The sequence below is a fragment of the Meriones unguiculatus genome, chromosome 6, assembly GCF_030254825.1.
Source record: "Meriones unguiculatus strain TT.TT164.6M chromosome 6, Bangor_MerUng_6.1, whole genome shotgun sequence".
Classification (NCBI taxonomy): Eukaryota; Metazoa; Chordata; class Mammalia; order Rodentia; family Muridae; genus Meriones; species Meriones unguiculatus.
The window spans coordinates 27,573,265-27,645,353 of NC_083354.1; the positions used below are offsets into that span (position 1 = coordinate 27,573,265).

At 42.8% G+C, this 72,089-nt stretch overlaps 1 pseudogene; it reads left to right on the top strand.

Moving 5' to 3' along the window:
• The first annotated feature begins 1,148 nt into the window (after positions 1-1,148).
• LOC110544943 (baculoviral IAP repeat-containing protein 1b-like) lies at positions 1,149-41,430 on the top strand (annotated as a pseudogene).
• Positions 41,431-72,089: the final 30,659 nt, after the last annotated feature.

The following is a 72,089-nucleotide window of genomic DNA, read 5'->3' on the forward strand; positions in this document are numbered from 1 at the left end:
TACTTCAGACTTGGAGCTGGGCATGGTGACACATATCTCAGCATCCAAGAAGCTGAGACACTGGGTTTATCATTCCAAGTTCTAGGCCTCCTATTCAATTATTCAGAGATAAAGGTCCCATGGATTTGCACAAGAACAAAATAACCTTAGCTGGAAGGAAACAGTGGCACAGACTTTTACCTTCAAGACTGATAGTTGACCACGTGAGTGAGAGTGTTTAGGGAGTCTCATCATTGTTTAGGGATTTCTTTTATGGGGCTCAGGAGATGGAAAGGCTGGTTGCTAAGTAAGGGCCCTTTGTTTTGACTGGCGGATTTGAATTATCTAAGTCCTTGGTCATTGCGTATGTCACATGTATGTCATATAATGTGTGTGATTTTAAGTATATATGTGCCTAAGATAGAAAATAGAGGATACTCCTTAAACATTAAAGACACAGTTTTGCCTGCCTGCATCTGCACCCAAATCCAGGTCAGTTTGATTAGCCTTTCCAGTCCTCCTATCCCAATACATTGGGAATGTACTTGACTAGAGACTGACTAAAGTTGATTATTGCTAGGGACAGGGAAATCTATACTGTTGTCCAGAGATGAGGCTACAGGCTGTGTCCTGAAGGAGGGGGTGTGCAAAGAGTGTGTACAGGTAAAGGACTTAGAACACAAAACACATTATTCTAAAACCAAATAGGGTCCCAGACCAAATGCTCTACTATGCTTGTTGGCTTCACCCTTAAGTGCAAGATTCTGTCTAAGAAAAACAAGCAAACAGTCAAGCTAAAGGACACTTGCAAGGCTCCATGAGTGGATCTGGCTCTCTGTGTCTAGTTCACTGCCAGTCCTCAAGGCCTAGCCCATTGCTTGACACACAGGTAGGTGCTTAGCAAATATTTGTTGATTGAGTGAGTGAATATTGATGTTTCATAGGTTCTCAAGCAACTTCTGTCTTTCACAAGTGGAGGTCAGATGGCAACATACAAAATTTGCTGGTCTTCTACCTACCATGTGGGTCCTGGGGAACAAACTGAAATCATCGGGCTTGTGGCAAGCCTCTTTACCCACTGAGCCATCTTCCTGGCTCAGAGACACAACCCTTTATAATAAAGATATTGCAGACACCAAAATCTTCCACATTCCTGTCTCATTTAGAAAATGGCATCCCAGGGAGAAGCCTGCGAGGAGAGAATTTACGAGTTTGATGATGATTTGGCCTCTGAGTTCTCTGCTCTTCTTGGTGTAGACTCACTTCGGACCTTAAAGAGACAGCATGAAGAAGACCACAAAGAACAAATGAAGATGAAGAAAGGTTTTAACTCACAGATGCGCAGTGAAGCAAGAAGATTAAAGACTTTTGTGACCTATGAGTCATTCAAATCATGGACACCTCAAGACATGGCAGCTGCTGGGTTTTACCATACCTGGGTGAAAGTTGGGGTGCAGTGCTTTTGCTGTAGCTTAATCCTCTTTAGCACCAGACTCAAGAACCTTCCCATAGAAATCCACAAGAAATTACGTCCAGAATGTGAGTTCCTGTTGGGCAAAGATGTCGGTAACATTGGCAAGTATGACATAAGGGTGAAGAGTCCAGAGAAGACGCCGAGAGGTGGCAAAACACAGTACCAAGAAGAGGAGGCCAGGCTGGAGTCCTTTGAGAAGTGGCCGTTTTATGCCCATGGGACCTCGCCACATGGACTCTCCACAGCCGGCTTTGTATTTATAGGTAACTAACTGGGTCCCATTTTGTGAGGTGTTTCTGTAAAAATTTAGTTTCCAAACTAAATCAAGAGGGAGGACTCTGGCTAAAATGCTCAATCCCTCTCCCGAAAGGCAAAGAGGATGGACATCAGAAGAAGAAGAAAACAGGAAACAAGTTAGGAGTCTGCCTTGAGGGCCTCTGAAAGGCTCTGCCCTGCAGACTATCAAAGCAGATGCTGAGACTTATGGCCAACTGTTAGGCAGAGTGAGTGGAATCTTATGAAAGAAGTAGGAAATAGTAAGACCTGGAGAGGACAGGAACTTCAAAAGGAGAGCAACAGAACCAGAAAATTTGAGCACAGGGGTCTTTCCTGAGACTCATACTCCAACCAAGTATCATGCATGGAGATAACCTACAACCCCTGCACAGATGTAGCCCATGGCAGTTCAGTGTCCAAGAGGGTTCCATAGTAATGGGAAGAGGGACTGCCTCTGACATAATCTGATTGGCCTGCTCTTTGATCACCTTCCCCTGAGGGGGGAGCAGCCTTACTAGGCCACAGAAGATGACAATGCAGCCACTCCTGATGAGATCTGATTGACTAGGATCAGAAGGAAGAAGAGGACTTCCCTTAACAGTGGACTTAGGGAGGGGAATGTGTAGAGAAGGGGGAGAGAAGGTGGGGTTGGGAGAGGAGGAAGTAAGGGTTTATGGGGAGATAAAAAAGTGAATAAAGTGTAATTAATAAAATTTAAAGAAATGATGTATTTGTGAGGGGTGGGTGGGATGTGAGTCCCCTGGCCCAGTGGTTACATGTGGTTGAGAAATGCCTGAGGTGGGTGCTGGGAACCAAACTCCAGTCTCCTGCATGAACCTTCTTAACCACTGAACCATCTCTCCAACCTTTCTTTTCTTTTCCTCCTTCTCTTCCTCCTTTTTACTCTTTCTCTTCTGTTCTTGTTCTTGTTCTTCTTGGACTTGGTCTTCTTATTGTTCTCCTTTTTCTTCTTGTTCTTATCTCTGTTGTTCTTGGTCTTCATCTTCTTCATCTTCTTGTTCTTCTTGTTGTTTTGATATTTCTCTTCTTCCTCCTCCTTTTTTTCTCCTTGTTCTCCTCCTACTTCGTCTCCTCCTCCTTTTTCTCCTCCTTCTGTTTCCTTTTCTTCTCCTCATCTGCATTCTTCTTATTCGTGTTGTTCTTCTTCCTCTTCCTTTCTCCTCTTTCTCTCTTCCTCCTCCTTCTTTTACTACTTCTTGTTAATCATTCCTTATTTGTTAATTGTTATATTAAAGATCTAGTTCATTAAACTTTAATAATTTTACTTCCGCTATAATTTACTTTACTGTAGCATTATTAACTTGCCAAATATGTATAAAATAAAAGGTTTTCTGTAAATATGGACAAATTTCTGTAAATGTGGGCCTAGAAATATATTAACTGAAGGTTGAGCTGTAGCTCATTACTTGAGGCCTATCTTAGGATGTGAAAGGCCATTGGTTTAGTCCCAGCACTGGAAAACAGAATAAGAAGACTCCAGAAAACACTAGCTCCATTCATAAGGACCTGAAAATGGATTATGAGATAGCTTAAATCCACTTTCTTCTCATTTCACAAATATTACTATTTATATGTTTCCTTGATTGATTTAATTTCTATAGTTTTGGAAGGGTTTGTTTTTACTTATTTAACTCCCATCCATGAGGCAAACTATCCTCAAGAAGACTACACTTTTGAAAGGCCCCGGCCACACACAGGTGTTAGGACAGATGTGGACGACAATTACAACAGGATCTGTGGGTGCTGAGTACCTGCTTATGCTATACATGGATTGAACACTAATTCTAATTCACTCAGTTTGCCCTTCCCCCGTGTTTGATAGTTGAGTTCACTGAGGCTCAGAGAATTAGAGAACTGTGCCTCTATTTCCATAGACGTGACATGGCAAAGCTAACTCTTAGACCTTCTGACAGCATTATTCCAGGTAGTTCTAGCTTTTGCCTACTTCTCCATCTCTTAGGTCCTGAAAGCCAAAGAGCAGCCTGTATATGTAAGAAACTAGCATGTTAAGGGTTAAGTCTATGGAAGATGGCCATGGCTGGGAAATGTAGGTCCAGAGCTCAGGAATGGGTCATTTAGGGCTGTGGGATGTGGCCAGGGATTCAGCCAGAGGAGACATGGAAGAACAAGCATGCTGGGGTCTGTGTTGCTCTGGTTCAGTATGATCAGCTCCAAGACACACCTGGTGCCATCGCTTCCCTGCATCTGTAGGTGAAAGGGACACTGTGCAGTGCTTCTCCTGCAGTGGATGCCTGGGACACTGGGAAGAAGGAGAGGATCCCTGGAAGGAGCATGCCAAGTGGTTCCCCACGTAAGTTTCAAATGCTTCTCTCTTAAAGATTTCAGCTTTTATTTCTGTTTCTGTTGCTTGATATTTAGCAAAATAAAACTGGAGATAAAAGAGCAACCTTGTTGGAGTACCACATGAGTTTTGATCTTTCTCCTGTCCAATATGGGGTCACCCTAGAAATTTTCAAGCAAGGAAATCTGGTCACATAGTGAAAAGCTTGAATCACATCAACTTAAATGGCCCTTTTCTCTTTTGTGTTATTTTTTCTTTTTATCTTTTCGTTTTCATATTTCCTGTGTAGTATGTTGGTGAATGTAGACTGTGTTAATATGTGTGGTGTGTTGGTGTGTAGTGTACATACTTGCCATTGTGCATTCCTGTGGAGGTCACATGCTAACCTAGCCCACCTTCACCTTATCTTTTGAGACAAGCCACATGGGATCCATCTGCCCCCATCCCTCCGGGGTTAGAATTAGTGATATGGTGGCCTGGTCCCTGCTTTTATATGGGCAACACAGATTCTAACTCAGGGCCTCATGCCTAACCTAAGGTGCTTTACCTGCTGAGACAATCCCCAGACCCAATTGTTTACTTCAGTTTTAATATTTGGGACATTGGGGATGTGCATTAGTGCAGGCACCCTCAGGACAGATGTGTCAGACTTCCTTACCACTGCAGTTACAGGTGGCTGCCCAAAGTGGGTGCCAGTGCTGAGCCCAGGTATTCTGCAAGTACATTGAGCGCATGCTCTCCAGCCCTCTCAACAGTTACTACTGTTGTTTTATTGTCCCTAACACTACAATATGTCGGGTCGAGCAGTTTCATGATTTACCTTAACTACCAAATGAATCAATCTGCACAGGAATGGAAACGATGTATTGATGGAAAAGACGAGAACAGTCTTTAAAATATTACAAGTGGTTTCCCATATTCAGAAAAATATGCACCAAATGAAAATTCTCGCTGGATATGGTGGCACACACCTGTAATCTCATAACTGTGGTTCTCCTCCTGCCTGGGGGGCTGCCTCCCAGCAGCTGACGAAGTCAGGAGGAGCAGGAGACGAGAAGCCTGCCTGGAATGGCCAGCGAGAACCATATAGGGATCACATACGCTGGGAACAGCTGATGGGCAGTTCAACTTCCAGAGAACAAAGAATATATGCCCCTGGGAAGTGGAGGGGGCTTAGGAAAGACGTGTATTTTAATTATTTGTGATAATGTGTTTAGTGGTATGATTTTGGTATCTGACATTTATAACTTTAGCATATAACTTTAAATAGTGATTTTAAAAAAAGCCATAGAATTGTTGTCTCCTACAAAGATGAACAATAAAGTGGAGTAACATTAAATATCTTAGCTAGTATTCAAATGCCTGCTCCCTTCATCCTCAGTGAATTTTTACATTGATTTAGAGTATGAGTGTGTGTTCCACTCTCTGCTTGCTATGAATCAACCTCTTTGATTTACCGCACATGTGTTTCAAGAAGAGAGCAGCGGGGTATAGCAGTGCGTGCCTATAGCGCAGGCTACTGTTGAGGCTGAGGTGGGAGCATGGCCTGAGGTCACAGTTTGGCATCACCGTCGAAACACAGGGAGACCCTGCCTTGAACTAAAAGTTAAACTAATATGAAGATTGTCCTGCTCTGCTTTCTGTTGCTTTGATAAACACCATGACCAAAAGCAGCCCTGGGAGGAAAGGGTTTACTTGGCTTACATGTCCAGATTACAAACCACACTGAGGGGTGTCAGCGCAGGAACATAAGCAGGAACAGACAGACACTACGAAGGGACACACTGCTTGTCCCCTTGGCCCCAGGTTCATATCCAGCTTCCTTTCTTAGGCCTCCCAGGGCCACTTGCCTGGGGTGGCTCTGCCCACAGCAGACTGGACCCTCCAACATCAATCATTAATCAAGAAAACACCCCACAGACTTGTTGACAAGCCAGTGTGATGGAGGTGTTTTCTCAGCGGAGGGTCCCTCTTCCTGGATGACTCTAGCTTATATGTCAAGTTGATGAAAAACTAAAGCAGCACAAGGTTGGAATTTTAAATAATGGTATTTTGTCATTAATATGATTTACATGGTTCTAACACAATGTTAATTCTCATGAGTAAGACTTCAGGAAAAAAAATGGACAGTTTTATTGAAGCATCAAGTTCAACAGTTTGATGGGCTTTTAGCAAATATTTCTTGTGATATAGATGGCCTTCGTCACAATACTGGGAGTGTTTTTAACCATATTTTTAATTGTAGATGTGAATTTCTTCAAAGCGAGAAATCGTCAGAGGAAATTGCCCAGTATATTCAGAGCTATAAGGGATTTGTTCATGTAACGGTAATTTACAATGTCAACTCTTTCCAAGATGTGATACGTCAGGGTGATGTTTTGTTGCTGCTGTTGTTTGTTTGTTTGTTTTCCCAAATATTCTTTGTTTTTCTTCCTTTCTCTTCTCATTGTCCTCCCTCTCTCTGCAGAGAGGAAACAAAACTCTTGTCTTGTGAAGCTGGAACCACTTAGACAGTTTCCAGCCTGGCTTTGGTTTGCTTCCGCTGCCTCTGTCATCTTCCCTCTGAGTGAGGCCACTACTCTAGCTACCTCCTGCCTCCTCCATCTGGATGTCAGACTCAATCTTCTGACCTAGTACATGGCAGAGGCTGGGCACTCAAAGCTGGCTCCTGAACTAGTTATTCACACTATATAATTGGTAAGGACTTCCTAGTGGCAAGCAGTGGGAACCCACCTCAAACTGAAGCGAAAGGAGACTGTATTGTCTGACTGACTGAGAGGCAGCCCCTGCAGAGGGCATGGGCTGACAGTTGGGGTGCAGTTTTCTCAGAGGGAGAGCTGCGTGATTGGAGAGGTTCTTCTGAGCAAGGCTCCCTTCCCATGTCTCAGTTCCTCATGAGTCAAAATACACCTCTGTGTGTAACTGCAGTTCTGTGGTTGCACAGGGTGTGTAGTAAGAGTGACCCTGAGAAGCTTCCATTTCACTGATGTTGGCACTGCATCAAAGTTTACAAGATCAATAGAAATCAAACCAAAATTAAAGGACTGCTTTGCTCAAATTCTGCTGCTCGAATGAAAATGCACTTCAGTTTGGGAAGACCTTAAGTTGCAGGCCACAGATAGAGGTATATCTTGTAAGTCAGCCAATCAGTCAGTAACCTGGATTTCTTTCCCCTGGGAGAACATTTTGTGAATTCCTGGGTCAGAAGAGAATTACCCATGGTATCAGGTAAAACCTCAGGCACATTCCAATGGCCTTGCTTGATTCTTTTTTGTGTTCTCATTCTCTCTCTCTTTCATGCTCGAATGTGTGTGTGTGTGTTTGTGTGTGTTGTGTGTGCCCCATGTATACAAGTACTTTTGGAAGATAAACAAGATCATCAGATCCCTTGGAGACAAAGTAACAGGCATTTGTGAGCTGCCTGATTGTGGGTCTTAGGAGTTGAACTCAGAACTCTTGGAACAGCAGTAAGTGCTCTTAACCACTGAGCCATCTCTCCAGCCCTCATCACCTTTCTTTAAAAATTATTTTCATGAGTGATTTCTGTATTAGAGAATGACTTTGGTTGTTTTGCTTTCTTAAATGGCTCTGTGTGCTGTTAAGAAGTTAAGGAATATCCACATTAGAATGAGACAAGAGGCCTGAGTGTGTTGCTCCCTTGCCTAGCATGAGCAAGTCCTTAGATTCCATCCCAGCACCCACAGGAAAACAAAACCCGAATGTTAGGAATCTTGCTGAGTTGGGGAGCATCTGTATAGCAAGTAGGATAGACCCTGAGTTCAGCCCCAGCAGAGGTCAGGTACGTGGGGACAAGGGATACTGGACAGGATGAAAACAATCATAATACAGTAAGAATTCCATGGTCGCCTGAGGCTGCTCATCCCTGGAATTCCTGCTCTTGGAAGGTGGAAGGAGACACTTCTGCCCAGGTAAGACTATAATAACAGGTTAGAGGCCAGTATGGGCTGCATGAGGTTAGTGCCAAGTGTAGAGCTCCATGCCTGTGATCCCAGCACTAAGAAAGCTGGGGCAGAAATAGGATGATTTTAAGGATAGCTTAACTTAGCCTATATGGCAACGCATTATGTCTCACCCCCCAAATGAGCAGGAGGTGAAGGGATGTCTCAGATGTTAAGAGTGTTTGTTGTTCTTGCGGAGAACTCAGGTTCAATTCAAAGTGGTAGCAGTTTACAACAATCTGCAACCCCCTCTCACAGGAATCTGACTTCCTCTCTGGCCACCAGAGAAGTCTCCAGGCACACGTGTGGTAGACATACAAACATGTAGGCAAAACACTCACACATACATGTAGTGAGGATTTTGGTTTCTTTAAAAACACAGACAGTTATGGGAATATGTTTTCATTTTAATTGCAGATGTGAGATCTGGGGCAGCTTTAGATTGTCCCCAGAAGCTGACTCTGATTTGCCTCCTACTTTAGCTTGGGTGTGATTTGGCCAACTGCAGGTAGTTTCCGCAAGTGTAAGACTTTTGAAATTCCGGGGACTCTTGAGTGAGTATAGAAATGCTAGAGCTGCCAGTGGGGCTGTGGCTGCTGCTCCTCCTGCTCTGGTAGAGGCGCTGGCTGCTGCAGCTGCTGCTGGTAGTCGCTGGTGCTTTTAGGGTTGGTTGCTCTTTGTCACGCGGTTGTGTGTAGAGATGAGTGGAAGAAATTGAATATTGCTCCAAGGAAATCGATGCCCCTAACCAGCATGTAGTATTCTAACAGTATTGAAGCCCCTCTAACCTTCTTTCTCTTTTACCTAGTGTTGGAGGTTTGGAAGGGTGGAAGAAGGGGCAGAACAGTGGTAGATAAAAGAACCCAATAAAGTACTCAAATGTCTGGCTACACATACATACATACTTACAAGCACGCACATGGCATCCTTCTGACTGAAAACACCATTTTCTAATAAGTTGTTAAAATAGCAAACACTATGGGGAAAAGGAGAAGCAGTGTTCTCTAGGTCTTGGGAACGCAGAGCTGTGTCTTTGGCCACAAGATCAAGAGTCTACAAGAAGGGTGACATTGTGGACATAGGTAAATGGGTTTCTCAGAAGAAGGCTTGCTCATGAATGCTACCTTAGCAAAATGAAGAGTCTACAGTGCTGCCCAGCGCACTCTTGTCATTGTTAAATGAGCAGGTTAAAAGAGAAACAGGGAAGGTTGTCCTCAGACTTCCACAGATGTGAGTCCATATATGCAAACGGACTTGCACACACATGAAACACTCCGAATTGTAAGTCTTGAGACAGCTTCCTGATGTAGTGAAAGAAAATGATGAGATAAAGAAGGAAACTAAGGAAAGTCTGAAGTGCCAACCTGCTCTTCACAACCAGAAAGCACACTGGTGAGCACTGAGGAAAACAGTATAACCTATTCCCTATGATCTCAGGGCTTAATGAAGTCAAAAGTAAAATACAAAATGTTTCTAGACTCTAAAATTTTTTCTTAATTAAATTAAAGTATAGTATTCTCTGTGCCAATGAAATACTTAAAGCAAAAGGAAAAAAAATCCTAATCCGAGGATGAAATGTGAACACAGGCAGGCAGGCTTTCATCTTGAAAAACTTGTCAGACCAAGATAATGGGAATTAAATTTTCACGTGCTCACAGCATGAAGAAGAAATGTACCAGTGTCCAGAGACCAGGGTGAGGTAAAAAGTCTAATGGAGACCCCCCCACATGTGGTCATCTCAAGGAACAAGCTGTCATAACAAATGTTTTTAAGGGAGCCACAGGGGAAATGACCTTTCTCAAATCTTCACAATGATTCTGGAAATAGGAATCTCCTCTCAATATTGCTCTATCCCAATGCTAGATAACCAGGGAACAGTCTTAAGTTACATTTTAACACACTGACCATGCACAGAAATGAATAGAATGAATGGAATACCCCAGTCTTTGCCCAGCAGTTCTACCATGGTCTTTCTTGTATCTCTTATTTCTTCCTGCTCTTCTAACCACCCTCAATTATTCTGACACAAGCACAGATCATAAGATCATCCCACCTATACACACAACTCACTTGAACTTTGTTATCAAAGCCTGCTCTTCTCACCCACATCTTTTTTCCCAAGCTTACTGCAATGACAGCATCTTTGCTAATGAAGAAGTGAGGAAGGACACTTTTAAGGACTGGCCCGACGAGTCACCTGTGGCTGTTGAAGCTCTCATCAAAGCAGGCCTTTTCTACACAGGTCAGTCGGGTTTTTCCACTTTATTTTTACATTTCTGAGTATGAGTGTTGCCTGAATGTAAGTATGGGTGCCACATGCCTGCCTGGTGCCCTCAGAGGCTAGACAGGGTGTTGGATCCTGGAACTGGATATATAGTTGCCGTGAGCCAGCATGTGGTGCTGGAAACAAACCTGACTCCTTTGCAAGAGCAGCCAGTGCTCTTCATGCTGAGTATCTCTTTAGCACCCAAGTCAGAATTTTGTGTCTGACAAGTAGTCTAATCTCAAACTTGCACTTTTCTTTATTTTCATTTGTCATAGATCTCTTTGGGGCCTCATAAGACCTTCAGTTTTCCATAATTCCCTCAGTGCTCAGCCTCTGGGCTTGGGGATCCTGAGGTCACTTCATCTGACAGGCCTATTCCACTGGCACAAAACTCACCACGTGGTCTTAACGCATTGTCTTCTCTTGCCAGCCTTGCCTGAGTGTCACGGATGAAGTGCTCCTATTTCTAGGGGAGGAGAGCTGGCAATAATGTGAGCAGAGACAGGGGTTCTTCATAACCTGCCTTGCATACAGGCTCCTAAGTTTGCTCTTCCATCCTGCCCCAGCTACAAATATATTCTCCCGATTTACTCAGTAAGCAATTGCTTGTTAGTTGCCTGTGTCTGTGAATGTCCCATATGTCATCATTGCCCAGATCAGACAGAAATCTCTGCTCTCATGGAGCTCTTACTTCAGTTCCCGATGGCAAATCTTTCAGGATGATGGTTTGGGAGAGGTTACATCAAAGCACATGGTGCACAGGAACCTTCAGCAACTGTTGCTGACTGTTGCTGACCACCCCACGGAAGGACCAAGAGTCCTGTGTGAACTCTTGCCTCCTGTGTGTGGTATTGCCACATAATCCAACTGGAGGAGCAAGCAGGATTTCACTAGTGAAATCTGGAGTCGAATTCTTGTGAGTTAACAGGTGTACAGGCTGTTGAGCTGACCCCATCTCCTTTTCCTAGGCATAAAGGACCTTGTCTGGTGTTTTTCCTGTGGAGGATGTATGGAGAAGTGGGAGGAAGGTGACGACCCATTAGCAGACCACACCAAGTTTTTCCCAAAGTGAGCAAAGTAAATTCTCTTGACTTTGAACTCACTTCATCTGTTATTCCCTCACTGTCCATGTTTGTTATCTGTGGGTAGTGTCTGCTCACTCTCTGGTTCCCCCTGTGAAGGATGCATCCATGTATCTTCATTTCTTTCCTCACATGTATCTTCATTTCTTTCCTTCATTTCTTCCTCTCTCTGTCTAGCTAGACATCATAGTTAAATCTTAATTGAGGTTGGGTCAATATGCACATAGATTTCTCTATGTAGGTCATGCTACCTTAGAAATGCTCTGCAGTCTGTGTTCAGCTCCTCAGGTGTGTTTGGTGTGCAGCCAATGCATACCTTAAAGTGTTCTAGATTTATCTAAGTCTAATTATTAAACTTTAAAATGTAAAGTTTTAAATAACTATCTGGTCTTGAGATAGAATGGAAATAACATCCCAAGTCCTTAAAATATTCTTTAAAAATGTTTTGTTAGTGTATATTAATTATATAAAATAATGACATTTTAATATATGTACATTTATGACCTTTACACACAAAAATATATATATTACAGTGTACGACAATCATGTCACCACCATCCTTCCATTTACCTTCTCTTATCTCCCTCTGTCTCCACTTAATCCTCTTCCTTCTAAAAATCATGTTTTAGAGCAGCCCAGGGCTACATAGCAAAACTTTTATTCAACTTAAATAAATAAATAAATAAATTCATAGAATATTTCCATTTAATTTTGAAGTTAGAAGACTAGTGACAGCAGTGGTCACTTCTTTTTTCTCTTACTTTTTAAAGTATTTGGGTTTACTTTTTTATTTTTATTTTTATTTTATTTTATTTTTTTTAGTATTTGACTTTATGTGCATGGGTGTATTGTCTGCATGTATATCTGTGTACTACTTGCATGCCTGATGCCCACAGAGGGCAGAACGAGGGCATCAAATATCCTAGAACTGAGTTACAGGAGGCTGTGAACTGCCTGATATGGGTGTTAGGAAGCAAACCTGAGTCCTCTGCAGAAGTAGGGACTGTTCTCCCACCGAGACATTTTCAGGTTCTACTTTTTCTTTTTTTAATATGGAAGTAATATGCAGGAAATTGTGGAGACTGCAGGGGCTGTCTTCTCAGTCCCTGGGATGGTAAGTAGGGAGGAAATCTACTTATATTTAAAACTTGTTTTATAATGTGTCCATGAAGTTTTGTTTTGTTATAATTACAAACTAGCATATGTAATGTGTATCTAATGTAATTACTTATCTGGTTGAAAGGACAACAACAATAAAGCCTAGGAGCTGAGCGCTAAAGTCAAGAAGTCAAGGTCTCCCAATGCCTTAGAGGCTACTGTGCCACTCCCTTGTCCTGGTTGATACTGTCCTCCTCATCCAGGGGCAAACACAGTCCTGATTTTCAGTTCACTGTCCTTTTACCAAACACGCACACAATCACACACACACACACACACACACACACACACACACCCCTACATAAACTTTCAGCTTTGCCTGCTCTTCTTTGGTTGTCTTTTGTTTCTTTTTTGTCTTAGCTCTATATTTGCTGTGTGTGTGTCTGTATGTCTATTGGAGAGAGAGAGACAGACAGACAGACACAAAAGGAAAGGGATAGGAGAGGGAAAGAGAAAGATTGAATCCAGAGTGTCATGATTGCTAGCTACACACTAAACCAGTGACAAACTCCAGAAACTCTTGGTTTACACATATTTCCCCCTAAGATGAACCAAAAAGCGAGAAGCATATTGCTACTGAGCTATAACTCCAACCCTTTTATTGTTTGACACAATATTCTATTAGGTCTACAGAGAGAGTCCTAGCACAGTCATGGCTACACAAAGAACCTCTGTTTTTTTGTTTTGTTTATTTTTTAAGCAATTTAAGAAAAGATTTAACTGTGTAGCGGATCTCGATTTTCAGTATAGCTCATATTTCCCTTGAACTCCCATGTTCTTGCCTCCATCTCATGAATACCAGAAGAGCAAGCATGTGCTATCATAACACCTGGCTTAGTGACTCTTTGTGTTGGGGAAGGGCAGCTGGAGAGAGGTCTTTGAGGCACAGTGTCAGATAACCCGGGATGACCTCTAACTCAGTGTTTAGGGAGGATGGCCTTAAACTCATCCTACTGCCTCCACATCCCAAGTGCTGGATGACAAGCATGCTCCACCACACCCAGATCTTGTTTAGATAGACAATGACAAGATATAAAATGATCACTGGCAATCACAACCATATCCTTTCATCCAAGTGTCTCTCTAGGATACCTCAGGGCTCTTATTTGCTAATGGGAGTCTAGAATAAACATATATTCAGACCTTAACAAGAACAGAATTCCGGAGACTTACAACAAGGTCAAAGTGCAGACAGTAAGTGACAGGGTGTGCTCATTCCTGAGGGAACACTTCCTCCTCCCAAACTCAGGGGCCTTTGCAGAAGAGAGGCCCAAGAGGTCAGAAGAGATAGAGGCTGTAGAGGACTTTGTCTTGGGTTTGTCTTGTTTTGTGCACAGCAGGGTCCTTCCCTCAGGAACTCACAGTTGCTGTGGTTGCCTATCCATACAAGCCTGCCCCAAATCCAGCCAAGCCAAGCCCCACCTGTAGGAGGGGAGCTGTTGACACTTGTTTCTGCTGGAGTCACTCTTCTTCAGCCCTTGGGCCTTGAGGTTTCCCGACCTCTGCTGGATGGCCCTGTGTCCACTCACCCATGAGCAGCACTAATTGAATTCATTTAAAAGAGGATACAAAGCTGGGAGCGGACCTGACTTTAGGAGGAGTCTGGGGAAACTGAAGAAAGGCACTGGGGGTTGATATAATCCACATACGTTGCACACATTTCTGTGATTTCCAAAGAATAAAATACTTTTTAAAAAAGAGCAGGCTTCCAAACCATGGCTCAGAAAGCTCTGCAATTTGATCAGTGCTTATGGATGAATGACAGCAACACCGGGAGAACCTCAGCTGAGCAAACAAATGACCAAACTCAGTAAGAGGGAAAAAATGGCCCAGGTGGCAACAGGTGCCAGTCAGGCTCCTGGTTCTGCGATAAAGTTGGCTTGATCTTGTGTGATCTTATTCAGGTAACCACAGATGAGGGTTCATGAATGTGATGGTCAATAATGCTCAGCAGGCAGCATTTCACAGCAGTTCAAACACTCTTTCCCAGATGTCCCCAGAGCCTCTGTGTGAGGTTGATATAGATGCCTCATTCAGAGCTGAGAACTCTATCATCAATAATTTTCTGTACTGCAGTGAGAAGCTTATCTAGCTAAGGTTCAAAGCAGCATCATTCTTTTTATAGGAACATAAATATTTAGAAGACAATTTGACAGGATGTCCATTGAGTCAAATAGCATTAGTCAACCCTGCTCTGCTAAGACCTTTATAGACTTTCTGGGCCATGTGCTTTTGACCAGGTTTAGTTTAGGTTTTTGTTTTCTTTCATTTTGTCTTTTTGAAATAGGGTCTCACTGTGTTGCCCTTTCTGTTCTGACTTTGCTATGTAGATCAGTCTGGCCTTTGACCCAGAGATCCACTGGTCATTGAGACCTAAGTGCTGAGATTTACAGGCCTGTACAACCAAACCCAGCTTGACCACATATAAAGCATCTGTGAAGCAGCCTCAAGCCCAATTCAAAAGCAGTTGGTTATCCCCAAAGATTCAGGCCACTCTTCACCGTTGGCCACATCTTGTTTGGCATGATAGTGATGTTGTAGAATGCAGGTGGCCCTCCTACCCCAGCAGACTGCAAAGCCTCTTCCAGTACTGTGACAAGGAGACAGCATGGAGGAAATTCTGAGTCAGTTCCAGCTTGATTCCTCTCTATCCTGAAAGCAACATGTTCTGTATATTCAGAAATAGGTCTGTAGTTCTGTCCAACCTGTTTTGTGAGACAAGTCTCTCATTAAGCCTGGAGCTGGCCAATGAGACTTATTGGCTGGTTAGTGAGCCCCTATGGTCTTCCTGTCTCTCCTTCTCCAGCACTAAGATTACACTGTCCCTATTGCCTCGCTGTTACACAGGTGCTGGAGATCTGAGCCCAGTCTCCATGTTTGCTCAACAAGCATTTGCCAACTGTGCCATCTCCAAGCCCTGGATATCACACAAATTTTATTTGTGTGATATCTATATTTTTATACTTAATGTGAATTTCATGTAGTTGGCACACTCAGATTTTGTGGGTTTGTTTCTGACAGTTTGACAAGAGTTGATATGGTTAAAAATTATTGTTAACTAAATTCTTAATTGTACACTTTGTTTAGTAATTTTTAATGTCCTTTGTTGTTCTTTTTCCATGACTCTAGAGTTTTCTCATTAGTTAGTCTTTAAACTTTTATTTATTTTTACCTTGTTCACTTAGTTAATGTGTGTTTATGTGTGCATTGTGTGTTCTACATAGGGCCAAATGGAGACAGGGAGTATCCTCTCATTTATGTCACCCTCTTGTTCCCTTCAAGCAGGGTCTCTCTCTGTACCTGCTAGCATTCAGCGAGCCCTAGTTATCCTCTTGCCTCTGCACCCACAGTGCTGTGTCACTATTTTTTATTCTTTAAGATTATTTCAGCAGGTTTCACGTACAGGCACTAACTCTCTTCTCACCCCAATACATTCCCCGAATATCTTCACCATTACTTTACAAACCACATGCATTGTTATTGGAACCCAGAGACTTACACGATGCAAGACTAACAGAATCACTGAAAATGTTCGCTTTCTGCTTCATGCTTAAAGTTAGACTAGGTTGCCTAGCAACCTCTGATGTCATCACCTACCTCTGCCAGGTGCAAGCCAGGCATGCTCCAGATATAAAGGACCCTCCCATCACTGCTCTCCCTCTCTCTCTCTCTCTCTGACTTTCTTTTTTTATTTATATTTTTATAAATTACAGTTTATTCACTTTGAATCCCTGCTGTAGCCCCCTCCCTCTTCCTCTCCCAATTCTTTCCTACCTCCCACGTCTCTTCCCATGCTCCTCCCCAAGTCCACTGACTTTCTTGCGTTTTCTCCCTCCCTCTGTTTCTTTCTGGGGCACCCCTAATCCCTTCTTTCTTAACCCTCCCCCTTCCACGGCCGACTTCCTTCCTTACACCAAACATGCTGGGGCGGTTGTATTATTATAACATTGGTGCTGTGAAACTCGGTGGGCTCTTTGGGTAGTGTCTGGGCACATGGGAACGCCTCCCACCTGTTGCGCCACCCGCAACAGATTTGCGCTCCAGATATAAAGGACTAGGGAGCTCCAGCGGGTCTTGAACTAGACACTCACTCGTTCCGTTTTAAGTGGCTGGAGTGGGTTGACAGAACCATCTCTTTGCCAAAGAAACCTCGGAGCTAAAGCCAGTCCTCACACCTGGTCCTGATCTTCTTGTTTTTTAAAAAGCAAATACAAATCCTTATCTCATGGAACTATTTTATGACTTTTACCTTCTCTGCATAGTTGCGTATTTCTTCTGAAGTCCTCTGCAGAAGTGATTCCAGCCCCTGAGAGCCACCATGCACTTCCGGAATCCAGGGTAATGAGCCCCGCCCCTTCTCTGACTCAGCAACACATGATCATGGGATTGAGCTGCAACTGTCAATTGTAAATGTATCATAATTAGATAGAGTCTACGAGAATCTAAGAAGCACTATCAAGTGCCAGTTAGACAGGAACTTCACAGTGAACCAGGGAGACACAATATCTAGCTTCATGAAATGTACAGTCAGCCCTTCTCCTGTAAGAAGTCTATTGATGAAATTTCAGACTTATTCCAGGTAAACATCCAGACTAAACGGACCCAGTCTGCGGCCCACTGAAGACAGTAGGCTTGACTTGTTACTTCTGAGATGTACAAGGCAAGTTTTATTTAGTTTCATTGGAGTTTTCTTTGGGACAGAGTCTCACTGTGTAGCTTAGGCTGACTTTGAATTTGCCACGTACAAATCCCAGACTGACTAGGAATTTATGATCCTCCTGCTTCAGTTTTCCAAACGCAGAGATTACAAGTCTGTGTTTTGTGATTTGATGTGTGTTCTTTACTTCAGTTGAGCAGATAAAAACAAAGCACCTCTGCATGCTAGGCAAGGATTCTATGACCCGGGTACATCCCTGGCTAGCAGGCAAAAGGCCAGTAAAATCATGAGGTCAGATGACAGTCTGTTTCTCTGAGATACAATCTAACTATCATTTCACTTGTGACACAAGCAACCTAGACTGTCATTTTGTTGCAATGGTAAGTATGCCGGTTCACACCCCACAGAAGAAAGAACAAAGCTGGGTGCGGTGGCTCACACCTGGAAAAGAGCACTCTGGAAGCTGAGGCAGGAGAATTGTCAGGAGTTCAACATTAGCCTGGACAATAAATAGTATAAGACACCACCTCAAAATCAAAAACAAAACCAAACAAAAAACACCAACAAAACAATGGAGAATGTTAGGGTTCAGGAGTAGCCCACACTGGCCAGACACAGATGAAAGAAGCATACTGAATGCCAGAAAAAAACTGACGCGCTAGGGCCACCTCTGGTCTCAGGAGCCAGGCAGTGATGCTGAGCCATTTTCAAAGTGAGTGTTCAAAGGAAAAAACCACAACCAAGCAGGAAAAATCATTTTTTTCAGGTACAGTATGTTGATTCAACTGAGAAGAATTAATTTTTGTTTCATGTTCATTGTATCTAGGTAGTTAGAAAAAGTACTTTAAGCTGATTGGCTGGAATTTAGGGTAGGGGAGTTCTTGGGGGCTTTCCATCTTTCTGGGAGTAAGGAACATAGGATGTTTCGATCTTACTTCTAACAGAACTTACATTTATCTTTAACTCAAGCAGAACATGCATTTATCATCTATTGTTTTATTCTAAACAGCAATTATTGAACTATTGGAGTGGACCCTGGTCTCAGGCACTTAGGCCTGAGAACTTGAACTCAATTTTACCTTATGATCAAAATGGATACTTGGAAGTAAAATGGCTTCTGATATGCTAAAGGAAACAGCAGTTTTTAACAGAAGAGCAACAGTTATGCTAAGAACTACAGTAGGTCTCTTTGGAGGAGCTATAGTTATGTAAAAAGTTTAAGCTGATTACAATAGAGAAAAATAAAGGAAAACAAAACAGCAGAGCAATTTTGGATTCCCTTGATAAATCTCTTGTATTTGGAATTTTTATTTCAAATAATTAATTAGAACCTGACTGCAGTTTTTCATTCCTCTTCTTCTCCCAGCCCTTCCCCCACACCCCTATCCACTCCTCCTCTTTTCTTCTTCAGAAAAAGGGAGGCCTCCTGTGGATATCAACTACCTTGGCATATCAACTTGTAGTAGGCACATTTTCTTCTGTTGAGGCTAGATAAGGCAGCCCAAATAGGGGAAAGGGCTCCAAAGGCAGGCAACATAGTCAGAGACATCCCTTACTCCTGCTGTTAGGAATCCTACATGAAGACTAGCTACACAACTGTTACATACATATAGTGGACCTGATTAGTCCCATGCATGCTGCCTGGTTGGCGGTTCATTCTCTGTGAGCCCCCATGGGACTAGTTTAGTTGATTCTGTAGGTTTCCTTGTGGTGTCTTTGATCCCTTTGGCTTCTACAATCCTTCCTCCCCTTCTTCTGCAGGGTTCCCCAGGCTTCACCCAGTGTTTGGCTGTGGGTCTTGCATTTGTTTCCATCAGTTGCTAGGTGAAGCCTCTTTGATGACAGTTATTCTAGGCTCCTGTCTGCAAGTATAACAGAATATTATTAATCATGACAGTGGTGGACTCCCTCTCATGGAATGGGTCTTAAGCTAGATCAGTCATTGTTGGGTACTCCCTCAATTTCTACTCCATCTTTACCCCTTGTAAGTCAAGGGGTAAATTGTAGGTCGAAGATTTTGTGGCTGGGTTGGTGTCCCAATCTCTCCATTGGATGTCTTGCCTGGTTACAGGAGATGGCTGCTTCAGGCTCCATGTTCCCCATTGCTAGGAGTCTTAGCTAAGGTCACCCTCAGAGATTCTTGGGAGGTTCTATTGCCTTAGGTTTCTAGCTTGTCCAAGAGAGACCCCCTATTGCAGTTGACTCTTTCAGTACTCTCTCCATCCTCCCCACACCTGATCCCTCCTGTCCCCATCCCTACCTCTGCCCTAACCCAGTCTCCTCCTACCATCCACCCACAATGCCTATTCTATTTCTCCTTCTCAGTGAGATTCACACAACCCCACTTGAGCCCTCCTTGTTACTTAGTTTCTTTGGGTCTGTGGATTGTATCATGGTTATCCTTTACATCACAGCTAATATCCATTTATAAGTGAGAACATACCATGTTTATCGTTCTGGGTTATCTTACCAGGATGGTCTTTTCTAGTTCCATCCATTTGCCTGCAAATGTCATTCTGTCATTGTTTTTAATAATACTCCCTCATGCAAATATCCCACATTTTCTTTAGCCATTCTTCCATTAAAAGGAGTCTAGGTTGTTTCCAGTTGGCTATTATGAATAAAGAGGCAATGAACATGCTTGAGAAAGTGTCCTTGTGGTAGGATGAAGCATCCTTTGGGTATATGTCCAGGTGTGGTATAGCTGAGTCTTGAGGTAGATCTATTCCCAGTTTTCTGAGAAACTGCTAAATTGATTTTCAAAGTGACTGTATAAGTTTGCATTCCCATCAGCAGTGGAAAAATGTTTCCCTTGCTCCATGTCCTCACCAGCCTGAGCTGTGGCTTGAGTTTTTGATCTTAGCCATTCTCAAGGGTGTAAGATGAAATCTCAGAGTCTTTCTTATTTATATTTCCCTGATGGCTAAGGATGTTGAACTTTAAGTGCTTCCCAGCCATTAGAGATTCCTCTGTCAAGATTTCTCAGTTTAGATCCATACTCCATATTTTAATTGTGTTATTTGGTTTGTTGATGTTTAGTTTCTTGGCTTCTTTATAAATTTTGGATATCAGCCCTTTGTCAGATGTGTGGCTAGCATTGCAAGTGCAGAGGATGTAACTCAGATATCATATAGTTTCCTAATAGACACAAAAACATCTTTAGCTCTGAATAAAATGAGGTATAGTAAGATGTTTGGAGTTCAAGAAAAGGAAAAAAACAGTGGTATCAAAGTCAAGGGTGTGTGTAGGCTCATGCCTATAATACCAGCAGTTGGGAAATGGAGAAAGGTAGACAAATACTTCAACATTACCCTTGGCTACATAGGGAATTCCAGACCAACTACACTACCTGACACTGTCTCAAATTAAAAAAAAAAAGTGTGTGTTTAATAATCTGTGTGCATCCATCCCTGTGTATGGTATTAAACATGTAGCTACTAATGACTAAGCAGGGAGGAATGCTAGATGAACTTTGCAGGACTCTTCTTTTCCTAGATATTACAGTACTGATAACTCACAAAGTCCTCACCCATACAGAAGATGTGTGTAAAATGGATGTACCATCTAGGAACATGACTACTGCACACATATGAAATTTATTCTTTCATACCTGGACTATGCCTTCCTTTTATCAGAATTGAGCAGGCTGGGTTTAGAAGATGTTTAGAAGATCCTCAGTAATAATAGAATGCCCACTCTTAAATCAAGACCCAGTTAGGATTTAATAAAGGATTTCTGTTTCAAAGGAAATCACAAGTGAAAGCAATCAGGAGGACCCAGTTCATCCCACTGAGGCTGGTAAGAACTTGAAAGCACATGGGATTCTGTGTATTTGCACAGAATTGGACAGGACAGCATATTTATAATTGTCTGAGGAGCTCCTAGAGGAGAGCACTGAGGTGAAGGGAGCTGTGGGTGAGAGAGCGCTCCCATGGCATCTTGAGAGTGAATGCAGGACTACCAACAGCAGTCCTCATGCCAGATCCAAAGCAGCCAATGTTAAGGCATCATGCAGCAGGCTGGTCTCCTGAGATCCTAAAGGGAAATTAGGGTGCCAGGATATCCAAGTCCCTGTCAAATGAGAGGCCTTAGACATAGTACCCCACATTCTGATGCTATGGAAAGATGAGAGGGTCTTAGGGTATGGAGGGGGGTCATGGGAAGGAGAGGAGAGTCCTAATCCACTCTTAGCAGACAAACAAAGCAATCAAAGAGATGTGAAGGTACACCTTCCTCTGCCTCCCTTCTCTCCACAGGCTTGGCTCTGAGGGAAGCCCAGTGGTATCAAGAGGCAAAGAGTCTGAGTGAGCAGCTGCGAGGCACCTACACCAAAGCCACTTTCCGCCACATGAATTTGCCAGAGGTGTGCTCCAGCCAAGGCACTGACCACTTGTTTGGCTGTGATGTGTCCATCGTTGCAAAGCACATCAGCAGGCCAGTGCAAGGGGCCCTGACAATCCCCAAGGTCTTTGCCAATATCAGCTCAGTCATGTGTGTGGAGGGGGAAGCTGGCAGTGGGAAGACAACCTTCCTGAAGAAAATAGCTTTTCTCTGGGCATCAGGGTACTGTCCCCTGTTGAACAGATTCCAGCTGGTCTTCTACCTCTCCCTTAGTTCCACCAGACTAGACCAGGGTCTGGCCAGCATCATCTGTGCCCAACTCCTAGAGGCAGGAGGCTGTGTTAGTGAAGCATGCCTGAGCAGGACCATCCAGCAGTTAAAACACCAGGTGCTGTTCCTGTTGGATGACTATAATGGGGTAGACTCGCTCCCCCAAGACCTAGAGACACTGATTACAAGAAACTACTTGTCACAAACCTGCTTATTGATAGCTGTCCATACAAACAGGGCCAGGTCCATCCGTCCATATCTGGATACAATTCTAGAGATCAAAGAGTTTCCTTTCTATAATACTGTCTCTGTATTATGGAAGTTCTTTTCACATAATATAATCCGTGTACAAAGGTTTTTCAATTACTTTGGAAAGAATGAACATCTGAGAGGAATTCACAAAGCTCCTCTCTTCATGGCAGCAGTCTGTACTGACTGGTTTCAAAATCCTTCTGACCAGCCCTTTCAAAATGTGGCCATTTTCAAGTCTTATATGAAGTACCTGTCCTTCAAGTACAAAGCTGCAGCTGAGGCCCTCAAGGCCACTGTGTCCTCATGTGGGCAGCTGGCCTTGAGCGGGCGTTTTTTTTCATGCTTTGAGTTCAACAATGATGACCTCACAGAGGCTGGAGTGGATGAAGATGAAGACCTGACCACCTGCTTGATGAGCAAATTCACCGCCCAGAGGCTGAGACCAGTCTACCGGTTTTTAAGTCCTCTCTTCCAAGAATTTCTTGCTGCCATGAGGCTGACTGAACTTCTGGGTTCAGACAGGCAGGAAGACCAAGACCTGGGAATTCATTATTTGACACAAATTAACTCTCCCTTGAAGGCTCTGACCACCTACAACAACTTTTTGAAGTATGTCTCCAGGTATCCTTCATCAAAGGCAGGGCCAGAAGTTGTGTCTCATTTGCTTCAGCTGGTGGATGAGAAAGAGTCGCTGGAGAACATGTCTGACGATGAGGATTACATGAAGCTGCACCCGGAAGATTCACTGTGGATGGACTCCGTTAAGGGATTGTGGCCATTATCTCCTAAACTTTTCTCTTTATTAATTTCAGAGTATTTACTGAGCATTGCTTTAAACTTTGCTTATGAAAGCAACACGGTTTCTGCATGTTCTCCATTGATTTTGTGATTTCTTCAGGGAAGAACACTGACTTTAAAAGTATTGAATTTACAGTACTTTTGGGAGCACCCAGAAAGCCTGTTATTATTGAAGAGTATTGAGGTCTCAATAAATGGAAATAAGTGGGTACAGCAAATATATTTATCATTAATAGAAAAAAGTTTGAAAACATTACAGCCACCAACTGTAGATCAGGACCATGCATCTGCCTTTCAACCGGTGAATGAATGCAAGAAAGATTTGGCTGAAAAAGAAGAGATCGTGAGGAACTATGCGGATATCCGACACCAGGCCCCACCAAATATCAGTACTGGCTTTTGGAAACTGTCACCCAAGCCACACTCTTCCCAACCTAGGGATCTTTCCCTAGGTTGGAAGTTGCAGTGGCCGACATGGGCCCAGCAGACCAAGCACTGCTCCAGGTCCTAATGGACGTCTTCTCAGCTTCTCAGAATATTGAGCTCTGCTTGTCCAACAGCAGTGGCTTTCTTGAAAGCATCCGCCTGGCTCTGGAGCTGAATAAGACCTCTGTCACCAAGTGCTCCTTATGCAGGCTGGAGTTCAGCACAGCAGAACAGGAGCTGCTTCTCACCCTGACTGCCCTGCAGTCTCTTGAGGTCTCAGGGATGAACCAGTTACCAGGTATCCCTGAAGTGTGCTTTCACAAGCAGTCTGGCTGACTCTGTTTTCTTGTAGGCATAAGGTTATTGAGTAATTCAAGTTCTGATTTCTGTACTCCCCACATCTGGTTGCAGTCTTTGTTCTGAGAATCTCCCGCCTCAGTATTGTGTAAACACTGCTCCCCAGTTGTTGCCTGATAGGCTAATAAAGCAGCTTACAGCACAGTACTGAGAAGTTGCTCTACTGTTAATCCTCTAGGCTAGTCTGGCTTCCTCCCCATGTAAATCCCCAAGATACTTGCACTTATGGCATTCTCTGCTCCAGCTGCTCTCTCCTCATGTCTCATGATGAAGAATTCAGATGGAAATCTATAGAGGCTCAAGATTTTAAAAGGCTTAAGGAGGAAAAACAAATTGTGGCTTACACTCACCATGCATTGAACGAATACTTAATAACTGGGCCACATGGAATTGCATAACTCCAAAAGACTGGAGAGATTTGATGACAGCCATTCTAGAGCCTAGCTCTTAATTGCAATGGCTGGCATGGTGGAAAGATGAGGCTTCACTTATGCATTAATGAAATAGGACTAGAGGAATTGATATTGTCAAAGATGGTAAGGAATGGTTATATGGCTCCTGAATGCAGGTTATCCAAGGCAATTCCTTAATTTCAGAAAACTGACTAAGGGACTTCACTCAAGGTCTGACAGAAAAAAACAACATGAACCATTAGTTTCCTGCCCACCAAAAGAGGATTATTAAAAAAAAAAAAAAAAAAGAATAAAAAGAAAAAAGAAAAAAAGAAAATTCAAGGCCTGATAGGACAAACAGGGCTACTAAAAACTTAGATAAACCATTTAAAGGAGATAAAGATGCTCCTAGGGGATAAAACAAGAGGCACTAAAGATGAAAAATCAGACATTTTGGCAAACGCTATAAATGATAAAAGGCCAAAATTAGAATTACAATTAGATATCATTGAGATGGAAGGATTAGTGTCTCCTGGAGCATATGTAACAATAATTTTCCAAGACTCCTGGTATCCAATTTGGCCATTTAAAAATGTATCTACAGAGCTCCTGGGAATTGTGTCACTGTCGCAGGTAAAACAAAGTCTAAAATGTCTTAAATGTGTAGGGCCAGAAATCCCAACAGGAAAATTAAGGCCATATATGACTGATGCAGCCCTGAATTTACGGGGGAGGGATCTGTTGCAACAGTAAGAAGCATGGATTGCCATTCCTCCAACTGAAGGGACAAGCCATAAAATCAGGGATGTTCCTGACAAAGGTAGTAAAACTGTCCAAGTTGTCCATAAACAGAACACAGCACAAGCTGATTCTCCAAGGTCATATGGAGGAGACCCTGCTGACACAACACCAATGGCCTTCCTGTTAAGGCTGACTAACCAACCTATTCGAATAGAACAATGGCCTATGAGAAAAGAGAAATTACAAGCAGCTTACAGCTAAGAGCTGAGTGGAGGAGAGAATAGGGCTGGACTTCCTGCCCTCCGGGGTGGGGGGAAGAGTTAGAGGATGAAGTGGGGAATTTCCAGCCATGGGCAGAGGTCCAAGAGACATGAAGAGAGAGCAGCTGGAGCAGAGAATACCATAAAGTGCAAGTATGTCAAGGATTTATGCAGGAAAGAAGCCAGACTAGCCTAGAGGGTTAAGAATAGAATAATGACTGCTCAGTATTGTTGTGTAATTTGCGATATTGACATACTAGGGGACAACTGGGGAGCAGTGTTTACCCAACATGGAAACAGGAGATTCTCAGAACAAGGGTTGCAACCAGATATGGGGGGGGGTGTACAGAAATCAGCATTTAAATTACACAATAACTTTATGCCTCCATTTTCTCATCCTTAGTTTTAGATGGATGAAACTTCAGTTTCATCTCTTCATAAATGTTCCTTTATAGGAGAAGTTTAAATGCTTTCACTGTTTGGGGCAGTGCATAGATCATTGGAAGGTCCTGAATTATAGAATGGGTTTCACGTAATTCAAGAATAGCTTCTGTGTTTCATTGCTTGAGAGGTTGTTAGGGCACTTAACTGCTTGTTATTAGTCAATGTTGGACTGTGTGTGAGATGTTGCTGAAGAGATATCTGCATTCTGGGTGCGAGAAGAAGGAGGGAGGTTAGCTTCTCCGGAAAAGGAATTAAAAAGTAGGAACAATACAGTCTTACTTCTGTTTCTGTTGCTGTAATAAAAGATTCTTACCAGAAGCAACTTGGGGGAAGAAAGGGTTTATCACATCTTAAACCTCCCGGCTAGCACAGTTCACCCCTGAAGGATGTCACAGAGGGAATGCAAGCAGAAACCTGGAGGCAGGAACAGGAGAGACCAGGGAGGACTCTGGCTTCCTTTACATGGCTGCTTACATATCTGCCTTCTTCTTCAACTCCTGACCATCTTTCCAGAGCAGCACCACCATCCCCACTGAGTTGGCCCCTTGCTCATCAATCATTAATTTAAGGGATTTTTTTCCAAATTTAGGATCCTCTTCCCTAATAATTCTAGCCTGTTTCAAGTTGACAGAAACCAACTAGGAAAAATATCTCCTATTAGTTGTCTTTAACATTAGGTAATATTTGGTTATTTTCAGTACAGGCTTCATCTGACTTTCATTAAATTTGTTTATCGTTACTTAGAAGTTTTGACAGTCCTGTAAATGTTTGCTTTTTTTAAAAATTTCATAATCATAACTAGTTTAGTTCTTGTCTTTAGCTGTGTGTTACATGCTTAGGAATGCTTTTCTTGTCTATATCTGAATGCTTCTTTTGTTTTTTATTGTGTGTGTGTGTTTGCAGATGTGTGCATGGGAACGGAACCGTGTCAGAGCATGCGTATAGGGGGCAGGGACAACCTCAGGAATGCCATTTTTCCCTTCCATCCACCTTGTAGCTCTTAGGGATCAAAATGAGGTTGGCAGGCTTGGTACAAGTCCTTTTTCTCACTGAGCCGTATCCCTGTGCCATACACTCCTCTTGTTTAGGAATTTCCTGCTCATATGGAATTTGAGACAGAGGCTCAGTGTTCTGAGACAGATCCCTTCTATAGGCTAGGCTTCCCTGGGACTTACCATACAACACAGGCTAGCCTTGAGCTATGTATGGTAACCCCCTTTTTTCAGTCTCCCAGCCACTGAGGTCACATCTGTGAGCCACCACACCTTCTTCGTATTTAATCTGCTGAGGAAATTCCCCACTGTGTTTCATGGTGGCTTCTTCACTATACTTTCCCACCTACAAGGTGCAAATCTCATTTAGTCTTATTTTTCCCTGTCATCTGCTTCATCGTAAATATATTCTAGTAAGTCAGTAAGTCATATTTAAGGATCCATGATGAAGCCCAAGGTTGTGAAAATTACTTGTTTTCTTCTAAGAGTTCTAGTGTTAGTTGTTATAGTTGTCATTAGTTCACTTTGAGTTAGCTTTCATGAATAGGAAGTGAGAGTCCAACTGCACCCTTTTTGCATGTGCAAAGTCAGACATTCCCATGCTGTTGGTTGGAGAGAAGCTTTACTTATTTCGTAAGTTTAGAGACCAGTACGGGGTTTTCCCTGTAGTTTATGATTAGCAGATATTATAGCTGACAATATCTTCCTGGATGTGCTTCCTAGACTGGTGTTAGGAAGTCTAAGAAACTTCATCTTGAAAGCATGAAAATGGCTGAAGGTCGCAGCACACTTGAGAACTTCCACTGGGGACCTTGAGTGATGGGAACTATGTGCTGCTTGCCAGATCAACTCTTTGCTAACTTGAACAAGTTCCCGGGCCTGAAAGAACTGTCTGGGAGACTAGACGGCAAAGCAGATGTGCTTTCAGTCCTTCCTGGAGAGTTCCTAAACCTCCACCACATGGAGAAGTTATCCATCCAAACTTCCACAGAGTCTGACCTCTCCAGACTAGGTAAGGATGGTGCTTGGATCTCCAGCTCATGTCTCAGCTGGAAAAGCTACTTGGCTAGTAATTGGTAGAACCATTAACTAATCATTAGTTAAACCTTCCCTGGGCTTCACAGCGTGAACTGTGTCCTTGGGAAGGTGTGGGAACAGCATCTTCCTCCTTAAGAGGGCAGAGATTTATTTGTTACCAGAGTCTTTAACGTGTGGGGAACTGTTCTCAGCCCTTCACAACAGCTGACTCAGTCTTCACAGCCCCTGTGTGAGATAAGGTATGAAGATTATTGCTGATTGTCAGCAGGGGAAATGAGGTCAGCGATGGCTCAGGGCTAAGGAAATGTGTCTCCAAACAGAAGGTTTGACTGCACAGCCTGAGCTTTACACTCCTAACACTTCCTCTTCTGTTGGTAGGACCCTGATGTTTGAGTTTGCAATCTTCCCAGTCCAGATAGCCATTCTGAGTTTGGCACTAGATGAAGGACTTCCTCTTCCCAGCAGGGCCTCCTACTCTCTGCCTGACCTCATCTGGAAAGTATCTTTAGGCATAGATACCTCTAACCATATCTGATATATGGCTGTTGGCACAGTTGCCTACTAGCTCTCCCCTCCCTATGCCCATATGATAATTAGGTACTGTGTTCCCATTCTTATGGTAAGAGCATCCTGTTTAATGCAAATCAAGAATCCTTGAAGTGCCAGTTATGTACACGTATCCCGAGAGCCCTCACCCACTCCCCAAGGAATATAAAATTGTTCTCTTGAATTAAAATTGAACTGTCTCCCTGAAGTGGTTCCCAGAGGGTTTTTTTCCATCATCCTAGCAGCCTTCAAAGGCCTGCATCTCACCTTTTGCTCCTCCTGCTTTCATTGGCTTGTGGCCAACAGTTCCCCAGGGAGGAGAACCACTGCTGGCACCCAACATGGGGCATAACCCCAGCAACAGAGTTCATAAATGTCACTGGTAAACTTTCACTCAGTTTCTTATAGAAAGCTATTCTTTCACATGACTGTGTCAATTAGACACAACATGAGCCCAACAAATATAGTCTGAGCTCTAGATACTTGCCACTGAGTCACTACATTATGAATGTTGTGTCATTGCCTGTTTAATCACTGTGGCTGGAACTGATAGATTGGGGGTCCAATTCTGATAGAAACATTCAGCCTCTAATTTCTGAAAATCTTTCATATTTTACAGTTAAATTGATTCAGAGCTCTCCAAATCTTCATGTCTTCCATCTGAAATGTGATTTCCTTTTGAATTGTAAGTCTCTCATGGCTGCACTTGCTTCCTGCAAGAAACTCAGAGAGATTGAGTTTTCTGGACGATGCTTTGAAACCACACCATTTGGTAAGGACTGTACAACTTTGACTTCAGATGCTCCTGTGTACAGTTATTCAATACTCTAGAATTAAAATGCAAAGGTGTCGTGGGAACTGTAACCACGCCGGATCATCAGTGAGGCTTTCACAACAGTGAAGTGCATCTGTTTACAATTTAAACCTTTCATTTTCAGAGCAGTGTCTTCTATTTAGTCATAGTAATTCTGAATATTATATCACCTTTCATCACTTTTTAGATACTCCTTATCTCAACAGTACTGCTCTGAGTCATAGGTAATGTGTTTGACCCAACTAAATTTTATTTTTCCTTTCATAGTCAACATATTGCCAAATTTTGTTTCTCTGAAGACATTAGATCTTTATTGTCAAAAATTTCCAGATAAGAAAACATCAGAAAAGTTTGGTAAGTTTATAGAAGCGTTTCTTAATTTATTATTTTCCTCCCCCTCTTCCTCCTTCTCCTCCACTTCCTCCTCCTGCAGTGAACTCACAACAAATCAAGGTGTGTACAGTTGTCCCTTTACTTCCATGACAGTTAAGTCCAGGAGCTGCTGCTGCTGTAAACACTAGAACATCCTCTACTCTATGATACAAAATGGTGCAGTGTTTTCCCATGACCCCACACACATTCATAAACTTTAAATAACTTCTCCATTACTTACAATGCCTAATGCCATGTAAAAAAAAAAGTTACATTGTGTTTTTCTTTTTTTAATTTTAATTTTATTTTATTTTTAATTACACTTTATTTACTTTGTATGCCCCCTCTAGTTTCCTTCCTCCTCCCCTCCCAATTCCTCCCTTCCTTCCCCTTCTCCAAGCATGCCCCTCCCCAAGTTCACTGGTAGGGGAGGGTTTCTTTTTCATCCTTCTGATCCTAGTCTGTTAGGTCTCATCAGGACTGGCTGTATAGTCTTACTCTGTGGCCTGGTAAGGCTGCTTCCCACTCAGGAGGAGGTGATCAAAGATCAGGCCAATCAGTTCATGTCAGAAGCAGTCCCTGTTCCCATTACTATGGAACCCACTTGGACACTGAACTGCCATGAGCTACATCTGTGCAGGGGTTCTAGGTTATCTCCATGCATGGTACTTGAAAATCTGTGTTCAAATTTTCTGGTTCTGTTGCTTTCCTTATGGAGTTCCTGTCCTCTCCAGATTTTACTCTTTCCCACTTCTTTCATAAGATTCCATGCACTCTGCCCAAAGTTTGGCCATAAGTCTCAGCGTCTGCTTTGATAGTCTGCAGGGCAGGGCCTTTCAGAGTGTGTTGTTCTTAAAGTAAGGAAGAGGGGGAAACGTCTGGATATGTTTAGCACAGACACTTAAAAAAAATGAACCTGTGGTTTGTGGAATGTGCTGACACAGAGGGTCATGCACCAGCCATGCTGGTCCTTTGGAGGACACCATGGTGATACTCAGTCTCACCGCCAGATACTTTTGCTCTCAAGCATCCTCATGCTTAAACTCATTAAATGCAATACTCTCAGACTCACTGACACCTTAGGATAAAAGTTGGTCATGGTGGCACTGTGTACCTCAATTGTTGGACACCCATTCTAGATGTGCTCTATCTGTTCTGTTTCAAAGGTTTCAGAATCTACACAAAAACTTCTATTTATGTTAAGAAAACTAATCTGTGATAAACCATACTGAACACAATGACAAGTATAGAGAGTTTATATACTTATTTTTTAGTTAAAAAAATGTTAGAAGGCCAGGTGGTCGTGATGCATTCCTTTAATTCCACCACTTGGGAGGCAGAGGAACGTGGATTTCTGAGTTAGAGGCCAACTATTCTACAGAGTGAGTTCCTGGACAGCCAGGGCTACATAGGGAAGCCCTGTCTTGAAAAACAAACAAACAAAAGAAAGTTTAGAAAAATAATACAGTTTCATGGGAAACACTAATGGGGAAAATGGAGGCCATGGCGATACGGGGTGCAGAGCTCTGTCTTCACAGTGCTTCCCAGACTTTTGTAGGAGAGGTGACTCCCCCTTCCTCTTCTCTTCTGCAGAGGCAGCTGCCACGTGTGTTTGCTTTGGCCTTGGAGGTGCTGGTAAAGTGGCAGGGACAACATCAGGCACTCTCAAGGCTACTGTCTCAGGTTGGCTGTGTAAAACTCACATTGCGAGCATCAAGTTTCCCCACTGCTGGAAAAGAAAATTACAAGTATTAAAGCAGAATGCTGGTCAGTCTAAGTTAGCAACGCTTTGAATTCCTGTGCCCAGCTTGTTAATGAAGCCTTAATGAAGTGGATTATATTTCCTTTTTTAAAGATGAGTGCACACACATACACACAAACAGTCACAAAGTGAATTTCAGGATTTCCCTCACAGAGGTCAGCCAAAATTATAGCTTTTTCAGGAAAAAGGCCGGAGATGGCTCAGCAAGTAAAAGGCCTGGCACCAAGGCTGATGACCTGAGTTGGATCTCTGGGGCCCAAATGATGGAAAGGAAAAGAGCCTACTTCCAAAAGCTGTCCTCTGATCTCTAAACCCCTAAACCCATACTATGCTACATGTATGCCAAAGTACATGCACATATGCACTCTCAAGTATGTACACACACACACACACACAAAATACATATAGGTACATGCTGGAGTGCAGTGCCAGTGGGTTCAGAACCTGAAGGAGGAAGTGTACAGTCCGTGAATGAAGACTTGCATCAAGGGATGCAGTTCACACACTCTGACACTGAGACAGCTCAGGGCACCCTTACTTATACATCCATTTTTTAACAGCTGAAAAGGCTTTACATTCATTTTCTCATGCAGTCTGTTTTAAGACCTTCCTATGTGTAGCAGTAACGTTCACACTGTACTTTTCCCTTCCTTCTCCTCCTCAATCTCCATGGTCAAGAAAGAGGAAACAGCTTCAGCAAGCAGTTACTATCTAACCCAACACACTGGTACTTAACCAAGTGACCATGGTTGGCAGCAATTGTGGTTGCAGTATAAAGAGATGATAGATTACAACACAGGGAATTCTGACTTAATTATTGGCAACTGGCATCCTCTCATACCCTAATCAGGATATTTAATTCCTTTAATGCCCAGGGCTCTCTGCAAATTAGCAACCTGAATCAATTCAATTGAACAAATCAAATCAAATCAATTGGTTGGCTTGCCTCTGAGTGTTCCTATTTCGTCTTGGAACTAGAGATCCATCAAGACCTTCCTAACTTTTTGATAATCACATAGCTATTGTTTGGAACAGGTTGGTGGGCAAATTGTTGTCAGAACCAAGTTTCTATGTGGAGAGAACATCCAGACAATAGCTGATGTACCTAGACCAGGCCCTCACATTGGCTCAACCACATCATCATTAACAAACTCCCACAATCCTCAGAGCCAAACCAGAATCAATCACAGCCTGATCTGAGCCTTGCAAATGCAAGGCAAAAGTGAACCAAGCATTCCCTCGGGAAATGCCAGGAGATTCTGCACTAATATCTCCACAGGTCCTTGTCATGTGGAGACCTAAGTCCTCAGGCCTTGTAATAAGGGGAGCCGCCAGCATCACACTCACGCACCATTCCCAGAAGAGGCTTGGCCGCTGCCAAATGTAATTTAAGTTGTTTTTCAAATGTCAAAAAGAAAGAACCACAAATTGGAAATATGTGTGCAAACTCATAGTTTGTTATTCCATAAACACACAAGGATCTATATACATATATAGACATCTAGGTTTCTACATACAGGTATCTCTTAGGACTGTCACAGCGACTGTCTTTTCCAGAAAGTACTTTTCCAGTGTTCAGTTGCTCATTTCTTTTCTTTTTCTTTTTTTTAATTTCGTATTAGTTTATTTACTTTACATTCTGAGGGTCACCCTCCCTCCCCACCTCCCAGTCCTCTCTTTTCCCTCCTTTCCCCTTCCCCTTTTCCTTCCCCCAAGAAAAGGGGAGCCCCCCTCCCTCCTGTATTAACCTTCCCAGCACATCAAGTCATATCAGGTCTGCTCTTATCTTCATCCCCGGAGGACAGGCAAGGCAGCCCTACCAGGGGGAAGTGATCCAAAAGCAGGCAATAGAGTCCATATTAAAAAGAGCACCCCCTCCATTCACCAGGTGACCCACGTGAAGACAAAGCTGCCCACTGGCTGCATGTGTGCAGGACCCTAGGTCCACACCATGCATGCTCCTTAGTTGATGTCTCAGTCTCTGAAAGCTCCCATGTCACTGGGTTAGTTGTCTCTGTTGGTCTTCCTATGAGGTTCCTGTTCCCTCCAGGTCCTTCCATCTTTCCCCCAATATTTCCTCAAGACCCCTAGAGTTCCTCCCATGCTTGGCTGCACGTCCCAGCATCTGTCTTAATCTGCTGTTGGCTGAATCCTTCCAGAGGACCGTCAAGTTGGGCTCTTAACTGAAAGCATAGCAGAGTATCATTATTAGTGTCCAGGACTAGCTTTTCTACTGTGGGGTGTGTTCATTTCTTTTCCATTTCAAACAGTTTTGTTTTCTGGTCACAGAGCTAGGATAGTTTTTTGGGTAGATCTTAAATAACCCATTTGAGAAAGACCACTTAGAATATGGGAGTGGTTCTTAGTGCCCCTGATCACAGCTCCTGGGAGGATGAGACAGGAGATTATGAGTTACAGGCCAGCCTGAGCTATAGGGTGAGACTTTGTCTTTTAAAAGCCAAAATAAATCATTTAACCCAACTAAATGAGGCTCACACCCTGTGCATACTAATGAAACTACCATCAGGGCATATTTTTTTACACCCAGCTTTGCTGGTTTAAGCAAGAAGATATGACAAGAAACTTCCTGAGGTTTCATAGGTGGCCCAGCAGAGCTGCTGGCTACCCATCTTGCTGTGATTTTACAAAAACAATGGAGTGAAAAGAAGGCTCAGTTATTTGGCATGTTTGTGCCTGTGGATGTGTGTGCATGTTGGTGGCACTGGTATGGAACCCAGGGTCTCAAGCATGCTAAGCAAGCACTGTGTCATTGTGTCAATTGCCCAAATCTCTGGAGTTGCTTTCTAAGTACTCTTTCCTGAAAGAATCAGAGTCTGTGGATACATCGTTCATTCAAGAACTGGAACAGGAAAAGCCAAAGATGAATCTGTAATATTGGTCCATGCCAGAAAGTTTTCAAAATATTTTCTGTGGGTCCTCAGGAGTAGACTTAGTGATCATGTGATCTACAGAATATCCTGCTAAGTAAGAGTGAACTTGGGAAGGAAGGCTTTCACAGAAGTGTACCATGCTTTTAGTGTCTAGTGTGGGTCACGTGGCTGTGAAATCACTGGGGTGATGGCAGGAGGAGTGATGATAAAAAGGGGGTCGAATCAGTAGAGTGACCTGACGCCAGAGGAAGCTTGGCTGTGGGAGAGAAAGTGGAAATGAGGAGACAGCCTGGACTTGGGTGAAGAGACAGGTTGGGGAAGATGCAGAGAGCAGCAGGGAGCAGCTGTGTGCTGACCCCTTCTCTTGCTCTTGGAGAGGACCATGATGCATAGGACCTGTTAGCAGTGGGGTCTCCTAGAGTACAGAATACCTGGGTCACAGCTGCTCATGGTGGAATAGTAATGGAGGATGACTTGCTGTGTCTCCCACAGCACTGGCTCTGGGTTCTCTCAGGAACCTGGAGGAACTGCTTCTTCCCACTGGGGACGGGGTTCACCAAGTGGCCAGACTTATTGTCCAGCAGTGTCTGCAGCTTCGGCGTCTCGTCTCCGAGTTCTTGCCTTTCACGACACCTTGGATGACGGATGACGATAGTGTGCTGGAAATTGGTGAGTGTAAAAGCCACTAACATCACTGGAGCTGCCTGCTGCAAGTGTGTACAAAAAAACTGTGTGTAAACTGTGCAACCTACTTCCTCATTTTGTCTGTCATGCTGCTGCTTCTCATGCCCTTTTGCAGATTTAGGTTCATCCTGGTTAGACTGGGAAGGTCATCAGTGTCCTTTGGGAGCTATAGAAGCTATTCAGTCTGTGTTGGGGATTGAACCCAGTGTGTCACTCATGTGTGCTGGGCCAGTGCTCTGCCACTGCACCACAGCCTAGTCGAGTCTTCTTTATGACACTTGGTGCTTCACAAACTTGGCAGTATACTCTATTTATTGCTTGAGCGATTACAATATGTATAGGAAGTCTTCACTATAGGGCCGGGCAAGATTCTCCAGTTTACGGTCTTGGGGATTTTGTTTTCTAAGTTCAGTTAAACCAGAATTAGAACACAGACCAATGCCAGAAGCTCAGGCTCAATCCCCAAATAAAAAAAATCGATTAATTGATCTCTGGCACCTGTCTAACTTCTTTATAGCTCCAGTTTGTTTTTATATCTTCAAGCTAGGTGCACAGCACATATCAAGTTGTAAGATCTTTCTGGTAGACCAATGCTCTTTACCTGTGATAGCACTTCATGTCTCCTGCTCACTTCTTGTGTACTAAACATAGGCATCCAGAATCATTTTTATGTCTTTTTCCTGCCCTTTAACCTATGTAACAAAATTTGAGGTGACTCTCTTCCACAGTTAATTAATAGATGAACCTTTTAATCTATAGTTATAGATTAATAGACTTAAAAGTTAACCCCAGGAAAGAGATTACTTGGTAAAAGTGCTTGCCTGACATGTATAAAGCCCTAAGCTTGGTCCCTAGCACAACATACAAACAGGCATAGTGGTTATAAGGGCACACATCTATGATCCCAGAACTCAAAAGGTGGAGGCAAGAGGATCATCGTCATCCATATCATTATCCTTGGCCACATAGCAAACTAGGGGTCAGTATATGTTACAGAAAACCCTGTCTCAAGACAAACAAAAAACCTCACAATCACCAGAATAATACCTGATACAGGCCTGAGTTTGCAGAGATGGCTCAGTCTGTAAAATGCATTCAGACGATGCATGGAGCTCTTTTAGTGTGATAAGCAGCATGCAACCCAAAGAGGGGGTGTGATGGAGCTGAGGACAGGAGAATTCGTGACACTTACTAGTCACACAATCGAGTGGAGTCTTCAGTCTCCGGGTTCAGTGAAAACTGGTCTCAGAAAGTAAGGTGTAGGGCAACTGAAAAGACATCCACCATTAACCTCTGGTCTCCACACACACCCCATATGTGCATAACACGACCCCCCCCACACACAGAGACACAGAAAATTAAAAAACCGAATCCATTAATCTTTTTATTTGCATTTAATATACTATGTTATATTATGTTACTATAGTTGAATTGTCATTTTTTTTTTGAGACAGTGTCTGCTGATTAATAGTTCAATCTGGACTTTAATTCTCTTTTTAGTCCTCAATGGCCCTGAACTTGTGATCCTCCTGTCTCCACCTCCTCAGAACTAAAATGACAGAGATGGTGTGTCAACCCTCTGTGTATTTTTATTTGATATTGGTTTCTTTATTTCTTTTATAGGATATGGGTGTTTTTTCTCTGCTTTTTTGTTTCCTACATTTATTAGCTTATTAATTGCACATATTTTCTTCAGCGTGGTTTGATAGTGTAAATGTAATTTGTATTTGCCTGATGTTATCACCTTGGAGGCTTACTGATGAATAAGCTTACCCTTTCTTGCTTTTTCTGAACTCTGGCTGGCTGGTTCAACTCAGCTGTTCTGGCTTAAACTCCTCTCCTAGTTGACTGCTTTAGTCTGTCTTCTCTCAGCTTCTCACTGAATTGCTGTACTTGGCCTCAAACTAACTCTGGCAATCTGTTCTAATCTTCTGGCTCCTTCTCATTCTCTGGCTTCGACAGCCTCTGTTGACCTGCACTGAACTGCATGAGCTCAGGAACAAACTCAACTATACTACACTGCTTCCCTTTACCAGGGCCCTTTTCCTTCTGCCCGAAGGACTCTATGTGTTTCTTCTACTCTGGATTAGCTAGTCATGACTTTTCTCCCATTTTAATGATGAGGAAATGGCTTTTGCCTTCATATTTGAAAAACTTTTCTAGTGCATTCTATTTTGGAATTATCTATTTTGGAATTACTTTCACTGAGGTTTCTGGCCTATGTACCATTTCTTTTGTTTAGTGTCAATTCTCATGTTATGATGTCCTTTAGGGTGAGGTGTCTTTTCCCCTACTCAGAAGCTTTTAAGATCTTTATTTTTCAGACAGAGTCTCACTATGTAGCCCAGGCTGGCCTGATCCTGCTTTGGCATCCAGTGCACCAGGAATTAGAGGCGTTGCTTTGTCGAAGTCAACATATACTCCATTTTGTCTTCCCATCTGTTGAAGCTCTAACCCCAAAATGACTGGATTTGGAAACAGGGGATTTGTTATGACCACCACACCAACTAACACAGCAGCTGTGGACAACATGACTAGAAGTGGTTACTCTACTTGGGGTTTGTAGAACTGATGGAGAATGTAGCTTGGTAGCTTTTTGTCAGTTTTAGGGCATTCTTGGTCAATACACTCTGCCCAGTTCTCCTTCACCAGTTGCTTCTGCATACGGCTGAAGAACTCGGCCTGATTTGGGGGTCAGAGAAGGTTTCTGGAAGTGAGATTACTGACAAGACTTTACAAAGATGGTGGACACACAGCTGGGAAATGAGACATTAGGGCATTTTGAATAATAAAATTACTTGTGTCCTAGAGCCTGGTCCATTTGAACAACTTTTAACAATAAGCACAAAAGTGTTTGAAGCAAGAGGCAGGAGTTAGCTCCTGAAAAAGAGAGCAGACAGGACAGGAAAGGTACTCCTGGAGTGGGTATCATGGATGCGTTGCAAACATTGCGTTTCATCTTGTCACTGCTCAGTACTGTTACTCTACAAACGATATTTAAAGTGGTGATTAAACCAGGTATGTTGTCATGTGCCTGAAATCCCAGCTCTCCAAAGGCATAAGGAAGGCAGATCACTCTCTGTAAATTGAAGACCAGCCTGGTCTGTTCTGTGAGTTCCAGGCCGGCCAGAGCCACATAGTAAGAGCCTGTCTAAAAAATTAATAAATAGAATAGAATAAAATAAAGGTAATTTAGCCAGGAATGGTGGTAGTACAGCCTTAGAATTTCAGCACTCACAGGCTGAGGAGGAGAATTAAGACATCAGGTGTGATTGCTCTATAACCATGAGAACCAGATTTAGGACTCTGGAGACTGCTGGTTTCTAGCCTAGTTGAGTAAATGCAAGGCTCATGTATAGGGACAGACCTCTGCCTCAAGGGAAATGATGTCATATGATAAAGACAACCGATGCCTTCTTCTGGCTTTCCCAGGCACCATGCCCACCTACACATGTGTAATATACACAGTGTGTATATTACATGTACACATAAGACTTTGTCTCAAAAACAAAGAGGGAGGATAGTAACCTATGATTTTCTTAAGAGTTTCATTTCTCTCCCATTCAGAGGAAATCTGGGCAGCATTAACTTGGATGGCTTCTTTCTTTCTCTGTTTTTTTGTTTTGTTTTGCTTTGTTTTGTTTTTTGTGTTTTCCAAGACAGGGTTTCTCTGTGTAGCCTTGGCTCTACTGGACTCGCTTTGTAGACCAGGCTGGTCTCGAACTCACAGTGATCTCCCTGCCCCTGCCTTCCAGAGCATGGGGAATACATGCATATGCTGCTGGGCCCAGCTTTGTATAGCCTCGTTCATCTCTGTTTATTATAAATCAATATTTTGCCTTACTCCTTTCTCTTACATTACGTCTCAGACCCAGAATCTTACATTTTGAAGCAATAACCTCTGACCTTCTCCCTCTTGAGAAAAGTCCATCATTCAAAGCAATGAGAAATATCCCAACTATCACTGAACAGCCCAACTTAGAGCACAGCTGAAACATTAGGGCTTCTGTCTTTAAAGTCAAACTATAGCATGATTCTTAGTGAAATCAAACCAAACAATTGCCCAAATTAGGGGACACGGTTGTGACAATTAAAACTGAAGCAAAAAACACTGCTAGCAAAAACCCCACTTCCAGTCATAGACTTGGTTTGAGAACTTACTCTGACCTGCCCCAATTTCCTCCAGAGTTCTAAGGAACCAGGAAGTCATTTGGGCACACTGGAGCACAGACACAGGGAAAAGACAAGCTTTTTGGAATAGCACCTACCCTTCTCTGCAAAAGGGGAGACACTATTACCACAATTTCTCAGTCCCTTGTACTATAACCTCTTCCTATGTGCCCCGCCTTGGTGTATGTCCTCCTTTGAGACCAGAACAGAAGTCCTCGTTGCCCAGACAGCTAAAATGCTCTGTTCTCGACTTCTGGTTTCTTCTTCTTCCTTGCAGTTTGGCCACGTGGTTCCATATCAACTAGGCAGCTGTTCAGGGCTTTCAAAGAAATATCTTTAAAACACATTTAAAGCCAAGCATTGTGGTATTTCCTTTAATCTCAGCTGTCAAAAGGCAGAAGAAGGCAGATGTGAGTTCTAGACCCGTCTCAGCTAAATAAGTGAGTTCTAGGACACCCAGGGCTGTATAGTGGAACCTGGTCTTAGAAAAAAATATGATTAGCATTTTTCATTGGTGGTGGGTGTGAGGTTAGTTACAAATAACTTTGTAAGCTTTACTCAAGTCTTCATAGCATTGTGTCTTAATGAATATTTTTGTCTGCTTTCTTTCCAGCCAAGGGAGCAACCAGCAGAGGCTTCCAAAACCTTGAGAACTTAGACCTTTCAATGAATCACAAAATTACAGAGGAAGGATATAGACACTTCTTTCAAGCCCTCAACAACCTGCCAAACTTGCAAGAGCTGAACATTTCCAGGCATATCCCAGAACGAATCCAAGTGCAGGCCACCACTGTCAAGGCGCTGAGTCAGTGTGTGATGAGACTGCTCAGACTCACCAGGCTCAGGATGCTCAGCTGGCTCCTGGATGAAGAGGACATGAAAGTGATGAACGCTATGAAAGAAAGACACCCTCAGTGCAAATGCTTGATTATTCACTGGAAATGGATAGTGCCATTCTCTCCTGTCATTCAGAAGTGAAGGATGCAGCTGAAGGCTACCGACAGTTCTACAAACCCAATATTCGAATACATTTTACTTTAACTGACAATGGGATAATCCAAGCATTTAGGAGACTGAGGCAGGGAGATCAAGAGGTTGAGTTCACCCTGGGTTACATAACTAGTCCTTACTTTAGACCCAGATCAAAATCAAACTGTTTAATAACTATTGCATATACAAGAATTGCCAGGCTGGTAACTGTTTGAATGCCTGCATACCTCCATGGAACTATGATGAACAGTGCCTTGGCAGTCCCTACATAGTCATGTTTAAAGATTAGAGCTTCAGTCACGTTCATACAGAAAACCCTCCATTTCCAAGGTCAACCGGAAGGGAGAGGCTCGGGAAAGAACACTGATCTATGTAAAAAGCACAGCATGGGAGGAGTATTTGATGGAGGTTAGAAACAGTTTTAATATTGAATTAGTCCCACACATGATGAAGCACGAGTCAACTTCACCACAGGATGCAGCTGCCTCTTTCCAGGAGATGCTCTGGTCTTTGCAAGGCTTTTGTGTGTTCACCAGCCTTGGTGTGACCATGCTAGCTTATGCCATCTCTCATTTGACAAAACGAGGGAAAATACGGGCTTAGAGATGCTTTTGTTCTAGAGGCTCTGGGGAGTTACATATGTTATGATAGCTTTATAACTTTTCTCTGTTCAGGGTATAATCTGTTCAGGTTTTAATCTTATACCCTGAATTTCTGGGTATTTTAAACTTGATTGTGATAATTATTTGTCATTTCATAACTTTCGCCTCTCTAGAAGCAGTGGACCTAGAAGAATAGAACCAATAAATAAGGTAGACTAAAGTCTCATGCACTGGCCAATTTTACTCAGAGCATCAGACAATTTATACTCTGATAGACAAGAGAAAAAAAAGTACTGAGTAAAGTTCTCATGAGTTTAAGCTGTATATAATCATAAGGACAAGCTGCATTGTAGCAAAAACATTTTTCTGTGAACAGCAGTTCTCAGCCTGTGGGTATTGACCCCTTGGAGATCAAACAACCCCTTCACAGAAGTTACTCAAGACCATCAGAAAACATAAATATTTATGATTCATAACAGTAACAAAATTACAGTTATGAAGTAGTAATAAAAATGATTTTATGGTTGGGGGTCACCACAACATGAGGAACTGTACTGAAGGGTCACAGCACTGGGAAGGTTGAGAACTGCTGGTAGAGAGGCATACAAAGGATACTTAAAACATGTAATAGAATAGCAGCAAACAATGCGTAATCTGATGGAAACCTGCTCCTATTCACTACATCTGGGAGGGGCACAAAAACACATTCCAAGAACAATTCCATCTTTTGAAGACACTGACATCACAAGACACTTGTTTTCTTGGAGTGTTCTCATAAGCACTCAAGAATTCTCACACGACTCCCATCCTTAGACCATATTCTAACATATAATGTATATAAAAACACCTATACACCTTAAATATATATGCTTTTTACTTTTGCGTTATGAAATAAAGCTTGGAAAGGTTGAACATAAAAAATAATTAGCATTGGTTATCTCTGAGGACTGAGGAAGGTGGCATTCTTGATTATTATTTTTCTCCTTTTTGTATTTTTTTGTTTGTTTGTTTTATAATTTCTTATTACTTAAATATTTAAAGCAAAACTTTAGGGTTGGGGTGTAGTTCAAAGTGCCTACAGAGTATTCTTGAGACCTTAAGCACAGTCTCCAGAACTGCCAAAGAGAACATAAGAAAATAACTATAAATGTTAAGTAAGCTAGGGCTGGAGGCTCAGCAGTTAGGAGCACTGGCTGATCTTCCAGAAAACTCAGGTTCAATTCTCAGCAGTCTCTTGGAAGCTCCACATTGATGTACATACAGACAAAACACCCATTCACATACATAATTTTTATAATTAAATAAAGTATCTTGCCATCAAAACAATAGCACACCCTCCCTCTGGGGGATCTGATCTCTCTGCTTATCTGATATGTCAAGACTTTTGTAATCAGAAAGGTTTTACATGTTATATCAGAGTTCACTGAAGACCAAAATCATGACGCTATTACCATAGGGAAGTCTGAGGAAAGTACGATGCAGTCGTGAGCTCTGAGGACTGGGATGAACAGAAACTGGCTTGAAAGGAGTAACTCTGACCACACTCAAGGTCTTCACCCTCGGCTGAGAAACCCTGGTGTTTAGAGCAATGCCTTGCAGGACAAAGCCATGACACCAGAGCTTGCTGGGACCCCGGAGCTGCAGCCTGGGATCTGCTGGGCTGTATTTGGTGCAAGAGGCCTCAGAATTCGCAGCCAGCACTTGTGCTGCCCCGGATGTCTGCAGATGGAGCCGGCACAGGGAAGACGGAGCAGGTGTTTTCTGAGGTCAGTGAGGAACCCCGTTAGTAGCTCAGCTGCTGGTAACAGGACACTTAAGATGCGGACTGCAAAGCAGTCACTGAATGTACTAGTGTAAGAAAGTCCTCCCTACCTCTCCAGAACCAGCAGAAGCGCTGGCTCCCTCGGTGTCTCAGCAGCGCCCTCTACTGACAACACTGCATGCAGCTTTGAAGGGACCAGTGTCCAGATCAGGAAGCCTGTACTGCCTGAGTGCTGAATTGGGAAATAGGCAATGACATGGTAACTGCTTGAACTCATTATATGTAGTAGTACAGATGGGGAAAACCTAGGTAAGCTGTGTACAGTAGCACACGAGTGTAACGCAGCTACTCTGTAGGATGAGGCAGAAGTTCCAGGCCAGCCTGGGCCATCTAGAGAGACACTGTCTCAAAACAAAATTGAGGAAGTGCTAGGGATGCTGCTCTGTGGTCTAGCGTTCCTAAGGCCCATAGTACTGCAAAGTCAAAAGAAACAGGGGCTAGGAAGATGGTTCTTGCAGAGGACCCAGGCTCAATTTCCAGGACCCACATGGCAGCTCACAATCATCTGTAACTCCAGTTCCAGGGCATCCAATGTTCTTTCCTGGCCTCTCTGAATACCAAGCAAACACATGCACATGGTATACACACACACACACACACACACACACAGAGAGAGAGAGAGAGAGAGAGAGAGAGAGAGAAAACACCCATAGCCATAAAACAAAAACAAAAGCCTTTAAAGAAAGAGTTCTAATAAGAATTCAGTGGTTCTGGTTTATTCCTCAGCACTTACAAGGAAAGAACAAAACTACTGAAATGTGTGTTTCTGATCACATACTCCATATACCAACTCCCTGATCCCATCCAATGGGCTGCCTTTCTGAACACTGTATCTTCTTAGAACATCTGCTTTATGTTTAAGTCAATAAAAAAAAAAACAGAAAATCAATTTTACATCAAAGCATAGTATACATCGAGCACAAGTGAAACAAGTAACAAGAAATAACTATGAACTCATGAAAATAGATATTAAATATTTTATTTAGCACCAAAGGAAACAAGTCTAGAAAACAGCTTTCTCTGGAAGGGTACTTCACAAGCAGTGGTGGGTTTTTGTTTTTTGTTTTTTCATGCTATCTACTTTATTTGGGTTCTTATACCTCTACCTTCCTTCAAACTCCCCAGCACTAGGTAAGAGAGAAATGTTAGAGGGGAAAGAGGAGGTAGATCTCTTTAGACTTAGCTTGTTGGGGCAAGTCCAATCTCTGTAGTCAGAATATCCAGCAGTCCAGCAAATGCAGCAGCAGGACAAACCAAGAGCAGCAGTGGGCAGCAGCTGCCCCCTTCTTTCTCAAAGCCCCATCTCTCTCTAGGCTCTGGCATGTATACCCTCTCAGAGTCCTCAGAATTAAACTATTTGCAGCTGGCAAAGATGACGCTCTTCTTAGAGCATGAGACAATCATAGTTAACAGGTCTGGACAAACTAAAGCAGCCCAGTATCGCACACCTGGGATTAAAACAAAATCATGTTTATATAACTGAGTTTTGAAAGAAACCAAAACTTCCACTACAGTTATGTCCTCTCCCCCAAGCTTTTAACTCCCAGTCCACCACAACAGCAGTTTTAGCATCACACAGACCTACGCACTAATACATTCGTTGCAGTCAGAATCTTATCCTGTTACTAGCAGCTGAGCTACTATCGGGGTTCCTCACTGACCTCAGGAAGCACCTGGTCTACCTTCCCTGAGGCATCACTCCTGCTTTCCTCCTCAGAGAGCTGCAGGTCAGCCCTCTGCTGTTTCCCCTCTCTGATCACATGTGTGGTGGGGGAAGTGGGGGTCTCTGTTAAGTGCACTTCCTGGAGCTGCTCATCCCGCTGAATGGCTTTGACCTCCAGTGTAGACCTCCAGGTCTACACTGCCTCCTCCATCTCCACCTCTAGCCTGAGACTCTATTGATATGACTCCAAAAGGCATTGAAATATCACATCTCCAAAGCTAACTCCCCTTCACCAAAGTACTCTTATTGCACATTTTCATCTCTTAAAATTCCAGCTTTATTTCTCCACTTGCTTTGTGAAACCCATGAAGTTATCCTTAGCTCTCCTCTTATGGAACATATAATCTGACAAATCCTGACAATTCACTTACAAAATACTGTGGGTTCCACATGAGTAGCCCACTTCCTTGAAGTCTGTGGTGCATCTTCATCATGCAACCAGAGGTTCCTCGTGGAGGTCAGATCATGCACTGCCTCTGACTCACTCTTCTCCACGGGGCTCACAGTTTAAGGAAAATGCTGTAAAACTGTCCACACATAGCCTGACCCTTGTGCCCTGCTTATTCCCATCTCCTTAATCTCGCCTTCCTTCCACTCCTTACTGGTCCTTGAATATTCCACACACATTCTTATGTTTTTGAGACAGGGTTTCTCTGTGTAGCCCTGGCTGGCCTGGAATCTGGTTCATAGACCAGGCTGGCCTTGAACTCACAGAGATCTGCCTGCCTCTGCCTCCCCAGTGCTGGGACTCAAGGTGTGTGCATTTTTTATACAAGGGCCTTTGCTGTTTGTTGTGAACTACTGTGAACTACTCGGAGTGGGAACTTAACCTACTGTGTTTGCAGCTGGAGGTATTTAGGTATTGAAGGTATTTAGGATAAAGTCATCAAGATGACACTCTAGCGGTTGGGAGCACTAGCTGCTCCTTCAGAGGACTGGGGTTCATTCCTAGTTGGTGGCTCGCAACTGTCTGTAACTCCTGTTCCAGGGAACCTGACACCCTCACACAGACAGACATGCAGGTAAAACACTGATGCACATGAAATATAAAGAAATGAAAAAATATGAAGCTCCCGCTGAATCCTGGTGGTTTTCTGAGAATCCAAATATGAACACATACACACAATGTATGCACTAATCATGCTTGTTGCCTTGCCTCTTGCAATATTATGCCTCATTCAAGGTCAGCACACTAGACAAAATCATCACCCCTGAAGCTCCAGAACTGTGAGCCAAAACAAATATTTCTAACTACTCCTCAATAGGCTACTTTCCACTTTGTGAGAGGCGAGACCGCACATGTACACTTGGGCATACATATGGCCATTTCCATGTGCCCTTTGTCTTTGTCCTGTATTACTCCCTCAAGAGCCTGGGTGTGGAGTTAGGCTGATGGCCAGTACACTGGTGATCCTCCTGCCGTTACCTAACTATTACCGTGCTGCTTTTACTCACCCGAGCATCTCCACTACCTTGATCTCTCTGCTTTACTGTATGAGATGTGATCTCACTATGTTGGCCAGGCTGGTCCCAAATGAAAATTCTACCTCAGCTTTCCAAGTAGCTGGAACTACATTACACCAACATTCAATGCATCCTTCACCAAGAGCAACTCCCAGCATTTACACAATGTTGAGTATTTGCTTGAATGAATGACCTCAGTTCAAATAAATGTATTAGGTGCTAAAGGGAGTTAAAATTAGTGTTAATATCCAACGTCTGGTTAGGTTTAATGGAAATGTTAATAATTAAATTTAACCTCCCAATTAACTAAGTTATGCTGAATCTATAATAGCTAGTAGTTAAGAAAGGTAATGTTCTCTTCTAAAACCTCAAGTCACAGAACATATTTTGCAAAGCTACTTACTAGGTATTGACAATTCATTAATTTAATCATGCTGACTTGACAGCTAACATGCTAGGCACAGAGGGAGCTTAGTTAATTTAGTTTACTTAGCCAAGACTTAGCAAAGGATAGCATTTGCCACATTCTGTTTTTAAAGTAGTGGAGATCACATGCAGTACCTTGCACGTGTGCTCTACCAATGGGCTCCATCTTCAGCATAAAATGCTGATCATATTTAACCTCCAAAAGTAAGTAAACCAGGGAGAAGCCGGGTGCTTGAACATTAATCCTTACCATAAGAATATAATGGAGGTGGTACCTGGAACAGCAAGGCCATGATGGGAAGAGAATGGCATGGGCAACTGGGTCAGGAAGTAGACATGATTAAGGAACATCATAGAGAGAGAGGGACACGGGAAGGACAGACAGAGAAAGGGAGGTGCAGAGAGAACAGCACGGCTTCTACAAGACAGAACTCAGTTAGGGAGTGGTAATACCTGCCTGGGAAGCCATCTTTTGGGAGGCTTGTGAATCACAAGCAAGCCAGGCTGAAAACAAGACTGTTTCAATGAAGAACAGAGCTGGCAAGGTGGCTCAGCAGATAAGGGTGCCTGTGTTGTAGTAACTAAAATGGGGTTTGGGCCACGTGATGTTTATTATTATCCCTATAATTATCGAGGCAGTATCATTTAACCCACTATCACAATTAATAAGACACAGGCACCTGTCAAATTTTATAATTTCCTCACATTGGGCCAGGCAGATATTTCACCTACGCTGTCTCAATATCCTGACCATTCACTCCCCAGCCCCCATCAAATGCCATCTGCCTTAACCATTCCTATCTGAGCTACCTTCCACCCATAATCTTATAAATACTTGGCTTATATTTTTGATTTTGGTGTTTTCTCCATCCGACCATCCTTGGAGTCCTACCTCCTGGCAGACATGGTTCCTTCTCCACCCTAACCCATACTGGTATCCTCCTTCCTCCTCTCTTCCTGTCTTTCTGTGTTCTTCCCATGATTTTCCTCTTCCCAAAGCCTGGGAACCTTAGCTACACCTACCCCATTCTGCCCTGTCCAGATTTTAGGCCTTTAATCAACCAATCAGGTATAATGTCTTAGGCAGCTTTACACAACAAGGATAGGCTTATCCAGATCTTGAGGGCCAGTAATTAGCATCAAAACACAAGCATTAGACCAACCTCCCACACACCAGGCACCAGATGACCTCAGTTTAATCCCTAGCACCTACATAGAAAAAGAGAAGACTTCACAAGTAGTTCTCTGACCTTATATTTGAGCCAAAGAAAACACACACACACACACACACACACAACCAGAACACACCATGGTTCCTGCCTGGTCAGGATAGCCCCTGCGACTTGAGTTAGCTTTTGTCCCCCTATCTTGGAATACCAATTTGTTCTACTTTCTGCAATTACTTTTTACCCAAGTAATAAGTCTGGATAGTTTTCTTTCTGTATCTTTAAATAGAATCAATTTCACTGTATATATCCCAAAGGAAAATAGTTATAAAATCAAGACTTTTTAAAAAAGGACTTTTATTTGTTTTTAAAGGCATTAATAAAAATCTTGACACACTAGGAAAGTTACAGTCTACAGCTGTGCTCAGACAGTTTCGGCAGACTGGCTTCCATGCATTACATCTCCCCGTTCGATCCTCAATCCACTTATGCTCTAAACACGCTCCACTGGTGATTCAGGCATGGACCCCAGAATGGGAAAATGCAATGACGTCACTCAAACAAGAGTCCACAAAGATGATGGTGACACTTCTGTTCTTATGGACCAGGGACATCAATGTACCATCTCCTAGGGAGAGAGCTGAACGTGAATTTGAAAGAAAAGTCTAGTCAGTTATAAAATACAGAAAAAGAAACTGCATCGGCACTTCTGTATGCAAGTGTGGAAGTCAGAGACAACAAGTAAGAGCTGGTTCTTTTCTTTCACCCTGGGGAATGAATTCAGACCATCAGGCCTTTGGCCTCCAAAACAATCTTGTCAGTCCCAGATCATATTTTTAAAAAGAAGGCAAAGAATAAAATATGCTAATATAAACATAATATTGGTTTAAAAATTAAGAAGTACTATATTTGATCTTTCCTACTAGAATTTAAACATACTCCAAATTATCAAATCTTTTTTATTTTTCCTCATTAAAAAGTAGTGACTGAGCCAGGCATGATGGCACAGGCCTTTAATCCCAGCACTTGGGAGACAGAGGCAGGCAGATCTCTGTGAGTTTGAGGCTAGCCTGGCCAACAAAGTGAGTTCCAGGACAGCCAAGACTACACAGAGAAACCCTGTGTCATAAAACCAGGAAAAAAACAAAAAACAAAAAAGAAAACAAGCAAACAAACTAAAAACAGTGACTGCAACAGCATAATGAGTATTTTTTTTTCTTTTAATATCAAGCTTCAACTGACACATTTTGTGGTTAATCTTGGCAGGTTTCTTGAAGTGTGAGATCAATGAATAACAATTCCCAGTGATGTTAAAAATAACATAAAAGCTTTAGGTAATACTTGTAGAACTGTTTTTTGTTTTGTTTTGTTTTGTTTTTTTCCAAACCATGTTTCTGTCAGAGTAAATGAAAGTGCATGAAAATGATGAATTTTGTAATTTAAGTTACTTCTGATTTAATATATATGTATTGTTTAATTCTTTATTAATTATACTTTTTTTACTTTGTATCCCCCCCGGGGTTCCCTCCATCCTCCTGTCCCAATCCCTCCTTTCTTCCCCCTCTGCACGAATGCATGCCCTTTCCCAAGTCCACTAAGAGGGGAAGTCTTCCTCTCCTTCCTTCTGATCCTAGTCAATTAGGTCTCATGAGGAGTGGCTGCATTGTCTTCTTCTGTGGTCTGGTAAGGCTGCTCCCCACTCAGGGAGAGCTAATTAAAGAGCAGGCCAATCAGTTCATGTCAGAGACAGTCCCTGTTCCTATTACTATGGAACCCACTTGGATACTGAAAATGTCAGGGGCTACATCTGTGCAGGAGTCTTAGGTTATCTCCATGCATGGTCCTTGGTTGGAGTATTAGTCTCAGGAAAGACTCCTGTGCTCAGATTTTTTGGTGAACATTTTTTTATGAATATTTATTTAAATGTAGTAAAACTAGAAATTAGTTACTTGTATTACAATGTTAAGTGTCTCTAAAGTTAAAAATGAATTAAAATGTTTAGGGCCTCCAGAAAGTTACAAGAATTATATATATATAAACAGCTACCATTTCCAGGGCCATGCCTGTTTGTTGCAGGATATTTGATTACACTGTCAACCCCGAAATTCTGTTATTTACTAGAAAAACCTGTTTCTAGTGGTGTGGTGTGGCTTAGCCTTGCCACACACCTTTAATCCAAGAGCTTTCTGCTTGAACACTGTGAACAGAATTAAATAAGGACAACCACAGTAAAGAGGCAGAGCAAGCAACCAGTTGATAGGACGTGATTATAGGATTATTAAGAAAAAAACCCTGAGAGTAAGAGGTAGTCAGCTGGATGGATAGAGACACACAGGAAGTAGAAGGGAAGGACATTTAGTTTAAAGGAGGTTGTTTGAGACCCTTGAGAGATGTCTGCTGAGAAGGAAAATCAGCTGGGTGTTTTCTCTTTCTGATCTAGGAGACTTTCACCACAACATCTGGCTCCCAAGCTTTCATTGGTAAAACCAAACGATGGAGATTTTGTTAAAAACACCTTTTGGGAGGGAGAGGCAGGCGAATCTCTGGGTGATCAAGGTCTACAAATCGAGTTCCAGGACAACCAGAGCTGCACACAGAGAAACACTGTCTCAAAGAACAAAAAACAAAAACAAAAAAAGACAAACCGAAACAAAAAACAAAAATTAAAAACAAAACCTACCTGTCTTCTTTCTGCCATGATGATCATGGACTAATCCTCTAAAATTGTAAGCAAGCCCCCAATTAAATGGTTTCTTTTATGAGTTGCCTTGGTCATGGTGTGTCTTCCCAGCAATAGAACAGTAAATAAGACAACAGATAATACAGTGTACTGCACACTGCATTACTTGTCAAAAGAGCAGGTGGGTCTGGAGAGATGGCTCAGGGGTTAACAGCATTTACTCTTAATCTTGGAAGACCCAGGCGAGTTATAACCACCCATTTAGAACAAGTTTCATGGGATCCAACGCCCTCTTCTAGCCTCAAGGGCACCAGCCATGCACATGGAACATAAACATACATGTACACAAAACCTCCACACACACAAAAAGTTTAACCTAAAAATTACATGTGGATCTGGTGGCAGAATATTTGCTTACTACTTTTGTGTGAGGACCTCGCTTTAATCCCTATCACACCCCTCACCCAACATGCACACACAAGCACCCAAGCCTGACTGGGCAATGATACTGCAATTATCTTCACACTCTACACCAGATGGTAAGCCAAGTACAGTGGTGCAAAGCATAATCCTTGCACTATGGATACTGAGGCAGGCATCTTGGAGTTCAAGGCCAGCCTAAGGGTCTTTGTTTTGTCAACATAACCAAACGATCCAGCAAGTATTTGGAAGATGACACTTTGACACCACGAGAATTTGATCATGTGGGGATAATTCAATATTTAATCTAATTTTTGGCAGACTTTAGTGGGGCTGGAGAGGACACAGCAGTTAAGAGCACTCGCTGTTCCTCTAGACTATGAGTTCCATTCCAGCACCATGACAAGCAGCTGACAACCACATGTAACTCAAGTTCCAGGGGATTCAACACCCACTTCTCTAGGCATGAACCAACCTCGCCCCCAACACACAGGGACACACGCACATGCGCAAATCCAAAAAACCCAAGAAAACAAAACCCAAAAACTTTTCCTATAGTTTACATAAACATTAATTTGTAACTGTTCAAAACACTCATTTCCCACAAACTTTAAGAGTTATACAAGAAAATAACAGACTTACTGCTTAATTTGTGGGTGAGCTCTTTCCTTCCTTTTTATTTTGTCTAAAACCCTGTAAAGAATGCAAATAAAAAGTTAAAAGAACAGGGAACACACTAGATAAATGTGTGCATAAACATTTCAGGCCAAGTTTGATGCCCAGCCTGGTGATGCAGCATTGTGAGCCAGCATCAGGAGGCTGAGGAAGTAGGACTGGGAGTTCAAAGTCATCTTCAGCTACACAGTGAGTCCAAAGCCAGCCTGGGCTACAGTAAACCCTGCCTCATGTAGGGAGTGGTAGCCCATGCCTTTAATTCCAGCACCAGGAAATAGAAGCAGGCAGATCTCTGTGAGTCCAAGGCTAGCCTGGTCTCTCTTTTAAAAAACAAAACAGAACAGAATGAAGCTAAAACATAACCCTTAACCTCAACTTAGTGATGTATGCCTAATGAGCCAGTGCTTAGTAGACAAAGCAAGAGGACTGTGATATGACAGCCAATCTGGGCTAGTACAAAGCTGCCCTATACAGAAACACGCTATGCAAAAACAAACAAATGACAACAAAAACCCAGGAGACTGGGAACAGTTTGGTGCTAGAAAAATAGCATATTCATAGCAACATATTTATTAAATTTAAAAAAAATTTATTTTATATGTATGAGTATTTTGCTTGCATACACAGAGTACCTGTACTGTCTAGAAGAGGACATGAGATATAGCAAAACTTGAGTTATACACATTAGGAGCAGCCATGTGGGTAACCAGGAATCGAAATTGAGTCTTCCAGAAAAACAGCCAATGCTCTTGATTGCAATGACATCTCTCTATCCCAGAAACATTTTTACAGCCCCAAATTGACAAGATAAATAGTCATTAATAGTAGACTGGAGTAGCCAGGTGTGGTGGCACATGCCTTTACTCAGGGAGGCAGAGGCTGGTGGATCACTGTGAGTTTGAGGTCTTCAAAGACCAGGACAGCCAAGGCTAGAAAGAGAAACTGTCTCAAAAACAAAACAAAAACCAAGACAAAACAACAACAACAAATGTTGTTGTTGTAGAATGGATAACAGAACACTTATGTATTTATATACAATGGAAGGTAAGAGCTACACCTACACACAAGATTTAAACACTGAACTGCAAAAAATGGCCAGGCTGGGATACAGTTCAGTGGTAGAGCTTGGGAAGCATGCAAAAGGCCAAGGATGTGATCCCAATACCCACAGATAAACCACGCGTTGAAAAAACACAAACAAACAAACAAACAACAAAACCAGACCTTTGAAATTAACTACAATCATATTCAGGAGGGCTGATGAAACATGTCAATTTTTAAACTTTAAGGTAGTCTTAAAAGCTGCCTTAAATTTTTAGGCTCCATAGAACAAGCCACATTTGTAGTCATTCAAGAGCTGGCTTTAGGTGCAAAGCTCAGCAGTGTACACCTTCACAGAACATGTCAGGACATTCCCAGGGAATCCTTACCATATAGTAGCCAGTATGATAGCCACTCATGTACCAAGAGATTAGCATACTGCCCAGAGCATCAGTGTCATCCAGACAATCTGGAGATATGGGAGGGGTGGAGGAATTATCTGGAAATGGAAAAATCCAGTTAGAAAACAATGAAATCCAAGGATTCACTCAACACAGAAAAGAGTGGATATTAATTGAATCTTTCCCACACCCCGGGGGATGCCTTCTACTTAATTTTTTTTAAAATCTAGCACTGGAAGAAAGCAAACCATATTAAAAGACCAACAAATTTAACGAAGATCAAAAAAAGTTACTAAGAGTGTCTTTGTTCCATTATGAAGCTATCTATGCATGAGACAAAACAGAGATTCAGTTTTCCCACAACACACACACACACACACCATTTTCAAGGCCACTGAAAGGAAAAATTTGAGGTAGGCCATCTGCCTGACTTCCACCCAAATACAGTCTGCCCTAAAAATATTCTTTTAACTACTGTTAATATCTTAAAAACAACAACAACAAAAACTACTATTAAAATCCCATTAGAGCCAGGTGGTGGTGGCACAGGCCTTTAATCCCAGCACTAGGGAGGTAGAGGCAGGTGGATCTCTGAATTCACAGCTAGTTCCAGGACAGCCAGAGCTTTTACACAAAGAAAGCCCATCTCAAAACCAAACCAAACCAACCAAACAAACAAAAAACCTCCATTAGGACAAAAAATAAAAACCCAAGAGTAAAACAATGACAAAGAGATGGCCATGAGAAATGACATGCCAAGAAGCTTTCACCCATGCTGCAGGAGACACAGCATCCATCTCCTCCATGTGCTGAGGACAGTCCTTTCTAACAGAAAGCAGCACCAGTAAACTGGATCCCAACTACTGAGGGAGGAAATATGCAAACCAGAGCTTGGAGGCGAGCCTGGGAGAGCACTGTGTCTGTGTAACAGAGGGCTTTCAAAACAAAAACATGAGGTCTACAGTTTTACTCATTAGAATCCAATCTTGGGGTGGCTTAAGGTAACATGCTCATATCTTCACATGTAAGGAGGTCACTTGGGAACCCACAAATGTTTCCCTCCTTTGCTAGAACAAACTGCTGGTTAGGAAAAGACAGTGTTCTTCCCTACCTGTGGATTCCTGACCTGTGGTCTTACTGTATGTATCCCCCATTCAGTTGGGATTATTGATTCTTACTGAACCCCTATGCCTTATTCTGGCGTCACCGCATACTCAAAGAGAGCTGAGAAAGGGAAGTCACTGCCCATCCCCGGGTGCTTCCATGCTCCTCCTTTCCTTGGCTAACTTAGAGGAGCCCTTACCAAAGCCCTCAGCTAATTGCCCAGCTTGTCTCTTCCCTGCTGTAACTGGACCATGCCTTCCCCTGTACTGCTCTGAAATGTTCTTTCCCACCCTCAGCCCTCCCTTATTCACCAGGGCTAGACTCCAAGCCCAGGCTTTTTTGTAGGAGTACACAAGTTGACACACAGTGTCTCCCTAGAGTGTTATGTGCTGTTTAGTCCTGTGCTTCTCTCTTCTGTATGTGTGTATATGTGCTTTGTGTACTCATGTGTACCTTGAGTCCCCAACTAGACTGTGAGCTCTCTGAGAGCAAGGGGCTGTCATTTCTTCTTCACCCCCTATTGAGTCCAGCACAGGGCTGGGATCCCAGCTCTCAAGAATACACTTGTCAACAGGCTGATGGAACAAATGCTGGAGATTGTCAGGGGTAGGGGGGTTGGAGATTGTGTGCAAGGGGAGAGTACACATGGGTTAGCTAGGTTGAGTTGGGCTGTGGGCTGACTCCTTGGATCCATAATGGATGCTCAAGGCCTCTGGTCCTTGCATATTGGAGTTGGTAGGACCAGGAGGAACACCATTCAGCACAAAACATACATCATGGCTACACAGGAGTGCAGACAAGTGGACATCCAGGTTGGCTGGTCCTGGGGCCCCTGACATCAAAAAAAATTGTGACTCTGTGGAGAGCCGGGGTTTGGTTGCCATGGCGCTGGCTTCCGCCCTCAAAACTGGTAAACCGTTATGACCATTATGACCATTGGGCAACTGTCGTCACGAGCCCAGACCGGGGCGTCATATGGGGTGATGGGTGAGCAGCCAATCAGGGACTGACACATCCTAGGCGGAGGACAGTTTCCTATATAAGGGATGGGTATCTGCCATTTGGTGTCTCCGTTTCTACTTGCTGTAAGCTTATGCTCTCCCTCTCAAGATGCATTAAAGCTTTACTGCAGAAGGATCCTGTGTGTGCTGCGTCGTTCTTGCTGGCGAGATGATAGCGTGAGCCATATCTGTTGCCGAAACCCGGGAATATTGACCACAACATGGTCAGCACCTTCGGAGACCCCTTGATTTCAAGGAGGATTCAGAACTGCAGGGAAAGGTAAGTTCGGAGAGGTATGCATGTCTCTGAAATTTTTGGGCCGATTCTTGCTGTGATATTTACTGTTATGGTTGCACTTCTCTTGTCCATTTGTTTTCGGGGTGGCTATTGTTAAATTTGGAGGGTGTCTATAAGACCGAGGTACATGAGCGGCAAGACCTCCTAAAACCCTGTTATAAGTCTCCTGTAGATAAAGGAGCAGCAGAGAAGCCTCTCAGAGTGGGTAGAACGCAGGCTATAAGATGGATGTAGATAAGCCGCAGGCGTGGTAATTTTACTTTCGTTTTACTCGGTGGCCATAAGGCAGACGTAAATAAGCTGCAACCGCCATGGGATCCACGCCATCTGTTGTAACCACACTCGAGGCAGTCTTAAAACAACGGGACATTAAGATAGCACACAGAACCCTTAAGAACTTTGTAAAAGAGGTGGATCGGGTGGCTCCCTGGTACGCATGTTCAGGGTCCCTCACAGTTGCATCATGGAATAAGTTAGGCAAAGATCTTGATCGCCACCTAGCGAACAATGACTTGAGATTGGGCACCAAGGCAATCTGGAAACTTGTTAAGAACTGCTTAGAAGATGATAATTTCAAAAGGGCAGTTGATGAAGGACAGGTCGCCCTCGAGGAAGTTCAGGACAGCATGTCAGAAACCGAACGCAGTGAGAGGTTGGGTGCGCTCAAGAAAAAGGATACCCATAAAATCAAAAAAGCTAAGGATCCTCCAAAAAAATGAGTGCAACCCCCTAAAGAGTCCAGCCCCCCGTTTAATCCTCTAGAGGAAAGACCACATGGACTCTATCCTGTAAAGGAGCTAAAAGCACTGAACCTCAACAGTTCTGAGAGCTCCAACCCTGGTACCTCTGACGCAGAGACTCTTGATTCAGAGGAGGAGGCTGAACTTGATGAAGAAGCGGCCGCCAAAATAACTCAGTTGGGAGAGCGTTAGACTGAAAGGGGAAACAAAAAAGGGGAATAGTGGATGTTCTTCCCTCAGTGCCACGAGTGACTGTTTCCTTGGCACTCTTTACTCTCAATTTTTTAAATTTGGACAATCAGGGCCACTCGGTGGCTGATCGCCACTGCTTAGAGCCTGATAGGCCTAAGGAAATGGTCAAATGGAAGGATGTCTTGACTGGTCAATGGAAAGGCCCGGATCCTATCTTAATAAGATCCAGGGGAGCTGTTTGTGTTTTTCCACAGGGTGAAGACCATCCATTCTGGGTACCTGAAAGACTTACTAGGAGGATTGTGGAATCCACTAAGAGAACAGATGATGAGAATGTGGAATCATCTTGTTATGATGATGCAGATGGTAACACTCACGACAGGGGAACACCGTTGGGGAATCATGTCTGCATTCCCAAAGCCTATGCCGGTCAGACATAATTCATTGGTTTTTCCTAAATTTTTCTCGTCCAATACAAATCAGACATTTTTTCCGCCTAGTCCTGTCTGTGTTTATTCCCCTTTTTTACTTGTTTTGTCCAATAATTCTTTTAGAATTTGTACCAATGAGACATGCTGAATGTCGCAATGTTGGAATGCCAGGCGTTACGCTCGTGCCCTGGTTGTTAGACTCCCGCAGTGGATCCCAATCCCTGTGGAGACTCCATTCACCCTCTCCCTGTTTAGACAGAAGAAAGATTTTGGCATCATCACAGCCGTTGTTACTGCCATCGCTGATTGCAGTCGGCTTGGCAATGGCAGGTGTGGCTGAAGCCATAAACCTTCATGCATCTACTAGCGCACAATTAAAAGGCAGATTGATGGTTCTTAACCAGCGTCTGGATCTTGTGGAAGAAAGAATAGATATTTTATCTCAATTGGCTCAATTAGGGTGTGAAAGAAAAATAGGAGCACTCTGTATTACCAGTGTACAATATGAAAATCTTACCTGAGCCGCTAATTTGTCCTGGAAATTGTCCCTATATCTTGCAGGAAATTGGTCAGAAGGATTTGAAGAAATGAAGAGCTAAGGGCGGCGGTGGCGACCATTAATTCTACTCGAGTGGATTTATCGCTCACAGATGGCTTATTATCCTGGGTTTCTTCCGTCTTTTCTTATTTTAAGGAATGGGTGGGCGTTGGGATGTTTGGCGCTGCCCTGTGCTGTGGTTTAATATTTGTCCTCTGGTTGTTCTGCAAACTCAAAACCCAACAAAAACGTGACAAGGTGGTGATCTTACAGGCGCTAGCCGCTCTGGAGCAAGGCACCTCCCCCGATATTTGGTTATCCATGCTGAGAAATTAATGTTTGACAAGGTTGCCTCTGTCTTTGCAGGCACATGCCACAATCTGGATTTACAGCCCTTGCACTCCCTGGGGATCTGTTTCCCATTGCACGGGTGTAAATCACAATTTTTCTCTTGCCAAATGATCTGGAAAGTCAGTGACGGAAGAGTGCAAATAAGTCTTCACCGACCTAAGACAGGACAGCCTCACAGTGAGGAGGTTGCTCCAATGACGGTCAACAGCTGAAGCATTGCCTTCCACCAGGCTCAGATGTTGGCTTTCTGGCATAATGCTGTATTGACAGTAGGAAGCTTACTGTTCAAACAAAATAAAAAAGGGGGAGATGTGGAGAGCCGGGGTTTGGTTGCCATGGCGCTGGCTTCCGCCCTCAAAACTAGTAAACCGTTATGACCATTATGACCGTTGGGCAACCGTCGTCACGAGCCCAGCCCGGGGCATCATGTGGGGTGATAGGTGAGCAGCCAATCAGGGACTGACACATCCTAGGCGGAGGACAGTTTCCTATATAAGGGATGGGTATCTGCCATTTGGGGTCTCTGTTTCTACTCACTGTAAGCTTATGCTCTCCCTCTCAAGATGCATTAAAGCTTTACTGCAGAAGGATCCTGTGTGTGCTGGTCATTCTTGCTGGCGAGACAATAGCGTGAGCCACAGACTCAAATAAATGTTCTCTTCAACAGTTGCTATTTGGAGCAGTCCTTGAAGTACAAGGCTGTGGGACGATACTGGCTTATACCTCAGTCTATATCTTAGCATCCATCACTTCTGGGGAGTGTTTTATTCCAGGTCACATGAACTTGGTTTTCTTTCTTTCTTTCTTTCTTTCTTTCTTTCTTTCTTTCTTTCTTTCTTTTTGTTTTGTTTTTTCAAGATAGGTTTTTCTCTGTGTAAGAGCCCTGCTGCTCTGGACTTTCTTTGTAGAGCAGGCCGGCCTTAAACTCATATAGATCTGCTTGCCTCCCTAGTACTGGGATTAAAGGCCCTGCTCAGCTCCTAGTACTTGTCTTTTAAAGTGGACTAGTAGCTGTTCTGCCCAGTTCACGAGCCCCAAAAGACCAGGAATAACTAGACTCTGCTGCAAATACATGAGGTCCTTTTTATTGTAAATTACAAGCTGCAGCTTGGGCCCACACACTCCCACCACCAAAGTGGTGGGAAAAGAGAGTGCTGCGCCCAGGTTAGTTGGATGATATATAGATTCTGGTACCTCCCAGCATGCCCAAGGCAGGGGCAATTCCTGCCTGGCAAGCATCTATTGGTCAAAATGCTACGTTTTGAATTGATTGGCTATAGGAAGCTCCCCAGACCATAATCACCTGGTGTCCCTCCCTAGGGGGATGGGCCAGTTTCCTAGCAACTGTTATCTCTAGTGGATGGGGAAAGAATGCAGTAAGGCAGTCCTTCCTCTCAAGGCATTACTAGACTATTCCACCCACATATTTCAGGCCTTAATTAATAGTACCTGCTAATTTTTAATCTTTTTGGTCTCTCATTTCCCCCTTTCCCATGATCATTTGAAGACCCAATCTTGGGTCTTCCAGATATGACCCCTTCTATCCTATAGATGTGCCTTTTTAGAATGGGATCTGGGCACCATTAGTGTATTGCTCTCAAGCATTTCTTTATGAAAGCCATTAAGCAATTGAAAATACAAAGCCCAAAGATTCTCAATTGAGGATCTTTCTTCCCAGGTGCCTCCAGGTTTTATTAATAAAATACTATGCAGAACTTGCTTAAAGTGCATTGGGAACTTTTGACTGAAAAAAAAAAAGGTTAAATATTTGATGGGATACACTTACATTTGAACATTATACAATGTTTATTGTATAATTTATGCTTTTTAGAGCATAAATTAAGTATTTTATTTCTTCTGCCTGCATTTATTTTTTAAATATGTAAGCTTACTTTTATTTTATTTTATTTTTTTATTAATTATATTTTATTCACTTTGTATCCCACCTGTTGCTCCCTTCCTCCATCTATACCACCCATACTCTTTCCCCAGTCCACAAATAGGAGAGGTCTTCCTCCCCTTTCTTCTGATCCCAGTCTATCAGATATCATCAGGAGTGGCTGAATTGTCTTCCTCTGTGGCCTGATAAGGCTGCACCCCCTGAGTGGGAGGTGATCAAAGAGCAGGACAAGCAGTTCATGTCAGAGACATTCACTGTCCCATATCTATGGAACCCACTTGGACACCAAAGTGCCATGGAGTACATCAGTGCAGAGGATCAAGATTACCTCCCTGAATGGTCCTTGGTTGGGGTATCAGTCTCAGAAAAAAAAAAAAAAAAAAAAAAAAAAAAAAAAAAAAAAAACTCTGCCTGGAATTTTTGGTTCTGTTGCTCTCCTTATGGAGCAATTAAAAACAAGGAAATCATGAAATCTGCAGGCAAATGTTGAGACTGGAAAAGATCATCCTTCGTGAGGTATCCCAGAAACAGAAAGACACACAGGGTCTATACTCACACAAAAGGGGATATTAGACATATAATATAGGATAAACATACTAAAATCAGTAAAACAACAGAAAGTAATCAAGAAGGAGATATCTAATCAAGAAGGAGCATCTGGGTAAGATGCTCAATCCTCATTCAGAAAGGCAAAGAGGATGGACATCAGAAGAGGAGAAAACAGGGAACAGGACAGGAGCCTACCGCAGAGGGCCTCTGAAGGTCTCTACCCTGCAGGGTATCAAAGGAGATGCTGAGACCTATAGCCAAACTTTGGGCAGAGTGCAGGGAATCTTATGAAAGAAGTGGGAACAGGACAGGAGCTCCAAGAGGAAAGCAACAGAACCATTAATTTATTTTTATTTATTATTTTTATATCATAATCAAAGTTTTCCTTCCCTCATGTCTTCCAAGTATCTCCTTCTCACCAAACCTCTCACCCATCCTCCCATCCTCCCTTTATCCAAGGAAAAGGGGAGGCTTTACATGGATATCAACCAGCCTTGGCATATCAAATTGCAGTAGGACTAGGATATTTTCTCCAATTGTGGATAAACAAAGCAACCCTGTTAGGGGAAAGGGATCCAAAGGCAGGCAACAGTCAGATACAGGCCCTCCTTGTGTGGTTAGGAGTCTCACATGAAGGCCCAGCTGCATGATTGTTACATATGTGCAGAGGGCCTAGGTCTGTCCCATGCATGCTCTCTGTTTGGTAGTTCAGTCTCTGCAAGACTCTATGAGCCCAGATTAGTTGATTCTCTAGCTTTTCTTGTAGTGTTTTTGAGCTCTTTGGCTTCTTTAATCCTTCCTCCTCCTCTTCCTAAGGATTCCCCAAGCTCAGCCTAATGTTTGTCTGTGGGTCATTGCATCAGTTGCCATCATTTGCTGAGTGAAGACTCTTGTAAAACAGATATGCTAGGTGCCTGCCCTTAAATACAGTGCAATATCACCAATAGTACAAGAGGTGGGCTCTCTCTCATAGCATGGATCTCAAAATTGGCCATTCCCTCAATTTCTACTCCATATTTACCCCGCACATCTAACAGGCAGGACAAATCATGGATAGGTTTACCCCTACTGGAAGTATTGTGTGGTTACAGAAGATGGCCATTTCAGGTTCCATATCCATATTAGGAGGAGTCTTAGGTTGAGTCACCCTCAGAGATTCCGGGGTGCTTCCGTTGTCCCAGTTTTCTAGCTTGTCCCATACATGCCGCCAACTGGTTCCAGTTCTCTTACCAAGTACTCTTTTCCTCTGTTCTCCCCAAACCTAATTTCTCCTGCTCTCCTCCCCAACCCTCCCCTACCCAGTCTCCCCCTTTATCTACTCCTGATTCTATTTCCTCTTCTGAGTGAGATTCAAGCTTCCCCCTTGGGTCCTCTTACTTAGTTAGCTTTCTTGGTCTGTCAATTGTAGCATGGTTATCCTATATTTGATGGCTAATATCTACTTATGAGCATATGCCCCATTGTCTTTCTGGGTTACCTCACTAGGGATCATCTTTTCTAGTTCTATTCATTATCTGCAAATTCCATGAGGATTTTGTTTTTAATAGGTGAATAATATTCATTGCAAAAAGGCACCACCTTTTCTTTATTCAGTCTTCGGTTGAGGAATTTCTAGGTTGTTTCCAGTTTGGGGCTATTAGAGATAAAGCTGCTTTGAACATAGTTGAGCACGTGTCCTTATGGTTTGGTGGAGCATCCTTTGGGTATATGTCCAGGAGTGGTAGAACTGGGTTGTGAGATACAACTGTTACCAATTCTGAAACACTACCACATTGATTTTCAAAGGGGTTGTACAAGTTTACACTCCCACCAACAGTGGGAGAGTGTTCCCAGTGTTCTACATCCCCACCAGCATGAGCTGTGGCTTGAGTTCTTGATCTTACCTATTCTGAAGGGTTTAACATGCAATCTCAGTTATTATAATTTGCATTTTCCTTATGACTAAGGATATTGAACATTTCATTAACTGCTTCTCAGCCATTAGAGATTCCTCTGTTTAATTCTATGGTTAGATCTGTACCTCATTTTTAATTGGGTTACTTGGTGTGTCCATGTTTAGTTTCTTGAGTTCTTTATACATATTGGATACCAGCAATCAATGCAATGGAGGGTATACAATGTGTTTTTATTTCAAAATACCACATCTATAAATATGTAAACATTTTAGGTATCAAGTAAAATACTTAAAAGATATATAGGCACATACTCAAGCCATTTATCCCTTTGGCTGTTTTTATATAGAAGAAGGTAAGTTTAGTGGATTTGTTACAACCGGTACTGAAGATAGGCTTAAACCAAGGCTGTATAATTAATGGAACAAGAATATGACATTTAATGTGTCCTCATTACTTAAAGAATTAGACCAATATTTCTGAAGTGTGTTTTGATGAACACTTGTGCTTTGAAATGCACAGCACAGAAACATTTGGTTAAACGTGAAATAATGAATGCTGATTTGAGACTGAGCTTCAGAAAGGGAAGTTGCTCAAAAGTTCGACAGGAGAAAAGCTGGTTTAATTTGATTTAGCTAAGGCTAGCCCAAATGTAACTTTCCCCACATTGTTTTGGTCTCTTATCCCTCTGAAATCACAACAATTTTGTGTGATGCTAAATGTAGTCCTTAGTCGTGTGTTTTAAAATGGCATATTAGTGAGTAATGGAAAGTCATCTATTGAAATCATGTGTGTCTCTTGACTGTCAGTGCACAGGTAGGCATATGTGTTCACTGACATGAGGGTAATCTCTGAGTTGAGAGGCCTGTGATCCACTTCATTAAGGTCACTGGGAGAGGAGCCATGAGATATGACCAGGAGGGTGAGGAAAGACATCATGCTTCATGGGAGAAGCACAATAAAATCGTGATTTTTGAAGATGTAAGAAGAAAAAGCATTGCAGGCTAAGGAAATTTTGAAAAGCTCAGTGTGAGGATCTTATTAAAATCAATGATTGGTCTTTGGGTTTAGGTTAGAGTTTTGAAACTGAAATGACTAAGATTTAAAACATATTCATGTCAAAAGGAAACCTCTGCTCCATTTCATCCAGTCATCAAGTCATCCCAGAAGGCAAATTTGTAATATTTCTGTTTTATGCGCAGGTTGACCGTGTTGAGGATTAAACTGAAGCCTCCTGCATGGCAGGTAAACACAACTGACTACATGTTCAGGTTGTATGTTTTCTAATTTAAAAGTTGAGTTTTGTTTGTGATGTGCATGTGGTATATGTGCAAAAGTGTGTGTGGGTTAATGTGAATGTGCACACGTGTGGGGAGTTTTACTGGGTTGTATGTGCACAAATGTGGGAAGGTTTATTGTGCTGAGGTATATCCCTCTTATCCCTAAAATTCCCAATTCTTATTCCCTGAATAGGTGCTGCATTTGGTCAAAAGGCCTTTTCTGCATCTAATGTGATGAGATGATCATATGTTTTCCTTCTTTCAGTTTGCTTACATAGTGGGTTTCATGTTTTGATTTTTTTTTTAATTTTATTTTTTCTTATCAGTTACATTTTATTAACTCTGTATCCCAGCTGTATCCCGCTCCCTCATTCCCTCCCACTCCCACACTCCCTCCCTCATCTCCACCCTGCCCCTTTCCAAGTCCACTGATGGGGGGGACCTCCTCTCTATTCATCTGATCCTGTTTTATCAGGTATCTTCAGGACTGGCTGCAAAGTCCTCCTCTGTGGCTTAACAGGACTGCTCCTCCCTTGGTGGGTGGGGAGGTCAAAGAGCCAGCCATTGAGTTCCTGTTAGAAACAGTCCTTGTGCCCTTTACTATGGGAAACCAATTGGTTACTGAGCTACCATGGGCTACATCCGAGCAGAGGTTCTAGGTTATATCCATATATGGTCCTTGGTTGAATGACAGTCTCAGAAAAGACCCTGTACCCATATATATTTGGTTCTTATGGAGCTCCTATCCTTTCCCATCATACTAACTCCCCTTCTTTGATATGATTCCCTGTACTCTGCCAAAGGTTTGGTTATGAGTCTTTGTATCTGCTTTGAAAACACTGCTAGTTAGAGTCTTCCGGATGCCTTCAGTAGACTCCTGTCATATGTTCAATGCACATCCTATCTGTCTTTCTAAATGAGGATTGATTATCTTACCCCGTGTCCACTTTCTTAATTATCTTTTTTATGTGTATAGATTTCATTATGTTTATCATATCATATAAGTCTATATAAGCAAGTATATACTGTGTTTGTCTTTCTCCTTCTTGGATATTTCACTCAGAATGAACTTTTCTAGATCCCACCATTTGCCTGCAAATTTCATGATTTCCTCCTTTTTGATTGCTGAGTACTATTCCATTGTGTAAAAATTCCACAATTTCTGTATTCATTCCTCCCTTGATGGACATCTGGGTTGTTTCCAGATTCTGGCTATTACAAATAAAGCTGCTATAAACATGGTTGCGCAAGTATCCCTTTTGTGTACTTGAGCAAAGTTTGGGTATATACCTAGCAGTGTTATAGCTGGGTCTTGAGGAAGCACTATTTCTAATTGTCTGAGAAAGCACCAGATAGATTTCCAAAGAGGTTGTACCAGTTTACATTCCCACCAGCAGTGGATGAGGGTTCCCCTTTCTCCACAACCTCTCCAGCATGTGTTGTGACTTGAGTTTTTCATCTTGACAAATGGCACATCCACATATGGAGGCAAAACACTCACACAGAGAAAATAAAAACAAATGAATAAAAAGAATTACCTGAAGTCAAGCACAGGAGTACAAAGGGCACCTGAAGGGCTCTTCAGTGAGGAGACCTGGCTCACCCCTCCAAGTCCAGAGCCCAGCAGGGCAGCAGGCAGAAGCAGAGGGCACCCAGGATCCACTAAGTGCTGTGGCTTTGCCTAAGTCTTAACATTGCTTAGCTAGCTAGCTCCATGGGTTCTGTGGAGACAAGGTCTACCCAGGTGAGAAAAACCTAAGCCTTGTTCTCCCACACTCTCCTCAGAAGCCAGGGCACCATGCCCTTTCTGAACTAGAAAGGTTAAAACTTGAGGGGCAAGTGTCCCTTTACAACCTGATGGAGGCTATGGACCTTCTCCGTGGAGAACACACATACCCATGTAGCTCTCACAATCCCAGGCAGTTTCAGGAATCTCCCGATTCCAGATTAAAGACCTCAGCCCTGGGATTTCATGTGCCATCCTGTCCTTATTCCATACAAGTGTGTCTCTCTACTCTTGGTCTCCTCTTGTTTGTGATAAAGAATGCTGAGGCTGAGCCCCTTTTAGTCCATACATCCCTTCTTCGCAGTCTTAAAGGTACACCTGATTTGTGGAACCTGGCTTCACTCCCCAGACATGTCCAAGGCTCCTGAGCTTGGTTCCATTTTTCCGTTTTGTGTCTGCCAGGCTGTGACATTTTACAATGGAGCCTTCAGCTTAGTCATGGCTCTACTTCACTGTGGAGTTTCAAGGGGAGGTTGAATTGCTGAATGGATGGTAAATCTTTTTCTCTGTCTATCCCAGAGGGAAAGAATCCTGCTTCCATTAACCACATGCTGGCCAGGTAATCAGCTCCAGGCAGGTGTCATCTGGGACAGTGAGAGTAGAGAGGCAACAAAGCCCAGCACATGGTACCTGTGGGTCTAGGCAGTGGGAGACGACAGCGGAGAGGTTGTGTGTGTCCCTGAATGAGCAGGGATACTGGTAGGGGTGTGGGTCTTGGCCACTGCTGATCAAGGATTCTTATCTTCACATGTAAGCAGGTCATTTGGGAGCCCACAAATGTTTCCCTCTTACCTTATTGTGAACCACTGGTTAGGAAAAGAGAGCAATCTTCCCTACCTGGGCTTGGTAGGAACCTGTGGATTACTGACCTGGGGTCTTACTGTATGTAGCCCCCATGCAGTTGGGGTTATTGATTCTTATTGAACCCCTATGCCTTATTCTGGGGTCACTGAGTACTCAAAGAGATCTGAGAAAAGGGAGGTGCTCCCCATCCCCAGGAGCTTCCATGCTCCTGCTTTCCTTGGCTAACTTACTGAAGCCCTTACTATGGCCCTCAGGTAATTGCCCAGCTTGTCTCTTCCCTACTGTAACTGGACCATGCCTTCCCCTGTACTTCTCTGAAATGTTCTTTCCCACCCTCAACCCTCCTCATTCACCAGGGATAGGCTCCCAGCCCAGGCTCCTTTATAGTAGTACTCAAGTTAACACACAGTGTCTCCCTAGAGTGTTATGTGCTGTTCAGTCCTGTGCTTGTCTCTTCTGAACGTGTGTGTATCTGTGCTATGTGTATTCATATGCACCTTGAGTCCCCAACTAGACTGTGAGCTCCCTGAGGGAAGGGGCTGTCCTTTCTTCTTCATCCCCTATTGAGTCCAGCATAGGGCTGGGATCCCAGCTCTCAAGAAGACAATTGTCAATAGGCTGATGAATCAAATGCTGTAGGTTGTCAGGGGTGGGGGGATGGTAGGAGATTGTGTGCAAGGGGAGAGTACACATGCGTTAGCTAGGTTGAGTTAGGTTGTGGGCTGAGTCCTTGAATCCATAATGGATGCTCAAGGCCTCTGGTCCTTGCATATTGGAGTTGGTAGGAGCAGGAGTGACATCCTACCAGACACAATATACACATCATAGCTACACAGGAGTGCACATGAGTGGACTTCCAGGTTGGATGTTCCTGGGGACCCCAGACATAAAAAAAAAAGTGACTCAAATAAATGTTCTCTTCAAAAGTTAATATTTGGAGCAGCCCTTAGTGGACAAGGCTTTGGGAGTCTTATATCTCGGCCTGTATCTTAGCCTCCATCACTTCTGGGGAATATTTTATTCATGGTCGCATGAACTTGGTTTTCATTAATTTGTTCTTTTTGGGTTTTTGTTTCCTTGTTTGTTTGTTTGTTTGTTTTAAGACACAGTTTCTCTGTGTAACAGCCTGGCTGCTCTGGACTTTCTTTGTAGAGCACGCTGGCCTCAAACACACATAGATCTACCTGTGTCCCTAGTGCTGGGATAAAAGGCCCTGCACTGCTACATGCACTTGTTTTTAAAGAGGAATAGTAGCCAAAGACTACAAAAAGCAGACCACAAGCTACAGCAGAGTTAGCTCAGGCCTGTTTGTCCAGATATTCATTGCACTTGTTTTTAAAGTGGAATAGTAGCCAAAGACTAGAGGAATCAGATCACAAGCTACAGCAGAGTTAGCTCAGGCCTTTTTGTCCAGATAGTCATTGCTGTTTGGGTCTAGCAAACAGATCCCAGCTTCTGCCCAAACTGGAATCACCTGCTCAGAAGCTTTGAGGTGATTCTCACTTGCATCCAAGAGGTGGGGTGTTAGCATAACTTTTATTACTATTTTATTTTGGTTTCTTATGCCTCTTCCTCTCTTCACCCAATCTCTTCTAACACCCCAACACAAGGTAGAAGAGAAGGAACAATAATGGGGAGAGGGGTGGATTTCTCTTTAGCTATTTCCTGCCAGTTAGGGTCATTGGGTTCCTTAGGGCATTCCAATCTTTGTTTCAGGATTTCTTCAACTTATCTCATCCAACTGCATCCACAGCAACCAAGAGTAGCAAGGGGAGCATCAGCAGCCTTTTTTCTCTGAGCACTCTTCTCTCTATGGGCCCTGGCATGTATTCCATCTCCAGAGTCTTCAGATTTAAACTGTATGCAACTGAGAAACAGTGCTCTCAGCCTGCACCAGACAAATAATTTGATTCAGTGGACAGTCTGACCAGTCCTGGGATCAAATCAAAAACTTGTTTACAGTCACAACAGTGGGCCACCAAGTAGATTTGATTCAGGGGTTTAGCCTCCAAGGTGGGCCATCTCCAATGGAAAATTGGGCCAATCAACCTCTTTTGACTTTAACCCTCACAGATCCTGCTCTCTGTCCTCACAGAGATGTGGTGAGAATGAACAAGTCATACATAATTGATTCAAATTCAGAGCACAGCCTCACCTACATCCTTGCCCTAGGGTGAAGCCTGTCACTGGCCACATCTCTAGTGCAAGTGCTTGACAGCACCTTGATGTCAGGTGGTAACACCTACAGACACACCAAAGCCCCATCAAGGCTCATTAGTGTGTAGGGTATGGACCCAACCTACCAGTCATTAGCCAAGGAGTTGGAAGTCACTGTGGGCTATTGTCTTTGGTGCTTGGCACTAGGGTGAGGGGTGAGGAGCACACTAGGGAGGGTTGGTGTGTTCTTGTCACATTGCCTTACCTGAAGGTGACAGCAGGGCCCCTCCTCCTCTTCCTCTGTTTCCACAGCTACCATGGCAGAAGCAGCAGCTGTAGCCCAGTCTGTTAACCCAGTTCAGTTTTTGTTTGTGAGCTTCACAGGGGTTTCAGGCTTGGCTCAGCCTGAGCTCTGGCCTGGAGAGGACATTATGGATGACTGGATGACAACCCTTCACTGAGCACTACCTGTCAGCCACAGTGTGAGGTTGGGAGCAGAAAGTCATATTTGTTTGGATGGTGGTAAATCCCAGGAGGTGAGCATGTTGTGCCCAGTTCTCAAACCCCCAAACACCAGGAATAGACTCCACTGAAAATACATTAGGATTTTTAATTGTATATGTGTTTGAACACGGGACACAAACCCCCTGTGGAAACAGATTAAAAATGCAGCACCATGATCTAGGGGAACAAGATTTTTATAGGGCAAAACTACATGCAGGTACTTACATGCTTTGGCATTACATGATTGGGTAAGGGAAATTGACTTTTGAAATGATTGGTCCACTTTAGGCTCCAAGACCACAAACAGTTGTGGCCTAGTCACATGGGCTGTTTTCCTAGCAACTGTATTAGTGGGAGGGGGGAAACGCATTAAATCTAGTTATTTTTCTTTCTGTTTTCTTTTACCCAGGTGGCTGGAGCTTTAAACGTTAAAACAATACCCACTGACTCTTAATTCTCTGGTCTCTCATTCTCCCCTCACCATTATCATTTGAAGGCCCAATCTTCAGTCTTCCAGATATGACCCCTGGGGTAATTCAGATTTACCTTTTCACAATGGGATCTCAGTACCATTACTGCCTTACTCCTAAACATTACTTTATTAAAGTCTTCAAGTGATTTAAAATACAAGGCTCAAAGATAAAAATCAAAATGAAGGGGGTCCCTTCAGTGTGGACATAGAGGAAGGAAGCCAAGGAGAACAATAATGCCAGGATTTAAACCATCCTCTGGAATCTTTTCTCTCTAGTGTCTCTAAAGGCTGCAATACTAGTTGCTGCTCCAGCTAAGCAGGTTTCCAAGATAATAGCTAATGCCAGGGAGCCCCTTTTGACTTTGCATTTCAGCCTTTTAGGTGGAATTTTGGACTGAAGACTTTTCTTCTGAAGTTGCTTCAGTGCTGACATTAGGATTGCCATCAGGGCCTATGACAGCTGAAATATCAGTCAAATGGAGCAGTATGGGAAGTAATGGGCAATGGAGCAGTACTGGGAAGAATCTGGTTAGTTGATCCATATGAAGAGACATGGAGCCATCACTTTGGCTGGACTGGATTACTTCAGCTTCCAGCAAGTTCAGTTTTCAGCTGGCAGTCAGTTTCTGATTCCAGAATAGAGTCAATCACGTAAAAATCAGCTGGAACAAATTCAGATTAGAGTCAAAGTTATTTTTTTTCCTATTAAATGGGAAAAGTGAGGAATCCCACGACTAAGGGGAATACTCATCTGTGGTCCATTTGAACTATGGCAGATCCAGGTCTCATGACTTTTTGATTGCCTGAAACTCATATGAATTTTTAGTTTGCAAAAGAAATATATATTTTTTAAAAACCTCAGAAAAGTAAAATATCAGCAAATCTAATATAAGAACATTCTGAGAGTAACAGGAAAAACTGGATCCAACAAAATGAGTATCAGTTCTTCTTAGCTATTTGTTTTGTAACCTTTATAAACATGTGTCCATGGTCTGAAACTAACAATTTTTCTGTGGGCACAGATGTTGGTAATCAGCCACCAATGAGGCTCAGCCACTTTTTGTACACTCAGCATCTACTTTTAGCCCCCCACCTCCATGTCACACTGGAAAGTTAGGCAGAAATATATTAATGGTTTTGATGCTAAAAGTGGATGCTTGGACTTTCCTTAACAAAGCAACTAGAAAGAATAGGCTTAAGATATTCCTAAATACTATGTCAAAGTCTACCTCAGAAATGTCAGATATGAGAAATACCATAGTAAACACTATGCTTTTTGGGTCAGAAATACATATTACACAGATGTTTTTAGCATGATGAGATTCACCTTTAAGTCTATCTCAGAGGACAACCAAAGGAAATTAAAATCACAAGCTTATGACTGGATAATAAATTCCAACAACTTCTCAGAACGCTGTTGATCAGTGTGAAAACTCTGAACTTTTGAAGTCTTACAGCAAGACCATCACGAAAATAGCAGAGAGGAGAGAGAAATCTTAAATATCTCCCATTTCTATTTTTAATGTGTCTTAAATCACTTTTCTATATAATTATAACTTACATTCACATACCTTTAAGACACCTACCTAGGCCTAACAATCTTTCTTGCATTTACCAACTTGGAAACATTTTTCCAGACCATCAGTCAACACAGTCTAGATTCTCACATCTGAACCTCCTATATCCTCAGACCCTACATAAATTCCATATCTTTCTATCCAGCTATTCACCATAAGACATAGACAAATAACATGAAGCCTGTGAGCAAGGCAAACCTGTTTGCCTTTCTAAATAAATGATCTAGTCCCTACTCGTTCTAATTAGCTAATGAACTGACCAATGAACTAACAGTGGATCTAATTGTTCTTTAGCTGCAAAGCTACCATTAGCTAGCTTAGCCGTCAGTGTGATCAGAGACTTGAGAAGGATAAATTATGAGCTAAATAAATGTACCAATCCATGTACCAACCAAAATGACAGAGATGACTAGTTAGTCCATCACCTAGGTGATGTCCCTGGCTCCTGTGTTATCATGGCACCATGAGCAGAGGCAGTCCAGCCATCAGAAACATAGGATGAGAGACTATTGCTGTGGAGTAAGAGATTGACCTCACCTTGTCCTCAGCTAAGTGAAACAATGACTCTCCAGCTGTCCACAGCTTTGTCCACAGTTTAGGCTGGGCCCTAGCAGTGGGCTAGTTGGGGAAGTCTTGTCCAGTGGTTAGCATACCACAATCCAGAGTTGCAGTCATTTGTCCTTGTGCTCAAATCTTCTCAGAGATCGTGGAGTAGCTTCTGCCTGGATTTTGGAATCTTTTCTCACAATAAATTTAAACATATTAAAGTGTCACATTCATCATATCTCTGACAAGTTTGAGGGCCAGCATATTTGAGTTACTCTTTGTCTATCTTTATCATCTGCTCTAAATTGTATCCTATAAAACAGAATGCTATCATCTCTAATTCTGGCATATTCCTTAGATGCATGTTTTAGGACTATATTTCATGTAGATAGACATAGGAAAACTGCATACTTACCCACCCTAGGCTGAACCTTAAAACACCATAGCCAATGACAATAGATAAAGTTCAGTCTTGTACTCAACTGCAGTCCTTAGCATAACATTAAATCTCTTTTTTCTGAACTAAAATCAAAGCAAAGTTAGACACAGTTCATAAAAGGGCTAGCTAATCTTGTTGACACTACCATATTGCATTAAAACTGAACATCAAAAACCTTGAAGGACAAAAGTTGCAGTTAGCACTAATCAGGGAACTAAACGTAGCTGGTAGCCCTAAACAAAGATGGGGGCAAAACCTGTAACTTTTCTTTCATTATGGGCCACTGCTCTAGCCACACTGGTCTGTTTGATAACTACTTTGGGGGCAAGGCTGTTGGTATTTCAGCAGTGTCCCCTCTTATAAAATTGTAAACTCAATCCCTGTGATGTCCTGTACTTGGACAGTGGGCACAGCTTGTGATTGTTCTTGATTACACATATCAATACCTTCCACAGAAGCCTCTACCATTTCGCCCCTTATTTGAGCATTGGCTGTCTCAGGGATTATAGGCATATTAATTTGAGTACCCCATTCTTGTAAAAGATCTCTTCCCCACAAATGTATGGGTATGTCAGCCACATAAGGTCTCAATTCCCTGGTTGCCATTCTGGTCCCACACTTTTAATCTACTGTACAACACTTTGTCTTACTTGAGACAATTTACCAATTCCTATAAATGGTGTAGAAATCTTCTGAAGTGGCCATTCTTGTTTCCAAGACTTTTGATGTCAGCTCTTGTATCTATCAAACCTTACATCTCAACATCATTCATTTGTACTATTAACCACTGATGCCAGAGCACATGTTTTTTTAGTATTCCCAAAGGCACCTGTTCTTTCTATGGGATCGAATTTGCCCTTGACATAAAGATATAGTAACAGCTGAGAAATTCTACCCCCTGCATTAATTGGCACCTCCTGTTTTACATATGTCATGATTGTATATTCTTTCTTACACTCCCCCATCTACAAGAACTGGATGCAAAATAAATCCTTGAGAAGTTAATCCACTTCTTCCCAAGATCATCCTTTCTGTCCCTGAATGAAAAGGACCATACACACCAATGGTTATTTTGTAACATGCAAATATTGCTGAAAGGGTAAGGAGGGTATTTATGCCCAGATCCAAAGCCCTGCTGGATTCAGAATGGGTTAGATCAGCAATTTTCCATTTTGATCTTCTTCCTGCTTGTCATCTCCTGGCTGACCATAGCAGGAGAGCTCCTATATTTTGCTGTGGGGCCTCGAGCTGACAGGCCCCTCTGACTGTTTAATGGTGGCAAGAGGTGACCTTCGGAATGCCATTTAGATATACACTCATTACTCCAATGCTTTCCCTTCTTACAATACCTACAAATTCCAGCGAATCTGGCAATTAAACGTTATAGCCAGAAG